General features: G+C 42.6%; 3 protein-coding genes across 6 annotated transcripts in view; all 3 read right to left on the bottom strand.

Annotated features, from left to right (window-relative positions):
- The window catches only part of LOC143473835 (coiled-coil domain-containing protein 106-like), a 9,483-nt gene extending 5,316 nt beyond the window's left edge, over positions 1 to 4,167 (bottom strand). The window contains exons 1-5 of one of the 3 annotated variants that reach the window (XM_076970994.1): positions 4,023 to 4,167; positions 3,317 to 3,576; positions 2,620 to 2,843; positions 1,827 to 2,021; positions 1,247 to 1,447 (exon numbers count right to left, since the gene is read on the bottom strand). In XM_076970994.1, the coding sequence (XP_076827109.1) occupies positions 1,247 to 1,447; positions 1,827 to 2,021; positions 2,620 to 2,824 (601 nt within the window). In that variant the 5' untranslated portion in view covers positions 2,825 to 2,843; positions 3,317 to 3,576; positions 4,023 to 4,167. The remainder of the gene's footprint in view (positions 1 to 1,246; positions 1,448 to 1,826; positions 2,022 to 2,619; positions 2,844 to 3,316; positions 3,577 to 4,022) is intronic. The other 2 variants (XM_076970996.1, XM_076970995.1) reach the window with 2 other exon arrangements.
- A 154-nt stretch (positions 4,168 to 4,321) lies between these two features.
- anxa13 (annexin A13) lies at positions 4,322 to 11,219 on the bottom strand. Its single transcript, XM_076970993.1, has 11 exons — positions 11,117 to 11,219; positions 10,214 to 10,289; positions 9,526 to 9,620; positions 8,948 to 9,118; positions 8,584 to 8,617; positions 8,018 to 8,097; positions 7,182 to 7,250; positions 6,981 to 7,082; positions 6,798 to 6,873; positions 6,307 to 6,419; positions 4,322 to 5,664 (listed from the first exon to the last, which is right to left on the bottom strand). Exons 1-11 carry the CDS (start codon positions 11,129 to 11,131, stop codon positions 5,545 to 5,547), a joined length of 951 nt encoding a protein of 316 aa, XP_076827108.1. The 5' UTR covers positions 11,132 to 11,219; the 3' UTR covers positions 4,322 to 5,544.
- Positions 11,220 to 42,379: 31,160 nt separating this feature from the next.
- gpr158a (G protein-coupled receptor 158a) lies at positions 42,380 to 70,046 on the bottom strand. Of its 2 annotated transcripts, XM_076970990.1 has the most exons (8): positions 69,753 to 70,046; positions 56,219 to 56,328; positions 53,577 to 53,815; positions 52,025 to 52,163; positions 48,134 to 48,239; positions 47,799 to 47,945; positions 47,565 to 47,648; positions 42,380 to 47,119 (listed from the first exon to the last, which is right to left on the bottom strand). In XM_076970990.1, the coding sequence occupies exons 1-8, from the start codon at positions 70,023 to 70,025 to the stop codon at positions 45,206 to 45,208; spliced, it is 3,012 nt and encodes a 1,003-aa protein (XP_076827105.1). In that variant the 5' UTR covers positions 70,026 to 70,046; the 3' UTR covers positions 42,380 to 45,205. The 2 variants fall into 2 exon arrangements, with proteins under 2 accessions (XP_076827105.1, XP_076827106.1); XM_076970991.1 differs by lacking the exon at positions 47,565 to 47,648 and having other exon boundaries at positions 42,381 to 47,119; positions 69,753 to 70,043.
- Between the last annotated feature and the right edge of the window lie 2,043 nt (positions 70,047 to 72,089).

Genomic DNA, 72,089 nt, shown 5'->3' with positions numbered 1-72,089 from the left:
CCAACTCTACTCACTAACCAATCTCTGCTTGCTATCTGGGACACCATGGCACAGGTTATTAGCAACACCCAGGCTTTATGAGACTTCTACTCAATATTCTATAACAAGGCAGCTCAATCCCCAAGGCCTTTCCTGCTTTCAACATGTTGGACTTTTACACTATTCTGATTTATTTGTGAGTCTCCCATACCCTCATAAAACATTCAGAGATTCCAGACCCTCATAAAACACTTCCGAGATTTTAGAATAATGGTGTTACCATGGATGGAGCGTCTGTGTTGCCATGGTGACCTGTTTTCAGATGAAGGACCCATTCCAGTGGGAGTGCTAAAACAGAACCAGTACAAGCTGCAGCCCAGGACGTGTCACGCATCTCCTACCCTGGTCAACCATCTTCTACCCTGGACAATCATCTTCTTCCCTGGTCAACCATATTCTACCTCTGGTCAACTTCTGGTCATGAATGCCAACATGGCAGACACATACTGGTTGGTGAACATTGAGATTTCTGACCTAATTCCCTTTGACACCAGAATATCTGGTACTTGACCAATGAAGATTTTGATTGGGTGGTACAAGAGTAGGAAGCCGTCCCGTTGCTTTTTTATATATTTTGATCTCACTGCTGGGTTCAGTGTGACCTTCCATGCAAAAATATCCAAGGGCAAGCCCAAGACCAGCAGTCCTGTGGTGTAAGTTATCATTGATGAAGTGCTACAGAAATGGACTTGGAGTTTTACCTTCCTGCAGAGTTTAGCTCCTTCCTCCTACACCTGGTCGAGCCAATCAGGGTGTTGAAAATAAACAGATTGTCAGGATCAAATGTGTTAGAGTTGGCAAACTCAGCATGATGGTACATTTCTAGCGCCAGTCCTGGTGACCATTGATTTGGAGGTTGGCTGAATACACACTGCACATGTGAACATGCTCCCCGGGCGCCGGGCTAGAGCTGCCCACCGCTCTGGGGACGTGTGATCCACAGCCCCCCTAGTGTGTGTGTGTGTTCTAACTGCACAGATGGGTAAAAAATTTCGATTGCGGTGAAAAAATCACAATTGACAAAAAAAAAAATATATATATATATATGTCTGTTGGGCTACAGACTGAACACCTACATGATGCGCTTACAAAGTAAGTAAGGACCCACTCCTAAAGACAATTTGAGAAATTGACTGATGACAATGTAGAGTGACTGGAGACATCAAGGCTCGTGTGCTTGTGTGTCCTATCAGGTTTTAGGTTGTACCTCTCTTCCTGCTGTAGTCTTTGCCTTTCTTTCCTCTCCTCCTCTCCTTATGATGTTTCTTCTTCTTGACGTCCACAGACGCAGCAGACAATGCTGAAGAGAGAGACCCGTCTGAGACGCTTTCACTGCTCAGACTGCAGCTTAGGGAGGCTGGCCCCTGCCTCTTGTGGGCTTTGGGTTCACAGTACATTGGCTGGCCTCCTTAAGGAACCAAACACAAGGACAAGTCAATAGGCCAGCAGTTACCACACGTCACAGAGCATCTCAGATTTTCATAAGAGCATCGGTCCTAGCACAGGGCACCCCGATCAGGCTGCTTTGTGCATGTTGGCTTTATTTTTCCATTTTTTTCTCTTTTTTCTCCCTTCTGGCTGTATATACCATAGTAGTGTCTGGTGACTATAGAAATTAATCAATATGTTTGAACAGAAAGTAATTTGTAAAGGATGCATTCTCATGAGAGCATGCAGCGGTCTCACTAAGAAACACTCTCACAGAAGGAGGAGAGCCAATCAGACGGTGCCACAGCCACCATCCCTCGATACCCTCTGAATAAACGCAGTGGACCGGCCTCACCCACCCTCCGCGGCGGCCATGCGACGCGTGCTGGTCAGGTTCTCGATCTGCGCGCGGAGGAAGTTGCGGTCCTGCTGCAGGTCCTCCACTTGCCGCTCCAGAGCCTCTATCTTCTCCTGTTTCCGCTCCAGCAGACACTGCAGCTTGGTGATGGTCAGCACGGCACTGGTGGGCAAGTCGTCCCCAGCTGGAGTCACCGCTAGAGGGGATGCAACCACACAGCTATGTGGTGTACTATGCTATGTCACGCTAACAAATCATAGGGGAGCTGTGGTTCGAGCTTCATGCTACCTGAAATTCATCAAATGTACAGAGCAGCCATGCTATGCATGGCTCGGAAAAACACCGATTCAACTCAAACCTCCTGTTCACTGGTTTGTCCAATCAATCAGTCTTCCGAATCGAAGGATGTTTATGTAAAATCCATTTCCTCTGTGCTGTTTAAACAGGTCACTTCACAGGTTGCATAACGTAAAGTGCTTCACACCACGCAACAACAGTTTAACTAGCATGATTAGAAAGCTTGGGAGTGCTGTTAAGTGCTGACATAGCTTGCCCTCACCTTTGTTATCTGACACACAGCAGAACAATTTGAGGAATTAGAGGCCAAAATGCCTTCTATTGTCCTATGCTGAAATATATATATTATATATATATATGTTACAAAAATGTTATATGTGTAACATATGTGTATACAGGTTTCTGACTGAAGTAACATTGTAACATTTTCACAACATTGGAATAGATATATGAACTGATATTTTTTTCAGATGAGTTATCTAACAAGAACACATTACTGGAAACAGCGCTGGTCGGCGTGTTGTCCTGCTCTGCGTCACTTCCAACTCCTGGGGTCATGGTTCTCCATTGGATGAGCTGGGCGTCCGTCTCCTGCTTCATCCAACTTTGCGAGTTCACCCGGGATTTCGACCTCATCGAACTGGAGTCGATCTCTCCACCTGGAGAAAACGCAGTAGGATCCTGTTGCCACAGAGATGACATCTCTTCTTATCTTGACCAGCTGCAGACGAGAAGTTGAAGGGCAAACAATTTAAAGCATGCAAAAGTGGCATAGTAGACTGTTTATAAACGAAAATGAAATTAACTACTTTGCAACGACTTTAACCCAGCGCATACAAAACTAAAGTTTTCTACCAAAGCTCGTTTTGCGTGCATTCGTGGAATATCCGTGGAAGCCCGTTCGTTCTGATGAAAATCGGATCCACGAATTTCAAACACACCGCTACCATATAACAACAATTATTTGGCGCAATAATTAATAATTAACACCGCTTAATATATTCCTTTTTGTTTCTGTAATGGAGGAAAACGCGTTTATTTAATCTGAATGCTCTACATATGCACACGGACTAATAATGCCTACAGACAATACCGTGCGATAATTAGTATGCCAAGATGGATGAAAATGTCATTAAGCTTCACAGCCTCAGCAGCATCGCAGCACCTTTACAGTCATGCATTCGAGTACTGTACCTTTACTGTGCCGTTTTCAGCGCACTGTGGCGATCGGTAACCAAGTGTTAGACATTTGTTTCCACGTGAGATAGCAAAAGTCGAATTAGTATTCGAACCTACGAAACGGGCCAGTACAGATGACAATCGCCCTGCGCTCGAACAGCTATAACCGTTTCAGTGGTGCTGGATGACGAGATGAGAATAATCCACCATTTGGAGGAGCGCGCAGCGCTGCAAGGCACCCCGGGACTTTGAGTGCACCAATGTGGCCAAGCATCCTGCTCGGTGAAAGATTTGAGCATTTTACGGATTTTAATGTTTGTTTTTATTTGTTATTCCTACATTTTGAAGCGCATTGTAGGAACACAACATCCAAACAGTAAACAAAATAAAACAATAAGGGTTTTACAATAAACAACTGAACTGTTCTCGCTACGTGTACACTCAGTATGTTAACGTAAACAGCCAGCCAAACTCAACTTGCTCCTTTATTCAATCTTCTTGCATGACATGTGAAAGTTCAAGAGTAAAACTGTAACAAATATAAAACAGAAAAAAACTTATGTCTCCTATCTCAAACACAACACTGAATGCCTTTAACACAGTTGACTGCCAATGCAAACGTTAGTGGCGATCTCGTAGTACAAGAATAACGCTATGTGTAACACACACAGGTCTAGCCTAGATGTTCATCTCGGTTGGGCTTATAAACAATCCAATTTACGACCGTTGCTTTCGAGGGCATGAGAAATGTGCAAACAGGAAGGCTTTTACATTAGCATCTGCTCTGCACATTAACGTCTGCTCTCCAAAGTAACTTTGCCGCAAATTCCTCCCATCCCATAATACACAGCTTGTTCCTGTATTATTGTCAAAATAAGAGTCAGAAATAACTAAATAAAAACGAGTGCTATTGCTGTAAAGTACTTATGAATTAATTATTACAAATAATAATCAAGTTCAGTCTCTTTATGTACTGGCCTGAATTCAGAGGGCAGAACAACAACATTAAAACAATCGTAATAACTTGTATTTGTTTTATTTGGATAGCAACACAATCAAAGTGTTTGGTTTTAACAGGGTGCTACCGGTCTTTCATTCCTTTCCATAGGATGTAGTAACGGAACTTTTAGTCACACTCAATAGAAAAGGAAAATGGAAGTTGATTAGATTTGTTAAAATTTGCTTGTTAAAAACAGCTGCCATAGTGATAAACAATGTGACAGGTGTTTCAAAAGACGTCAGCAGACTATTTACTGTCCAACGACTCCTTCCAACCACATAAATACTCAATACAATTCATAATAAAATAGATTGTGAATACATTCAAAACATGTTTGTGTTAGTATTACAATGATAAAAATAGAGCTGATCATAAGTGATAATGATTGAATCTGAGACGTGTGAAAACACACCTCCTTCACAAAGTATGTTAGAAACCTGCTCATCCTGTAGCTGACTGTAAATAAAACAACACGCCCTTCTTCAGTTATTCCCATCTCCTTCATGAACTCATTCATCGTTTTTCACAGCCTTCAACTGAATAAAACTGCACAGCAAATATTTATAACAGTCATAGAAGCATCAGTTTCCTGTGTTAAAGCTGGTTAAGGAAAGATTCCTGATAACCCTTCCCTAGGATGGACAGAGAACATGATAAAATACTGGCATCATGACATTTTATAAGCGTTGCTTTGGTAACACAACCTGCTCATGTGGACCTTTTGACCTTTTACACAGTCCTGATTAATATTTGACCTTTACACTATGTGTGTGTGGGTTTTTTTTACCTCAGTATTTTCTGCACTGAAAGAGTCTATGTTTCAAATTAACTAACTCAAGAGTATATATGTACCATTCAAATACCTTTCGAACATTCAAAACAACCTTCTGTTAATCACCTCACCAGGCCAAGAAATAGACTCCGCTTACCAAAAATATAGCTGGGCCAGTCTTGTGACTGAATAGTGGGACACAGCTATATGAATCTCAGCTAAAAGGGTGTTATTAATCAAGAACAATATGTATTCTGCCATTCCACAAAAGGACATGTAGCTTCTAAAATAATGCATCAGGAAGGTGTTGAATCGAAGGTTCACAGCTCTGCATTTGACTATACAAAATGTCAAGTGTTTGTGTGCACAGTTGGACCCAACATATATCTAGTGTTAGTTAATTCCACATATTAGCCAGTGCAAGTCACCTACTGTCCTCCCTACTACTGTGCATGCATCTGGCTCTACGGCTTAATGACAGATGGCCACCAGGAGGCGCTTGAAGTCACCGCCGCAGTCTGATTTGATGGCTTCCTTCAGAGGAACGTCATATTTCTCCAGGTACATGTCTTTAATGGTCTCCAGATCAGCCTGCTCAAACACAGCAGAGAGACGGCATGTCAGGCTTGAGATTCACAACATGAGCAAGGCTGCTCAGGAGAACCTCAGCAGAAAAACTACATTTGCTATCAATAATTAAAGTAGAACACAAATGGAACTGGTGGCATCTAAATGTTAGCCACATTAGGATATGTGATCTGTGTCCACAGTGGCTAATGTTGGTAATAATGGAAACTCGTAGTAGATGGAGAAACTGTAAATTATGCAAACTGGTTCTTGCTAGTTTTGATTCATCATTCAACCACAAGCATTTAGGCTACTGGTCCGGTATTCATTACACTTAACCACAGCCCAGTCAGAGACTGCAGTGACCTGTCGTCTAAAATTTCAATGTACATTTCTGTAATGTCACAACAGGCACATGATATGCACATTAAAGGCCCAAGGCCCAAAACAGCCCTTGCTGACATCCATTTTATAGTTCACAGTAGTTCAACTAATGTAGTATTGATTACATTTTGGAACTGTACCTTATTATGTAAGTGTCATTCACTACGTATTATGTAACTTCCAAACAAAAAAAAATGTCACCACTACATGTTTTTTTCATCTAGTTTATACAAGGGGAAGTAAGCAGGAACTAGGACCAAAGGAAAACAATAGGGGTCCTACCTCCGAGCGGCCCACGATGATTCGGATGAGGGTGTCCTCATCAGTGCCTGCGCCCTTCATAGCATCATTGAGCCGGCGGGCGAAGTAGAGTTGGGGGTTCTTGGCACATCTCACTGTGGGCAAAAAGATGAATCACTCCATTCTCACAAACACAAAATAACTCCTGTACACTTGAATTATGGTTCACTGGGCTGTAACTCATCAGTGTCCAATAATCGGCTTTGGTAAAAACACGGTGAAAGCAGCAACATCTGAGGACTGGAACACATTCAATATAAAATACTGAAACTTCAACACATGAGCAGGAGAACCATGGGTTCTTTAACATCTTTCTTTAACATGTTAATTCAAAACCTGAAAGTCTTATCGCTAAACACACAATGACTTTGCCAACTTATTTCTGTAGCTTTAGCAAATATGTTACAGAAACACAAAAGGAGGCCCATCTCTGGAGGACATCACCTAGGTGATGGTTAATCTTTCATACCCACCCAGTGCAACGTAGCAGGCCTTCAGAGTTCCAGAGGTTTCATTCTCGATGGTGTCCAAGATGTCTGTTCCAGAAATCTAAAACAATTAGGAGATGAAACTCAATGACACTGCGGTGACGCTGTTTTCTGTCTGGTCTGTGCTGTCAGCACCCGGCAAGAGCTGGAGACACAACACCAACTCACGGCTTCGTATGCTTTGAATGTAGCCTGTAGCTGCAGATAGTTCCTGGTGGCCAGAATGTAGCTGAAGGTGGACTCGTCCGTGCCCAAGCTGCCCTCTCCAGCCTGGGGGACAAACAAACAAACAAAGTCCTCTGAATCCTGTAACAAAAAAAAAACCTAAACGGTGACATTTTCTCATATTGACATGAAAACACACCTCACCTCAAACAGAGATACGGCGTCTTGCTCAGCCAGGCTATCGTCCACCTCGTAGCTCTCATCTCGATTGCCCTGAAGAAAAGGAGGCCATAAGAGGACATGTACAAGGCCTTCAAGTGTCCTTCTGGAGTGTGTGCGTTCTCCACGGCTGCCCGTCAGTTCCTCTGGCCAGACACAAGCGCTCAGTCTGACCACAGGACCTCCGTGGTCCGAGGTAGCTCAAGGGAGCCTGTTGAGTTCATGTTTATTTGTGCACTTTAAAAATGCATTTTAAAATAGGCATACCTACAGAAGAAGCCAGACAGGTACAAGGAAGGTGTTTGTAATAAAGTGATTTGTGAATTTACTCACATGCCAGACTGAGATTTGCAAATAAGAATTAAGCATGAACAACCAAAACACTGTTCTTTGCCTCCAAATGTGACGACTGTTTTCTACAAATAAAAAAAAACGATGCAAATACACCTATCTCTTGTAAACATATGCCAGTGTATGTCCTTTGAGTTCCCTTGGTGAGCCCTACAAGACTAAGACAGCTTCATTTCAGCCAGTCAGCAACAAGAAAGTGAAACGCTGTCCTTTGACTCAGAGGCATGTCATCGAAGTCTGAGCACATCTCCTGCAAACCTGAGCTGAAAGCCTACCAGGCTGGAATGCCTCCAAGGTCACAGGGAGTGGGAGGGGCTTGGGGGGGGGGGGGGGGGGGGGGGGGTGGAGAGAGTGGGAGGGGCCCAGGGTGGGAAATAGCGGTCAGACAGCTCAGTTTCACCCTGTAGAGAGGCCACTTTGGTGAGCTGGCAGGCGTCCATTTTGAGAGAGGAACAAACCAGGCTGTGTACCTCGAGGAGCAGGGTTAGCAGCCTCCTGACATCACCGCTGGTATCGTCAGCAACATCAGCCTCCAGATCCCTCTCATGCACTATAGCGAACAGGATTGGGGTTAGAGGGCATGGCGGGGACCTGTCACCGCGTGCACACAGTAAACCAAAACTCAACAGCTCTTCACCAGACAAGCTCAGAGGGACGTAAAATCAATGACCGTATTTGTCCTCCCAGTCAGAATCAAGGACACACATCAGGGACGAGCTATTGCTTTACAAATATAAATCCCAGTGAGTATACAGTATGCTCCATGTGGATGGGTGTACAGCAAATCAAAGCGCTAATTCCAGTGTCCTGTGTGCAGGTCAAAGGATGTTAGCCCAGATAACGCACATCATGTTAGCTTCCTTCTCTAGTTTGATTAAAGGGTGGAGCGAATGAAAACACCGCTTTCATTATTCTCAAAAATAACCTGCAGACTAGAACAGCCATACCAACAGAAGCGATAGCATAGCAGCTTTCCCAGTTTACAGCATTAGCATTCAGGACTGCTGTGGAAAACAGCTTCCTCAGTCACTCTTACCTTGGAAGTAGGCTTCCTTGTAAGTAGAAATCTCCTGTAGGAAATGAGGAATGAGGAAACAATGTGCTCAACATCCTTAAGCAGAAAACACGCCTTATTAAAACAACCCAGCGATATTTCTTCTTCCCTTGGTTAACAGAAGTCATGGCTATTCTCATCAAACCCTGCTGAAAGAAATAACCCTTTCATGAAGGAGTTTTACATGCGCTAACATTTTTTCCTTTTCCTGTTTTGTCTTACAATGCATATATTACCCGTGTATCCTAATGACAGTTGTAAAGTATTTTTGGTTGTTTAAATAGAGCCGTGAGAATAACGCGTATCGTAATGTGTCTTGACGCTCTGCTGAGGCGGCAGGACGTACGGTGTTGCTGGCGGTACAGAGGATCTCCACCAGCACGTCCTCGTCCGTGCCCGCCCCCTTCATGGCCTTGCGAAGCATCTTGGCGGCGAACACGTGGGGCGGGTCCAGCATGGCGAGGATGGCCTTCTCAAAACTCCCTGACAACTCCTTTTTTAGCACCTCAACTAACTCCTGCACACCAAGCAAAAACAAATGTTTCCCCAAAATAATTATGCGCTGTTCTATATATGTTTCATCAGTTCAGTAATTTTGAGTGCATTGGACACTCACACATTGTCCATCATTTGAAAGCCAACATAGCATTTAATTATTTTTTTCACAGACAACCACATAACATCCATGGCCCTTGAATCTCTGACTATAGCTTAAGTGTGAGGGTCTCAGACCACTGGCATCATAGCATGCAGGCTATTCTAGCACTTACAACTTTATATTTTTAGCACTCAGCAAAAGAATCACAACACAGAGTCATTACCATTAGCCATTTTTCACTGATAACATAGTTTGACTTTGTTTAAAGACAATGTTAATAATGACCAGTGAAGCAATCAAGCATGAAGCTACGCTTCCATCCTTACATCATCATACTTCTCAAAGTAGGCCTGTTTGATGTCCATCCTTTGAGCTGCCGAGCGATTGGCCAGGATGTTAATGATGGCTTCCTCATCAGTGCCTGGAGAGGATAGGAAAGAAGTACAATCTAAACACAGTTACTGTGAGGAGAAAAATGTCCACACGCCCTCTCAAAGCCAAGCCACGTGTATTGGCGGAGTTTCCCTGACACACTTAAGGGTTTGGGAAGGAGCTCTGTTCGTAGATAGAGCTTGGAATGCAAAAACAACATTAAAAAATCAACCATAAACTGTCAGTTTTATAGTCTAAATGATTTGTTTTAATAACCGTGTTGTTTGTAAAGAATGGTATAAAACTACAACCGCACTATGTTGATTCAAAGTAGGGTGGAGCAGTTGTGGTTTTGGAAACGTAAAAAGGCGAAAATGCATTGAGGATGTGCTTAACAACAACACGCCATTCACTGTGAAATAAACAGGATTTGTGGAATTATATGTGTGTGACTGGAGCTTGGCGCTTTTGTCATGCTTGGCATTTCTCCTTTAAACAGGGGACTCTTTATTTAAGGAGTCTGTCGATTCCTTTAAAACCAAGTTTTATAAAAACTGGATGGGTGACAGACAGGCAGAAAGACATGCTGTCAGACAGACAGACAGACAGACAGGTTGACATACAAATTGACCAACAGCCCACCTAAGCCTTTACAGGCTTTGCGGATCGCCTTGATGTCAGCCACTACATCGAAGTCGTCATATGGAACAATCGTTGGCTGTAGAAAATTAGAAACGAGCATAAACGTTTACAAACAACAAACACCTCACAGCAAAGTGCAAAAAAACATCACAACTGGTTTAATACCCCAAGGTACAATTTCAAAGCACAGTCATAGGCAGTTCATATGAGCTGGAAGAGAGGTTAACGACGGGACGACGACATATGCTTGAACAACACTGGCTAGGAACATCCTGGCGCTGTGAATCCAAACTGGGCGTATAACACAAACCAGTGGTGGCTGGTGGGGGCCCCTCTCTTCACAAAGAGGGGCCCGATGTGCGCGCGCAGCGCCACCACTGCGCTCCGCCCGTCGCCTCTGATGTGGCGCAGTCTACATTCACACTAACGGGATCCCGACCAACTCCGCACAGGAGCGCCCGCTTCCTCTTTTTACGTTTTTACCACGTTAGATAAAAATAGCGTTAAATGACTAAAGCGCACGTTTCAGTTGCCTTCTAAATATAACTATCCAGTATTAGTTCTCAGCTAGATACAAGTTACAAGACAAATCGAGACACGAGCGGACAGTCCTGCGCCATTATCAACATCTGGTGTAGATTTTGATGCGATATAACCCGATATATTTTATGGCTCACACGACTGGATTCGTGAATTCAGATTCCGTGTCAGCTGTTTTACTACTTTTTTTTTTATAAATCGAGCGTTAGCCCCAGTTTACCAGGACTGCAGAGGTGTATCTTAAACTACAGAACGCCATTCTGTAAATACAACTAATACTAGTAAAACTGGCAATACCATTAGTATAATACCAAAACTATGTAATATGTAATAAACGAGTACCCGACCGGTAGTGATACCCACTTGACAGTTTCCCATTTTGGATATTTGGTCCGTTGGAAGTAGTCCGAAGCCCAGCTGGGAATGTGAGGGCGCTCCTCTAACGACCCGCACCAAACACCGTACGACCGCCCTCCGGTACCGACGTCATCACGTTACCAAATAACGGACTGGGAATTAACCATGTACTCGCTCCCCTATATAAAACGTTATTTCCAGATAATGGAGCATTTCCCGCCATATGATATAAGAAACGGCGACGTGATCATTTAAACGTCTTACGTTTATTCTCCGGTACATGACTGACGTGACCTTGAGCAAGGCACTTAACCCCAACTACTCCCCGGGCGGGGGTGCACGTGTGTACCACAGCCCCCTAGTAATCACTTGTGTGTGTGTGTGTGTGTGTGTGTGTGTGTGTGTGTGTGTGTGTGTGTGTGTGTGAATTAGCTCAGACTGCACTTAATGACACGTTGCCCTATAATGATGACCACACGGATGAAAAATGGAACTGAACTGACGTTAGTCAGTTAACTGACAGACTGAGTCACACACACGGATTCGCCATTAAGCTCCACAATACACGGCTTCACACGCCACAATACAAACACCGTAACGACTGACGACAATCCTCCGCCACGTAAACCAAAAGCTGTTCAAAATAACTGCCCTACGTCAACATCAATTAAATGAAAGCTGGAACTGAAGTTGTGTGTGTGTGTGTGTGTGTGTGTGTGTGTGTGAGAGAGAGAGAGAGAGAGAGAGAGAGAGAGAGAGATATCCAGCAGTTTACTAATTTCAACAAGTAGGCATATTGCGTTTGCTTCGTCATCTAATCTACAAAGCAAATCTGAGACCTTTCCCACCTGAATGCTTATTGTATAGATCTGATTTAAACTGTAGTCATGCGGCGGCAAGACTTGTTAGCTGAATCACCTCCCTTTACATCAGCTCATGTAGAAGTTTTGACGTTTAGCTTTTGCACAACATGTCCGCCCACCAGATCCGTCTGAAATGGGCATGTTCTTTATTACTGAGCGAGGGTGGCCTTGTTGGATATGTACGAATGAGTCACTGAGGATGATTAGATGTTGCAAAGGCAGACAGAAACGGATCTCTGCTTGTGTGCGAAGGGCACGACGCTTATCACTCATCTCTGTTAACCTGTCTTGTCTTTTGGGTCCAGACTACATTGAGATACTGTTATCTCTGTTCATCAGAGATTTTCTGTTGTTCAAACCTTAATTACACTATCTGACTGAGCACAGACACATGGTCAAAGAATGCTTTAAATACATCATAAGAACAATGCATGGACCCAAACAATAGTCAGCAATCATATTCTGAAAGACACTCCGTCTTCCCAATTGACCATTCTACACTCACCATTAATGGACAGTTATCACGGGATGCTAATCAAATGCCGATTTCATCACCCATGAGATTCACTGGCCTGTTAGCTCTGGGTTTGTTGTTTTATCTTGGAGGATGCTTCATGCATGTGGTCAGTTCTTATTTATCAGTGGTATGCAATCTGTGTAAACGATACGATTTAGTCAAGACTGGTGGATCTCTGATAAAGAACTTGCTGAGGGAGAACATTAGTGCTTGAGATCTGAGAAGACACTCTGGTTCTTTCTGTCTGCTGTTTTGCATGGTGAACAATACTTGAATGCTCACATGATTCAGACAGATTGAAAAACAGATATGAATGTTACTATATATTTTGCCTTCTTTGAATTAATTTCTATATTTATTTGCAACTGAATGATATTTTGCAGTTTTTTGTGTGTGTCCTGCATATTATATGCAAATGAGCATTGTGGTAGTATGGGTTGGGTGATCAGGAGGTACCTTGTTCGTACAGCAGTACTCTCAGAAGAAACATACTCCACAGTGACAAATACAGGACATTTCTAAATCACACAAGTTTTATTTTCAACACAGGACCGCATACACCATTATGCCTTATCCCCTGGTCTGCTTCTCTTATATATCCTTCCAGCTTGTCCGGACCAAACCAAAAGGAACATGTATGCAGTCATGGGTAGAGCAATACACACACAACCATATAATCATAATCACTAGGTTATATGCTTAATCAGTACAGGTTGTCATACAGTCTTTCCCTGCCTACCAGGTACATATGATGATTTACTTACAGTATATAATACAGAAATTCATATTTTCATGTCCCGCAGGTATACTGAATCTCCTCGAACTAGCGACGTCCTGAAGTCCTCTCAAGACCACAGGAGCAGGGTGGCCCACTTGCCACTCCCCAAAGGATACAGATAAAGAACCAGTCCCCAGTTCTTTATCTTTTAATGCAAATGTCTTTACATAAATGCCTTCCTGAGGCTGGTGATAGGTAGAGGCACCTACCATATCACAAGCATGATCACTGAACAAAGAAAAAAACCTCAGAAGTGCAGGAGTATTTTCATCAGCCCAGATGGATGTCGCCGTTCTTCACGCCTGTTCCTCACTTCACGCGCAGATGAAATGGTGTGCCACAAAAACCCTTACAGCAGAGCTGCGGGGAGACACAGATACACTCACAGCTTCCTGCACCGCGCACTTTAACCTCAGCTGTTATTGCTCTAGCAGGCTTAAGGCTCAGGCACAACAGCAGAGCTGTATTGACCTGAGTTCAGGGTCAGGTAGGCTTCTGGAGGATGAGTGCACGCTGACCTGCTCCTGGGGAATGATGCCAGAGGAACCGAACTGGGTCCTTCACACAGATCCCAGGTGATAATTAGGAGCTCCATTGCCTGGTTTCTCCCATGTACAACAGCATAGTTTCATTGTAAAAAAAAAAGTGTAAAGTGTAAAAAAAAAAAAACTGGGAGTAAATTTTTTTTTTAAGTGTTTTTAGTTTAAGTCTGTTTTAATTAGTGGTGGGCCGTTAACGGCGTTAACGGCGGTCGTTAATTTGATACTCTTATCAGGCGATATAAAAATTATCGCCGTTAATCTATTTTTAAAGTTGGGTTGGGAACTGGGTCAAAATGGCTAAACAAACTAGGATGTGTTGGAAATTATATATTTAAAATACATTAGCATTACAGTTAATCATACTGCTTAAGATCAATATTGTAATCCCTTTATATTTTGTTTACATTACAGTGTTAATCAAATTACCTTTTATCAAAAGTATCTGAGAATATGCTTGTCTGCCCTTTTAAGTACATGCAGGAGAAAGTTAGCTAAAAAGAGGAAGCTTCAAAACAGCCTCTGTAGGTCCACTTGACATTTGCAAAACCACGAAGTGAAAACTTGGAGAGAGGAAACAACTGTGTGTTTGACGTCTGTAACTTAGGTGCAACCCCAAGGAGTGAAAGTTAAGTGGAAGTTAAGTGGATTAAAACCCCAAGACGTGGGGCCTCTTTCACCTTTGTGATCGCTAATTTGTCAAAACATGTTGTAGGATTTAGGGAACTAAGATGGGCTCATCTAATTCTGAAAGTGTTAGACAAACAACTTTTGGAGAACATGCAAAAACAGTTTTTGAGCAATAGGCAGACAAGTTATCAGACATAGGGAGACTCCATCGCTGAGTAGCAAAGGTGGGGGCTTATACCCAGACCACACTATATAGGACAGGAGGAAAAGTGTCTGAGTTAGAGAGACCTGCGCACAATGCTACAGGGTAGAGTAGATAGGGTTTTGCATACTCTCTCTCCAGAGATCTCTGTATTTTTACTTGCTTATAATAAAAGGTTAAAGACAAGACTGGTAATGTTTTCTCTTGCATCAACGAACATGCTGCACTAAGGTGAAAGTGGAACCAAGCGCAACAATTTTGGTGACTCCCGACGTGATGCGAGACGTTTTGGAATTCTTCGTCTAAAGGCTGTTAGTTCATCCGTGCCGGCACAAAAAACTAGGGGTAAGCAGAAAACCTGTTACAACAAATTTCTGCAAATTGTGCATAACTAAATTGTGATTAACTAATGGCACTTGGGCGATACCAAATTAAATCCAGTCTTTGGTTTAAAAAAAAAATAAATAAATAAAAATAAAATAAAATAAATAAATAAATAATTTTTTTACTAAGGAAAAAGGGTTTCAGTCCCTAAGGAAATAGGGTTTCAGTCCCTAAGGAAAAAGGGTTTCAGTCCCTAAGGAATAGGGTTTCAGTCCCTAAGGAATAGGGTTTTAGTCCCTAAAAGGAAAAGGGTTTCAGTCCCAAAAAGGAAAATATAGGGTTAGAGTCCCTATGGAAAAAGGGTTAGAGTCCCTACCGGCATAATAAGTGGTTTTGTTTCCGTGGTGTGGCGAGCCGAACCGTTCGTCTGACGGGGCGAACGGATACGCAGGGGTTAAAGTCCCCGCGCGCTAGGTTTTGGTAGACCTTTGGACCGGAGGAATCCATAAATACCCAAATTGGACAAGCAAAAAGCCGGACAAGGAACCTGAATTGATTGAGGGTGGTAAACCTTACGGTGTCAACAGAACCCTCAGTCTAGTAAGTAAGGTTGAAGACAATTTCAGGTGAGTATCTGTTTTTTATCAACATGGTGAGGAAATGCAGAAGTCATACAAACAGTTTGATGTAGAATGGAATGTTGGTTCATGGGAATGAAATACTTTAGAGAAACAGATGAATATGACCAGTAAAGTAATTTATGCTATTGAAGAAAATTGTAAGAAGTGGAACTAAATAAGGGCTGGCTGTTATGCTGAATTAGACGTATGGGTGTCCAAGGCAGGAAGGCAGGTGACGACCGTGTGGCTTGAGGTGACATCATTGACCATAAATCATCACAGTCTCTCTGCAAATTAGAACAACTGAAAGAGCAACAAATGATCAATTGTGAAAGTGAACTAGCATTGCGATGCAAAATATAAGCGTTGTTGGCTTGGGATATCGGGGAACAGGCCAGGAAGATAGCGGATAGTAAGAAAAATATGCCACCCTCACAGGAGAGTGCCACCAACACTACAAAAGGAATCTATGCAGTGGTTAATGTAAAAACAGGAACCCTGCAAATAGTTAAAACCCCCAATAAAGAGTGTAAAAACCAATGCAAATTGAACCGTTTGACAAGATGAGAGAGGGGGGAGAACTGCGACAGTTCACAGGAAGCCAGATCAGGAAGAGAGTCTGAGTACTCTGAAGAAACTGACAGAGAGGAAGTGGTGAACAACATTAGAACACGCCACACACAGAAAACAGGCAGGCGAGCAGAGGTAGAAAAGCGTGCTAGTCCTGTTAAAGGATTTAAACTAGGAAAGACCAAGAAGGGAGTTAAGGGAGCAAGAAAAAGCGAAATAGACAATAAAAGTAAGTCAGGTCGCGCGGTAAGGATTAACTGCAAATTAAAAGGGACTTGGGTGGAGTCAGATGTTGAGAGCGCACACGTGGGGGTAAGTGAAGAGAGTGAAGATAACATGTCAGAGGGAGAAACAGTGGGGGGTGATGGTTTGAAGTCAGGAAGTGTCTCCCTAGTAGAGGAACTGATAGAAGCCAGAGAAGAATGACGTAATGTCACAAAACAGCTTCTCTCGCCCCAGCATTTAGCCCCAGAGTGTTGTGAGTTGGATGAGTCTGTAGGCCCGTACCAGGGCACTAGATCTAGGAAAAGTGAGTCAAAATTACAGGGAGTTTTAAACATGCCATTTGTGCACAGGCCCACTGGCCTTGGTGAATATTAGTCTCTGCCATTGACTGATGTCACTGCCCTGTCTGACCAACTTCCCCCTCTCAGTGAGGGAGGAGGCATTTGGTTAGTTAAACTGAATAAGCTGACAGCAGGAAAGAGCTTGGCTCTGGGAGACTTAGAGGAGTGGTAGTAATAATAATAATAACAAATAAAAATAATAAAAATAAATACTTGAAATTGTTTACACTGCGGGCCCTGAATACATAATCCATGAAAGTAGCTTTTTTGGATATTGATCAACATTTCCATGTTTTTCAAATTTTTGGAATGGGTCTGAATGGGTCAGTTCAATATGGGGAACCTGACGCCAGTTAAAGTGACTGGGAAATGTTTAATAATAATAACAACAACAATAATGATAATAATAATAATAATCTGTATTTGTATAGCACCTTTCATACATACATGCAACTCAAAGTGTTTTACAGGATAAATAAAAAAAAAAGAAAACATTAAAAGGAAGTAAAGAGAAAGGAAAAAGAATGTTAAAAGAAATTAAACATGGAAAACAATAAAAGATTGTAATAAAGTGACAAATTGTGAAATAATGGAAAAATAATGCAATAAAGTAAATAAGATGGCATTTAGAACAGAGTTGGAGTTTCTTAATTAAAAGCAGATTTAAACAGGAAGGTTTTGAGATTCTTCTTGAAGCTGGGCAGAGATGAAATGTCTCTGAGCATGTTGTTGCACTACAACAGTCCTCAGAGCGGGGGTGTATTATTTTATACAGTAGTATCAACAGTATGGGTTTAACCTAAATTTTAGAGGAAGGGGTTTTGGGAAGGGGCAAGGAAGGTCACAGTGATCCTGGCAACTTCGTTGTGGCAGGTGGGGTGGATGTTCTCTGTTCAGGAGAGTCATTGGGCGAAAGAGAGTCCCCACAGAACCGTAGGATGAAGGAGGGCCAGAGGTCAGAGGTCCAGCACCAAACCCTTCAGCAGCACCAGGGCAATGGCGGGGCCCTGATGAGAACTCGGACAGCAAAGCTACGGCAAACCCTATGTTGTCCCTCACTGGCGGTACTCAAAGACTATCATTTCTGGCTGGAGAATATCAAAGTCTGCACAAAGCTGTTCTAATGACTGTACATTGCGGCCAGCAGGCCATTAAACACAGGTTCAAACACTGCACCTGTTAACCTGTGGAAGAGACATTACAAATGCACTGTTCACAGACAGCAGACACCTGATGTCCACAGACTGCCCTCCACGGTTGCTATCTACAGAGGTTTCCTGAAGCCTCACTCATGATCCGCGAGGGGCGTCCACTCCCAGTTCATGACCTTGGAGCCGGATCACTTTGATTTAATCTTTGTCCCACCACCTGACCCACTTCATGTTATATTGTTGTATGACATAGGAAGGGATCCAATTCATGGGAGGAATTTGAGGAACAGCTACAGGATCAGGTATGGGAAATTGAAACTAGGGGTCTGTGAGGCCTAGGGGTGCGGCGACCCCTGCAAAGCTGAGACATGCCCAGCAGTGCTGGTATATGATGGGAGATTCAGCCACTCCACACATCTCGTTAGCTTCACACCCTGGTCACATGGGAAAGGAGTAGGGAAGCATGACAAGGAGAGCCAGTACACTGAAAAATTTGGAGTATGGTTTACAAAAAAAAAAAAAAAAAAAAAAAAAAAAAAAAAAAAAAAAAACTTAGGAAAGTTTTTCCATGTAGAAACAGCAAGTAAATTTAACAAAGCATATATTCAAGTAATATGTACTCATAATTTTCAGTGTATTTAACTACAAAATGTTTCAGTAAATGTTACTTTGCAACACAATATATGCAATTAGATTTTACTCGGTGTACTTTAGTAGATTTTACTACAACAATGTAGCACCACATTCTCCCATGGCTTTTATTATTTACGTAATAGTAGTAATTTTTGAAGTTCTTTAGTAATGTTTAACTGATAAATATTTTTATTAACAGTATTCATTTCTGATATAAAACCAGCATTAAAATATTACAAAGCATTGTGCAACATTTTGTGAAGCAAGAAAAAATTGCTTCTTTTAGTGCAGCAACAGTAACAAAATCTCAGCTGCACTCCGCTGAAAAACGTTTGACTTGCTGATATCACTGCGCATGCGTGGATTCTGCAAGTGACCTTTTACTTGCTGTTTTCAGTTTAGCTTCTCACAAAAAGAAAATTACAAAAGCATTGTAAATTTTACTTTGCTATTTAGACTAAAATATACAAAATGTATTTGAAGACAAACTATTACAGAGAAATCAGAATCAGAAATATTTATTAATCCCTTGGGGGAAATTGCAATTGTTACGGCTGCTCCTATTAATAAAAATACACTATATAAAAAATACCAAAAATATTTACATAATTAAATGACAAATCAAACAAAGTTTAAAAGAAGAAATAGAAATAAATAAAATAACGTGTCAATAGAAATAAAATAAAGTGTCAGTAGAAATAAGAATAAAAATAAAGTATGAAGTGTCAGATGCAATTGTTGTTGTTATTGAGAGGGTATTGCACATTTGAAATGTAATAATAATATTGTATAATCTTGTAATAATAATAGTATTGCACATTCGAAGGTAATACTAGTAGTAGACATTACACAGATGAATATTGAGCATTATGCTTTTAAAGAGGAGTTGTACAGTTTAATGGCCACAGGTAAAAATAATCTTCTGTGGCGCTCTGTAGTGCATTTTGGATTTATGAGTCTCTCACTGAAAGTACTCCTGTGTCTCATTACAGTGTTGTAGAGTGGGTGGGATACATTGTTCATAATACCCCTCAACTTAGACAGAGTCCTCCTTTCTGACACTGCCGTCAGCGAGTCCAGCTCCACACCCACAACATCACCGGCCTTACGAATCAGTTTATTAAGTTGGTTGGCATCTGCCACCTTCAGCTTACTCCCCCAACATGCCACAGCATACAGGATAGCACTCGCCACAACAGACTCATAAAAGATCTTCAGCATGGTCCGGCAGATGTTGAAAGACCTCAGACGCCTCAAAAAATAGAGGCGACTTTGGCCCTTCCTGTAGAGGACATCAGTGTTCATACCCCAGTCCAGTTTATGGTCAATGTGAACACCTAGATATTGGTAGTGTTCAACCATGTCAACACTGACCCCCCTGATAGACATAGGGGTCACCGGTGCCTTTTCCCTCCTCAGGTCCACAACCAGTTCTTTAGTCTTTGTTAAATTAAGCTGCAGATGGTTCATCTCGCACCATTCAACAAAGTCATTCACCGTCGTCCGATATTCATCCTCATCACCCTTGCTGATACATCCAACTATTGCTGAGTCATCAGAAAACTTCTGAAGGTGGCAAGTCTCTGTGCAGTAGTTGAAGTCCGTGGTGTAGAGAGTGAAAAGGAAGGGAGAGAGGACAGTCCCCTGTGGAGCACCAACGTTGCTAACCACCCTGTCCGACACACACTGCTGCAAACGTACATACTGTGGTCTGCCGGTAAGGTAGTCAGTAATCCAGGTCACAATGGGGGTATCCACCTTCATCCTTTTCAGTTTCTCACTCAGAAGATCAGAAACACCAAGTATTGCATGTAATTTTCTGTGAGATTCTTACTAGATTATTCTTTTAGATAGTACTTAAAAAAACTTAATTATATTTACAATAATTTTTTATAGAGTACAGCAAGGCATCGGAGTGTGAGCTAATTTAAATCTTGTAATACCTAGATTATTTAAACAACTTCATTTGACTAGTATTTCCCTATTACAGAGAAAGACAATTCATTAAACTAAAACAGGTATTGGCACAGGCCGTGGACTTAGGCAGTTGATGATTATAACCTACCATTTTTCTTAGATGTGTCTGAAACACACTCCTGCAGGATCGGAGTGGGTTTCAGAATAAGGGGGAAGAGGAAGTTGCTGATACACCTCAACTTCCTGTTAGACAGCACACAGCATGAAGCAGAAGTCGCACACACACAGTTACAGGATATCAAAAGGGGGGGCGAGCTGAGAGACAGAGGCAAGCAGGCTATGTCACAGGAGCCCATTTAATTAATTAATTAATTCATGAAATAAAATAAAATAGCATTGTTGAACAAAGATGGTAAAAGAGATAAGGAAGTAAGGAAGTCTGGGAAGGACCAAACGGGGTACAGAGTCTATTGATCAAACCAGTGTGAACTGAGGCACACAGGGTAGCACGTGGGTAAAAATACATGAAGGAAAATTTTAGTTACTGATGGCACCCATACTGACATAAAAGCAGACTGGACAGAGTAATGTGATATTTGAAATGTGCCGAACAGCTGTCATGCTTTAAGACCAGGTCTAAGTAGGCTCCCTGGACCACAGGAGCTAAGATAAGATAGTGAGGAAATTTGCATTGTTACAGCAGCAGAGAATAGTGTAAGGAACTACACATATGTAAGATTCAGATATACAAGAGAAATAAATAAAGAGTATAAATATATGCAATGTATGTAGGAGAAGAAATTCAGATTGACTACATGGACATGTTAATACCAATACAAGGACTACCCAACCAAGGTTGGGTAGAAGCATTTCCCACCAGGGCAGAAGACTCTAAGTCAATCTGCAAAATGTTGATAAAATTACTGGATACTGCACCATTGTTTACTAAATTAGTGTGCTCAGATAATGGGATGCACTTCACTAGCTAGAAGCAAAAATTTGTGGAACAAAATTTGGGTTTGAGACACAAATATGGGTTGGTTTATCATTCTCAATCTCAGGCTAAATTGGAAATTATAAATGGTAAGGATAAAGGTAAAGGTATGTGCACAAATGTATTTGTATTGTTGGCCAGAAGATGTTTAGTGAATTTTGTTACAGGATTCATGCCGTTTGAGCTCATGACAGTGAGAAGTTTTCGGGGGTCCCCCAACGCGCTTGCGAAACCTGACAGATGTACTCGGGGTTGTACAAAGAAGGTTACAATGCACTAAAAAGCAATATGTGAAGCTTATTCTGTCCAGGTACAAGGAGAGGAGTCAGAACCAACTCATGAGCAGACTTGCCCGTCACTAAATGGGTCCTGCTCAAGGTCATCAAAAGAAAGTGGTCAGAGCCCAGGTGGACCAGTCCATTCAAGGTCACTAAAGAGAACATCACACTCCATCCGACTGAAGGGCAAAGGAGAAACGTGGTACCACCTCAGCCAGTGCTGAGCATCAGAACCAGCGCGCCGAGATACGGAGCTCTCAAGCCACGGGTCAAAATAACACCCGAGAGCGGAGGTTCAACAATCAGGTAGTCCACCCTGACCTCCTACGTGGGATAAGAAGATAATCTCATCTCCAACGCGGGCAGAAGAATAGATGACGCTGGCAGAGATTAAGTAAAAGTTTTGTGATGTATTTGGATTTTTGGTAATATTATCTAATTTTGTTTTACAGGCCTTGTTTAACATTGTTTATTTGACTACATGTTTTTGCATTATCATTAAACCTAGCAGCAGTGTGATTATTATAACTCAACAGCATGTTGGCCATACACTGTTTGGCTCACCAGGACCTTCCAGGGGACTGCCCCCTGTGTATGTGGGTCCATGGTGGGTCGAGGCCATTATTGTCTTAATAGTAACTGTAAAATTGAGTTTGCTTGGAGAGTTTCACATAAAGCTTTAGGGGTTGATAATTATACTACTGGCCGGCTGGAACGGCCATCTTGCAAGCATAAAGTTCTTATGACAGCATTAACATCCATTGCTGCATTTTGAGTATTGTGATTATATGAGGATGTTGTTGTATTCCATGCATAAGAAGCTTAGTGGAACGTTTCATCAGCAGAAAGACTGAAAGGAACCACAAGGATGATAGGGTATGATGTCATTGTTGGAGTCAGAAGATGAGAGGGTAGTTTTGGAAGAAACCAAGTTGTGATATCTTAAGATATCAAAAGGGGGAATTGTTGGAAATTATATATTTAAAATACATTAGCATTACAGTTAATCATACTGCTTAAGATCAATATTGTAATCCCTTTATATTTTGTTTACATTACAGTGTTAATCAAATTACCTTTTATCAAAAGTATCTGAGAATATGCTTGTCTGCCCTTTTAAGTACATGCAGGAGAAAGTTAGCTAAAAAGAGGAAGCTTCAAAACAGCCTCTGTAGGTCCACTTGACATTTGCAAAACCACGAAGTGAAAACTTGGAGAGAGGAAACAACTGTGTGTTTGACGTCTGTAACTTAGGTGCAACCCCAAGGAGTGAAAGTTAAGTGGAAGTTAAGTGGATTAAAACCCCAAGACGTGGGGCCTCTTTCACCTTTGTGATCGCTAATTTGTCAAAACATGTTGTAGGATTTAGGGAACTAAGATGGGCTCATCTAATTCTGAAAGTGTTAGACAAACAACTTTTGGAGAACATGCAAAAACAGTTTTTGAGCAATAGGCAGACAAGTTATCAGACATAGGGAGACTCCATCGCTGAGTAGCAAAGGTGGGGGCTTATACCCAGACCACACTATATAGGACAGGAGGAAAAGTGTCTGAGTTAGAGAGACCTGCGCACAATGCTACAGGGTAGAGTAGATAGGGTTTTGCATACTCTCTCTCCAGAGATCTCTGTATTTTTACTTGCTTATAATAAAAGGTTAAAGACAAGACTGGTAATGTTTTCTCTTGCATCAACGAACATGCTGCACTAAGGTGAAAGTGGAACCAAGCGCAACAGATGACTTTCAACTTGATAGTTTAGCTCGGCTGTATTCCTAACCAAATTGCACAGTAGGGGCGAGAACGAGTTTTTAAACCTGTGAATTACAAATCGTACGTGTTTTTACATGGATGCAGTCACGAAGTCGCCAGGTTTGCTTCATGGAAAATTCATTTTTAGGAACGTAAAGTGTTACCGGAGCGGAGCTTGGAGCGGTCGTTTTCTGCATGGTCCTAGCGCTAGATTCGTCGCTATTTAAATATTTCTTTTTAATAGTGCTGTCAATTCCAGGTGCCGCGATTAAAAGTCCTCACCAGGATTTTGCTCAAGCTTGCTAGATTTTCTAATTAGCAATCCAGGTAAAATTTGTGGAATCAACACAATCCAGGAAGCCTGAGCAAAATCCTGGTGAGGACTTTTAATCGCGGCACCTGGAATTGACAGCACTACTTTTTAACCGTTAAAACTACAGAGGACCAAAACTGACTTTTGAAAATTACGTCCGTGAGGTTAAATGTACTAAATGTTGGCTTACATTTCAAATATCATGTTTAGCTGAATAAACATGTTATTTAATGTACAGTATGTAGGCTTACAAATTCATGTTTAACTGAATAAACCGTTGAACACCAGTAGCCTACATTTTATTGAGCATGTTTTTTTTTCTTCAAGTATCAAAGTAGAACGGCTTTCTCAAGCAGTCATTGATGCATTTTGGAAACAGGAGATGAGCCCCTGGTCTAATGCACCCTCTGTATTAAGAAACCCTATCTCAAAAACTGACTTTTAGTCATTACTTGGGTAGCACGCATATGAGCCATGTTAATATAGATTAATCTAGATTAATTTCAAGATTCAGTGAGAAAAATCATCTTCACTCATTGATTGCACAATGAGGGGGAGAGACACTGCTCTGTTAGTGGACTTCTCTGCTTGATCCTATGCAGTGTTGTATAAAGTATTAGAGACCCATACTTGAGTAAAAGTACAAGTACTCTATAAAAAAATTGACTTGAGTAGAAGTTGAAGTGTTCTTTAAAAACTTTACTTAAGTAGAAGTACAGAAGTATTCAGCATTTTTTGTACTTAAGTATTGCAAGTAGTTTATTCTAAAATTTATTACTCAAGTACTGAAAGTAAAAAGTACAAGTAGGCCTATTGTGTTTTGAATTAATTAAAGAAAGCCGTCAAAGTTTGATTATAAATTGTTTTTATATATCACTTACAAATCAAAGATGTCAAAGACCACAAATACAAGTGTTCTGTATGTACAAACAAGTAGCAGCTTAACTGGGCTTAACACTTCATACACAAAAACCAGATAACACATGTCCCGATACGTCGTAGGTTTGACGCAGAAGTACAAATTCGCCTTAATTTAGCTGAGAAAACTAGGTCCGTCTGATTCTGATTCTAAGGGTGAGCCTACTGCCCTGCGTTTACCCTAAATGCCCTTACCCTATAAAACACTACACTATAAAAATGGGCACATGATTAGTCAGCATGAAAAGAGACACGGCTTACTGTTGCTAAAAACACAACTCAGCGTGACGTCGCCTTTATGATTGCCAGCTAATGTTAAGTGAATACTGCAGCACGTCATTGTAACAAGTGGATTTGTTAGTTACATGTTATGTTCCCAGAGGGACAGATTTGAGTGTGACACACACCGCGAGCTGAGAGGTTATGTACCAGTGAATCTGCTATGTATGAAGGTTTAATAAACTTGACAGTAAGCAATAATACTGCTTTAACCGTCCATTCTGTATAGTTCGATAAAACAGAACAGAATGAAACATGGTGGCAGCGGGCGTGTTTACGGTTGTAGCGAGTTAGTGAGAGCCCTGACGAGAGGAAAAGTGCCGCTAGCTTAGAACAGCGCGGGAAGCGGAGCGCGTGCCTGGTAACGGAGCCGAAGACCGAGCGGAGAGGAGTTCGGGTCGTCGCGATGGATGGACTGAAGCCACCTCCAACACTTTGTTTGGATTCCCCAAACTTAGCGAAAACGTGGAAAAGCTGGAAAGAGGAGTTTACGTTGTATACGGACCTCACAATGCCCGATTCGGAGGAAACAACTAAAGTTAAGTTGTTTACGTACCTTCTTGGGGAAAGGGGGAGAGAGCTCATGGCGACGCTGACGAGCGGTACTACATCGGCGAGGACGACAGTGAGTTCAATAATGACACTGTTTGATGAACATTGCAATCCACAACTTAATGAAACAGTGGAGCGATACAAATTTTTTGTTAGAGACCAGGGACAAGACGAAACTATTGACAAATATGTCACAGATCTGAGAGTACTGGCCAGCACGTGCAACTTTGGTGACATTACCCAGCTGGCACACGACCGACCTTCAACGTTGAAATGTGGTTGAAATATAGTTGAAATACTGTCTGTTGTTGTTTCAACGTTGAAACAACGTTGATTCAACGTTTAATGTTAAATGGTTGCGCAGACGTTGAACTATTAACGGTGAATCAACGTTTAACATTAAATGGTTGCGCAAACGTTGAACTATTAACGGTGAATCAACGTAATATCTTCAACCTGCCTTTGTATTACCATTTCAAGTTAAAAAAAACACATACAATAAAAAAGTATAAACAACACTTTGGCATTGGCTGAGGGTTTTGAAAGAGGTATTAATTATTATTATTAGTAGTAGTAGTAGTAATAATAATAATAATATAATTTTTTAAAATTTATTAATTCGTCCAAAAACGTCGTCACAAACAGGCAGGTATTAACCAGGAAGACAACATCAGGCAATGAAACAGTTTTAAATGTTTTGAGGCAGAAACAAAACTTCGCAATGACAAATCAACAGGTTTAAAGAGAGTAGGGCAGGGTAGTCGTGGCCTGGCGGTTAGGGAATTGGTCTTGAGACCGAAGGGTCGTGGGTTCGAGTCCCAGACTTGAGGCCATGACTGAGGTTGTGTGGTGGTACTCCGAGTAAAATGAGAGAATTAAAAAAAATAAAATTGTTCTTTTTTCATTATGGCATACAGTTGTTTTTTTCCTCTCTCCCATGCAATTTTGAGCATCATGAACGTGAATTTTATGGTTTATTCAAGGTTGAATTTATGACGTTGAAACGACGTTGGCATATCAACGTTGATTCACCTTTCAAAATCGACACAAAATCCAACGTTGATTCAACCATAACTTTCAACGTTGATTCAACGTCGATTCAACGTTGAAATGCCTGCTGGGTAAGGACTCATTAATTAGGGATCGTATTGTTTGTGGTACGCATAACTCTACGATGAGGGAAAGACTGTTAAGGGAAGAAAACTTAACACTGGATAAGTGCATGCAAATATGCAGAGCCACAGAACTTTCAAAAGAAAACAACAAAACCATACAGGGTAAAACGGTGGAGGAAATACATGCCATGGCAAGGAACCCAAGGACAGAAAAAAAGGAAGAGATTAACTGTAACTTTTGTGGCAACATTCATGAGAGAAATAAACACAAATGTCCAGCTTATGGAAAGAAGTGTAAGAAATGTGGAAAAGAGAACCACTTTGCTGCAAAATGCAAAACAAGGTTTGAGAAAAGCAAAAAAGACAGACTGGTACACACAGTCTCAGACTCAAGCGATTCATGTGAGGACATCATGACAATGACAGATGTGAGAAAAAAGCAAGGTACTGCTGATCAAAGGGAAGAGATACACAACAAAAGTCAACATCTTTTTGCAGGTATGTTGTTGGAAAAGAAGCTTGTCAACTTTCAGATAGACTGTGGGGCTACTTGCAATGTTATACCAAAGCAGCTGTTGAACTCAAATATACAACTAGATAAGACAGAAAAAGTGCTTGTCATGTACAACAAAAGCAGGTTGCGCCCACTGGGAAAATGTAAAATCAAACTCCGTAATCCGAGAAATAGTAAACTGTACAGACTTGAGTTTCAAGTAGTGGACCAGGAGGACAGGATCCCATTACTGGGCAGGAAGGCTAGTGAAGCCATGAGGCTGATCAAGGTGCAGTACGAGAATATTCTGGCGATCGACAGTATTGTGAAAACACAGTGTCCAGACAAAAGGACAGACAATAGTGATCAGCTAAAAGATATGGACAAAATAAAGTCTGAGTTTGAAGATGTTTTTACAGGGGTTGGCTGCCTAGAAGGCGAATACAACATAGAAATAGACAAAAGTGTACCCCCAGTGAAACTACCTAAACGCAGAGTGCCTGTAGCTATGATGACCCCACTCAAAGAGGAACTCAAACAACTCGAGAGCAAAGAAATCATTGCACCTGTGGAGCGCAGCACTGACTGGATAAGCAGTATGGTACTGGTGAGGAAACCAAACAAAAAACTAAGGATCTGTATAGACCCAAAACCACTGAACAGAGCATTAAAAAGAAGCCATTATCCACTTCCCACTATAGATGATGTACTGCCAGGACTCTCGAAGGCAAAGGTATTTACGGTATGTGACGTAAAGCATGGATTTTGGCATGTCAAACTGGACGAAGAGTCCAGTTACCTCACTATGTTTGCAACCCCATTTGGACGGTATAGATGGCTCAGGATGCCAATGGGTATAAGCCCAGCTCCAGAAATCTTCCAAAGGAAACTCATGCACGCACTAGAGGGCTTACCAGGGGTGTATATCATTGCTGACGATATACTGATTACAGGTGAGGGAGATACACAGGAGGAAGCGGACAAGAATCATGGGGACAACTTGAGATGTTTCCTAATGAGGTGCAGACAAAGAGACATTAAACTAAATGCAGACAAGTTTAAACTGAGGAGAGAGTCTGTGCCATACATTGGACACTTGCTGACAGCAGAAGGTCTCCGCATAGATCCGGAGAAAGTTCGTGCAGTGCGGGAGTTACCAAAGCCTACAGATACCAAGGGTGTACAGAGACTTGTGGGTATGGTGAACTACCTTTCCAAGTTTTGTGAACATCTTTCGGATGACTGCGAAGTTTTGAGACAACTTACACACAAGGACAACATGTGGGAATGGACTGAGGTTCATGAAACAGTTCTGGGAAGACTGAAAGACAAAATAACAAATGCTCCATTACTAAAGTACTATGAACAAAACGAGGAGTTAACTCTACAGTGTGACGCCTCAGAGACGGGACTGGGAGCAGCCCTGACTCAAAGAGGTAGACCAGTAGCATTTGCAAGTAGGGCATTGACTCCCACGGAAAGGGGTTATGCCCAGATAGAGAAAGAATGTTTGGCTATAGTGTTCGGAATGGAAAAGTTCCACCAGTATACTTATGGTAGGAAAGTGACTGTTCAGAGTGACCATAAGCCACTGGAAAACATTTTGAAAAAACCACTACTCAGTGCACCAAAGCGATTGCAGAGAATGTTACTAAGACTGCAAAAATATGACATTAATGTGATCTATGTGCCTGGGCGAGACATGCTTCTAGCTGACACACTAAGCAGAGCTTACTTACCTGACAGCACTCAGGGAGAGACAGAGTCAGAGCTAGAGACGGTTAATATGATAACTTACTTGCCAATCTCTGCAGAAAGACTTTCAGCCATTCGTGATGCAACAAGAGCAGACACAGAGTTGCAGGATGTGATCAAGTTCATCCTTAAAGCGTGGCCTCAAAACAAAAAAGACATTGCTGGAAATATGCAACACTATTTTGCTTTCCAGGATGAGCTAAGCTTTCAGGATGGCATAGTGTTCAGGGGAGAAAGAGCAGTTATCCCTGATACACTAAGAGCGGACCTAACCAGACGTATACACTCGTCACATCTGGGGGTAGAAGGGTGCCTCAGACGAGCTTGTGAGTGTGTATACTGGCAAGGGATGACAAGTCAAATAAAGACTTTTATTTCCAAATGCGACATCTGCAGGTCAGTTGACCCCAAGCAACAAAAAGAGACATTACATCCCCATGACATGGCTTACAGACCTTGGGCCAAGGTAGGAACTGATTTGTTTTCTTGGAACAATAAGGAATATCTGGTAACCGTTGACTATTATTCGAATTATTGGGAAGTTGACTATCTGCCGGACACCAAAAGTAACACGGTGATTCACAAACTGAAAGCACATTTTGCCAGACATGGGATTCCAGATGTGCTTATCTCGGATAATGGACCACAGTACTCATCGCACGAGATTAAAAGGTTCAGCCAAATGTGGGAATTTGAACATAGGACTTCATCACCCGGATACCCACAAAGCAATGGGAAGGCGGAGTCAGCTGTAAAAACGGCAAAACGTCTAATGCAGAAAGCTGCATCTGCCGGCCAGGATCCATATTTGGCTCTACTGGACCATCGCAACACACCGAGCCAAGGTCTCAACACAAGTCCAGCACAGAGACTTCTCAGTAGGAGGACGCGGACACTTCTTCCTATGAAAGAGACTCTGTTGGAGCCCAAAGTGTCAAACAACAATCAGGGATTAATTAACAACACTACGACAAGAGAAATATTATAACCGGACAGCAAAAGACTTGGACTGTTTCAACTCAGGGGACAGTGTTAGAGTCCAACCCTTTGAACCTTGTAGAGTCTGGAAAACGGCTAAAGTGCTTAGACCAGTGAGTCCCAGATCTTATGAGGTGGAGCTGGAGTCAGGTGGTGTCCTGAGAAGAAACCGACGCCATCTCAGACACAACTACTGCCAACCCTCAGTAACTGCACAAACAGGGACAGATGCACGAATTGGAGCCACTGCTAAAAGTGATCAGTGCACTACTACTACAAGGTCTGGTCGTCAGGTTAAACGACCTGCCTATTTGAGGGACTATACTCAGTGAGATGGATAATTTGGTCTCTTTATATGTTTTGGATGCAAGTTGTTTTGGCGCTGTAAAAGAGGCAGAATTTGAGTAACGTAATTATTGAATGCAGTTAATTTTGGAATGAATGCATAGTTAGGAATATGTTTGCAAAATATACATCTGAAGTTAATGTTCTTAAATTATGTGTTGTAATGTTTAATTAGCCAATGAAGCTAATGGAAAAAAAAAAGAGAAAGGATGTAACAAGTGGATTTGTTAGTTACATGTTATGTTCCCAGAGGGACAGATTTGAGTGTGACACACACCGCGAGCTGAGAGGTTATGTACCAGTGAATCTGCTATGTATGAAGGTTTAATAAACTTGACAGTAAGCAATAATACTGCTTTAACCGTCCATTCTGTATAGTTCGATAAAACAGAACAGAATGAAACAGTCATGAACATAAAGGTTAGTTAGCTAAGATATCTAACCTAACTAGAGCTTACTGACTGCTATGGTGTGTCTTCTGTGCGTAATATTTGTAACTTACATTGATGTTTCTTCAAGTTCGAAGGTGAATGTTTGAAGGCATGGCCGGAGTGGGCCACTTTTTCAGCCCGGGGGTTTCATCCCCAAATCCGGCCCAAAATTATTTTTCCATCCCAATCGGCCCAAACTAGAGATTGACATGAGCTGGCCCATCGGGAATCCTCCCGAATCTCCCGATTAGCCACTCCGGCTCTGTTTGAAGGCCAATATTTCACCCTCTTTAGGGAGGCAGAGATGGCACTTCATCCTATAGGAATTTACTTTCACTCCAAACGCAAACAATGTAGTCATGGCCTGGCGGTTAGGGAACTGGACTTGTGACCGGAGGGTCGTGGGTTCGATTCCCAGACAGGCCATGACTGAGGTGTCCTTGAGCAAGGCACCTAACCCCAACTGCTCCCCGGGCGCCGGGCTAGGGCTGCCCACCGCTCTGGGCACGTGTGATCCACAGCCCCCTAGTAATCACTAGTGTGTGTGTGTGTGTTCTGACTGCACAGATGGGTTAAAAGCGGAGGACAAATTTCGATTGGGGTGTAAAAATCACAATTGACAAAATATGGCACATTTCATTTCATTTCATTTCAATGTCTCTAGGGCCAGGGTGGTCTCCTTCCTCATCGTCACCACCACAATCACTCGATGTTGAAGGTGTGGAAGGTGCCAATATATGTACATTAAAACGCCAACAAGCTTATTATGCAGCACTTCTGCTGTTACCAAACACGGTAGCATCTCTTTTAATGAGATAAAAAGCGAATTATTTGGAATAATTTCGTGTATACGTGTATTTGTATAAATATGTAAATTAAGCTGAAGGTGCTGGAAAATACTGAAAATGAACCTTCAAAGTGCCGTACAAGTGCATGAATTCCACCTTGTAACTTCGCATGCACAAAAACAAAAATCAAGAGGTGCACAAACCCGCGACGCGACCGCGACGCGTCGCATGGGCGGAGCCACCGCGATTGCACCATTTTTGCCGCGCGGACCCTTGCGGCAGTCACGACGTGTCAAGTGAACCTAGATTATGAAGCTCAAGTGTTCAGTGAAGGCAGCAGCAGAGTAAACGAGACACGACCGGAGCATGCGCAGTTTTCTCATGAGACAGCCTGATCGCTTGATCCGGTGACAGCGCCAGCTAACATGTTTATAATTGTAACGAGTAACTATAGCAGGTTATCTGCACATTTTTAAATCTCAAATTCAATGACTTTTAAGACCTTTTTAATACCTCCCACAAGAAAAAATAATACTATTATAACGATGCAGGTGTGTTCCACATCGTTGACGTGGGTGGCGAACGAGAATTGTTGACGAGGGGGGGGGGGGGGGGTTGGCGAACGAAAATTGTTGACGTTGTTGAGGCCGTATACTTCAACGCTAGGATTCTAGCACTAGGACCCTGGAGCGGTTATTTTCTGCATGGTCCTAGCGCTAGATTCGGCAAAGTTCACATCGCGCCAGAACAACTGAACAACACACACTTATAATAATTTAATGCCTCCCCTCATAAAATTCCAGACATTTTAAGACATTTTTAGGCCTTGAATATGGAAAACTAAATTTAAGACATTTTAAGACTTTTTAAGGACCCGCGGGTACCCTGAACTATAGCCTACAGCACGTAAAAAATGTATCGGAGTAAAAGTATTAAACTGATGGAAAATATGTAGTGAAGTAAAAGTGGAAGTAGGAGAAAAAAATAATACTTCAGTAAAGTACAGATACTGCATTTTAGTACTTAAGTACAGTAGTGAAGTAGTTCTACTTCGTTACTATACAACTCTGATCCTATGTGATTCAACTCCTGCAGTAAGTAGCAGGACCTTGAAACAAGTGCCATGTTGGGACTCCTCAGTCTTGAGCATCAAGTACTGATCTGTGTATGATAGGCTGTGTCGGTCGGGGTTAAGAGTGTATTTGGGGGATTACTGTCTGTTCCGCAGAGGCATCCATCCTCTTCTGCCTCTCCATCTGCTGGAGACAACCAGGACCTGGACATAAAAGAGCGGTCTGTACACACCGGACCATTAATTTAAAAAAGTACCCAAACAAAGTTTTGTCATGGCTAGACACAGTCTTTGGTAGTGTACCTTCAGTCTTTAGTAGTGTACCTTCACAGCCTTTAGTACTGTAACTTCACAGTCTTTAGTACTGTACCTTCACAGCCTTTAGTAGTGTACCTTCATAGTCTTTATTAGTGTACATTCACTGCCTTTAGTAGTGTAATTTCATAGCCTTTAGTAGTGTACCTTCACAGCCTTTAGTAGTGTACCTTCATAGTCTTTAGTAGTGTACCTTCACAGCCTTTAGTAGCGTACCTTCACAGTCTTTAGTAGTGTACCTTCACAGCCTTTAGTACTGTAACTTCACAGCCTTTAGTAGTGTACCTTCATAGTCTTTAGTAGTGTACCTTCATAGTCTTTAGTACTGTACCTTCACAGTCTTTAGTAGTGTACCTTCATAGTCTTTAGTAGTGTACCTTCATAGTCTTTAGTAGTGTACCTTCATAGTCTTTAGTAGTGTACCTTCACGGTCTTTAGTAGTGTACCTTCACAGTCTTTAGTAGTGTAACTTCACAGCCTTTAGTACTGTACCTTCACAGCCTTTAGTAGTGTACCTTCATAGTCTTTATTAGTGTACCTTCACTGCCTTTAGTAGTGTACTTTCATAGCCTTTAGTAGTGTACCTTCACAGCCTTTAGTAGCGTACCTTCACAGTCTTTAGTAGTGTACCTTCACAGCCTTTAGTACTGTAACTTCACAGCCTTTAGTAGTGTACCTTCATAGTCTTTAGTAGTGTACCTTCATAGTCTTTAGTACTGTACCTTCACAGTCATTAGTAGTGTACCTTCATTGTCTTTAGTAGTGTACCTTCATAGTCTTTAGTAGTGTACCTTCACGGTCTTTAGTAGTGTACCTTCACGGTCTTTAGTAGTGTAACTTCACAGCCTTTAGTATTGTACCTTCATAGTCTTTAGTAGTGTACCTTCACAGTCTTTAGTAGTGTACCTTCACAGTCTTTAGTAGTGTACCTTCAGTCTTTAGTAGTGTACCTTCACAGTCTTTAGTAGTGTACCTTTATAGTCTTTAGTACTGTACCTTCACAGTCTTTAGTAGTGTACCTTCAGTCTTTAGTAGTGTACCTTCATAGTCTTTAGTAGTGTACCTTCATAGTCTTTAGTAGTGTACCTTCACGGCCTTTAGTAGTGTACCTTCATAGTCTTTAGTAGTGTACCTTCATAGTCTTTAGTGGTGTATCTTCACAGTTTTTAATAGTGTACCTTCACAGCCTTTAGTAGTGTATGTTCATAGTGTGTGTGTGTGTGTGTGTGTGTGTATGTGTGTGTGTGATCATTTTCCCACTTCCATCATACCTTCATGTATCTAGATAAGGGGAGATCTGGACTGAGGATTGTTGTTATTATTAATAATTGCAAGTGTAATCCAGTAGCATTGTATGTAAATAAAAGGGCACTTACATGAAAAAGGTGGAAGAACACAGGAGGTAGATGTTTCACTAGTGCTTAAGAAGTCATGTTTTCACATCCCAAATGACACCTACAATCTTAATCTTTAAACCTGTTTTCTACTTGGAGTGCATCAACTGAGTTACTTCTCTTTGTTTATTAACATAAACAGGGTATAACAGTTGTTTCTTAACATATATGTTGTATCTGTCACAATCACAATCATTGGTCATTTAAACTTTTAATGTCAGGGTCCATCCTTGAAGTTTATTACTGTTTCTTGGTTTTGGCAAAAAATCATCAACTACAAAAGCACTCACCAGCTGCATTCTCCTTTATGTCTGTCACTGAGTAGCCAAACACATTCTTTGTTTTCTAGTGCAGTAAGTCTCACACAGTTTTGGAGGGAGAACTGGATAAGACCGGTCTCTGTCTCACAATTCCTTAACTGAGAAGTGTGAAAAATATTTACAAAGTGAAAACTCAGGCATTCTAAAACTGATCATAGAGGCTCACAACAGCACTACGGGGTGGAGGGTGTTGTCAATGAAGAAAGTCTGGCGAATTCTGAAGAGACATTGAAGGGCACTCAAACATGGATGCAGGGTATAACGCTCACCTCTGTCTCTGAGAAAGGCAGCTTCATAACCATTGACCAGAGGCCTGAACGAGTGCTTTTAGCAGGAAACACACATCATCACTAGCATTTTTGGTCTTCTGGTGATACTTATTATCAGAGTTGTATAATCCAGGTTCAGAAAATAAAAGTCCTCACCAGGATTTTGCTCAAGCTTGCTAGATTTTCTAATTAGTGCAATCCAGGTAAAATTAGTGGAATCAACACAATCCAGGAAGCCTGAGCAAAATCCTGGTGAGGACTTTTACTTTCTGAACCTGGATTATACAACTCTGCTTATTATAAATATTTTTCAATTGGTTTATTGATTTATTTAGCTCAGGCACATTCCAAGCTGTTCACTACGCAAGTAATGACGGGTTGCAAGGGCACTACGATCCTTCGTCATCATCACCCAGCCCCTCTAAGGATGACACATGATTTGACATGTACTAAAGCTTTGGGAATGCTGCCAGAAGAGGGCGTAGGGCAGACGTGTGTCACTTCCTCTCCTTTCAGGTACTCACCTGTCTCCTGGCCGTGTCTTTTACCTGAGCCTTCTCAGGGACTGGTTCCTTAGCTAGTCCTTAAAGAGACAGTGATCTGAAAAACCTCACTGCAATTGTGTAAGGAAAGTATATCCTCAAACAATTTCTATTTAAATCAACACAGATGGTGGCATGACTGACTACACCAGCAGATTAGTGGGGACTGTAACACCAGATGTAGAATGCAATGCAACTGTGGCTTCAGCACCTTGGAGAGGGCCCTCCGGTTCACATGCCTAGTGTGCAGAACACGCCCTACAGAGCTGACAGCTTGCTATGTACCATCTTGACCTCAGCTCCAGGTTTAATAAAAGTGGAGCATACAAACCTGCCAGACAGTTTCACAATTCTCCAGTATCAAATGTTTCGCTCTCACACTCTATATCTTCCTACGTTTCTTCCCAGTCACAGGCTTTCTATAAGACCTACTCACCTTGATGGCTGTTATGTGACTGCCTACAGAGCTGCCTCAGTTCATGAGCATGGTAGGCGGTTTATCTGGGCACCCCCTGATATCCTCCCTTCTGAGCACCTCTTACACAAAAATCTCCTCCAGTGTTGAACTCTGTTCTCTATCTCTCTATCTGAATTTTTGTCTTTGTTGTGTCTCAATAGAATCCACAAACCTTAGCCTGCTGCACGGACAGTTTCGTGTGCGCTCCTGTTCAGATAAACTGTAACTATATGATATGCCATCAAATCTGGTGTGATTTTTCCCACAACCAAAACTTAGACCAAGTACTTGACTACAGAGAGTATTAAACCCCAAGTTCACTGTTTCAGTCACCAGTGTTTATGTATGTATTTGTTAACACTGATGAAGTATGCCATCCAAGCATGGTTTTATTTCTCTAAGAAAGCTCTCATGGAAACCCTTTTTCTGAAAACGTAAGGCAGATTTATTTTTCTGTGCCCTACCATCCAAATGTCTCAATAATATCTCATCTCCAAGTAACTCCTCCAAAGGTAAGTGTCTAGGGTGACCAGAACTCTAGCTAGCATATACTGCATACAAAACATATACAATATAATCAATATATATTAGTTATTCTCCTTAATATTCTCTTTCCATCTTGATCGACTGTAGTGCTCATCACAGAAGTCCTCGCCACAGATCTGATATTCATGTTATTCGAATGCATGTTAGAATGCATACACCACTCTGCTGATAAGGAGTAATAATAAACCTATCCAGTGTGTTAGACGCAGTAGAGAAATACTCATGTTTCCTACTGTGTGTAGTCTAGGTGTTCAGTGCAGCTGCGGTGCGCACTGTTCTCAGAACTGTTGCCCACTCTTCTGCACACGGTCTCCTTCTCTCCACCCTCTGCACCAGCCATGCAGAAGAAGTCCTCCGCCTGGTGCCTAACTTCCACCCTCTACACACACACACACACACACACACACACACACACACACACACACGCGTGCTTTAGGCCACAGTGTTGGCAACGTTGTATCAACACAAATGAGTCAACACGTCAGAGACACGAACTTTTTAATTAAGAGGAAATAAAACACTACAGAGTGATGGGCTCTCTCTCTACAACTGGAATTGACTGTCCATCATCTAGTTGTGCTGTGTGACATCATAAAAGTTATTTCGTTATAATACTCTGTAACTGTGAAACTCAGAGAAACTGTAACTCATCACAGGTGTCACAAGGGGGCACTGTAACTCCCGCAGAGTTGGACACCTCTCCTGTGCACTTCCAGACGATTCCATTAAGCGCTTTTAAAATGTGATTTGGAAGTGGAAGCTGGTCCAGAAAACAAGGCGTGTTCTTAATTCTACAAAGATTCGTGTCAATCAGGTCGTCCTCATTATTTTTTATTTCATCTATTTATAAATTATTTTAACTACATTGTTAAGATGGCTCCAGTGGGATCTCCCTTGCATTTTACTGGCAGCCAAAATGACAAAATTACATACAAGAGAAAATTAAACCTTGTAAACATTTTAACTCCAGGCTTTCTTTTAGCTATGGTGATAATGAATGTTATTTAGGAACTATTCAGTAAATAATTGAAATGGATACGTACCTCCTCACAAGAGTGAGGAATTCAGGTCTCACTTGTGGTGCGTGGGGGTGTGGCGGTTAATGCTGTCTACATGTGAGATCATTGTGACGACTATAAGTCGTCGTGAATGGATATAATTGAGACAAGGCAAAACGTAAGCACTGGAATGGCTGAAAAGAGTTGCATGTTGAAAGAGTACAGACACAAACGCAGGATCTCTCAGAAGGTCATACCTTCTGAGAGCTCTTGCACAAATAAGAAAAGCAAGGAAAAATAGTCCCATTTATGTATGGTCCCTTGAAATTGAAATATTGCCACCTGTTAGATAAAAGTAAATAAATAAAGCATATTTGAGCCAAAACAACATTTGTCACAGTCCATTTGCTTAAGTACTTAAGAGTCGATATTAATTCACAGTGAAGTATTTGTTTAACATCCTTTTAGAAACAGGCCTACGTTCACGTAGTAAAACCCTAACCTTAGAGGACGACGGAAGTACGACGCGCGTGTGTTGGCGGTGACACGGGACAGAAAGTACACGCGCACGGCCTTGCGTCACACGTTAGTCGTCATAAAAGCTGATTGGTGACGTAGCTTACTTCCTCTACGGAGCCAGTACACCAGTTATAACCAGCCAGTTATTTGTGTTGGCTCATTAGGTAAAAATATAGAATGTGTACTGTCTCTCCAAATATCATAATAATGATTTTCCCTTTTAGTTATTCGTTACAACACAATAGCAAATAGACACCTGTTTGAAGCATACCTAACTTAATGCTACGATCAGAGTCTAATTAATGGGCTTATAAAGGGAGCTGTAACCATTACGCATTACGCAACGACCCCACCCTCTCTCTCTCTCTCTCTCTCTCTCTCTCTCGTGGGTGGAACGGATGGAGCGCGCAGTTACACAATATTTCCTGACAGAGGTGCACAGGGACATTTTTCACAGAAATGATCCGCAGTGCAGACAGCAAGCAAGGAACTGCTTAACTGGCCCTGCATGCCGTAAAGGCACAGTTAATACCACCAAAAGAAACACAGGGGGATCGCAAGGAAGCTGAGGTCGTTCTGGAAGTTTTGTCAGTGAAGAATAAGACTTGTTCTTAGCTTAACTTTCATGGCCTTCCAAGTCAGAGTGAATTGCTGGGCTTTGTGTAAAGATAATCGATTCAGTGATATGGTGAGCCTTGAAGCCTGTTTGATGTACCGTGTCCTTTCAAGTCCCCCACGAAGACAGTCATTACATAGTGCAAAGATTATTTTCTAAAGATTTACATGTCGTTTGCGAGAAAACGTCCCCAGAACCATAAATTGTTGTGCTGCTGGGTCGAGCAATGCTACCGTATCGAGTCACTCTGTGCTAGTCTGTCGAAAATGCTAACGTACGGGTTTGCATGTCTGTTTGTGTATAAATATTGTAACAGCACGTGAAGCATGTTTTATACTTTACTGCAACATCTGGATAAAAAAATGTCACGGGTAACATATCACGATAGACTAATATCCCATATCACATACAATTCTCAGTAGCCTACAGATTAAACATCTCTATATTTATGAGGATTTCGCTAGAAACAGATCAGGACAAACTGCCTGCATGTAATCCAAACGGACTAACTGCACAAATCGACATGAAACCACGAGGACGTGGCAGAGAGAACCACAGCATCACCGGAGGGTCGCGAGCACTCCTCCCGGGACCTTAAATAATGTCGCGCGCGGTCACGAAAGAAGCGCGTCGGTGTTCGGCCTGAACTCCACAACTCAGTGGGATTATCTGTCCGCTCTGTGGGTGCGTGGTCAGGTATTTCCTCAAGACGTTCAGCTTGACCTACTAGGTATTTATTGAGTTAAGATGTAAAACCCCATTTCGGGACAATACGTTTTGTCTAAGGATAAAGTTAAAATTGTTCAAATTTAAATTACATTTGTTAAAATATCAAGCCAGTCGAACTGAATGAAAATGCTATAAATACTATTATGGCTTTGCATAGGAATTCGAACTCACAGTTTCAGGACATTAGAGAGAGAGAGAGAGAGCACGTGCATGTGTGCGTGTGTTTGACATTCCTGCTCTGTGTGTGACTCATTATCTGCCACAGGTGTAATGACCTCATCAGTGACCCATGACACCCCCTCCATCCCTCCATCCTAAAAGAGCATGAGTCAGCTGTGGTGGTCTCCCTAAAGCTACCTCTACAAAGGAGGTGATTCACCAGCACGTCAGCAGAACAGCCCTGAGAGGGAACCGATGCTGTCGTGTGTTCTGCTCTATGAGTGAACATGTGTGGTGTGGTTCTGAGTGAACAACATGATTCCCCCATGCTCTGTTCTACTATTACAACATTGTTTCAATAATAATGATGCCAGACATATTTCTAGTCTTCTGTTACATCACTGCTTCAAGAATAATGATGTCAGACATATTTCTAATCTTCTGTTACATCACTGCTTCAAGAATAATGATGTCAGACATATTTCTAATCTTCTGTTACATCACTGCTTCAAGAATAATGATGTCAGACATATTTCTATTCTTCTGTTAAACCACTGTTTCAAGAATAATGATGTCAGACATATTTCTTACTCATTTCTACACTCAGCACAAATAATAAAGTAAAACTGATATTTTATTTTAGAAAACATGAAAATGTGGCTCCTTCTTCTGACATCACCAAATGAACAACTCAGACGTACACGTCAGTGACGTCAAGGACAGAGCAGGAGCTGCAGGAGGCTGAGTCACAGCTGTTTATTGTCCATAATGCAAAATAAAGCAGACGAGATAGCTCAATAACCGGGAAAGGCAGGAAATGCCAGAGCAGGAGCCTACTGGGCTTAAATACAGGCAAACAGGAAAAGTCTCTAGTTCTTTATACACTCAATGTCCTTGTGGATGTATCTGCCTTCAGGGATCACCACCACTCGAGAGGAACGCGCAGCACTGGACGCTTGAACCTGCAGATCTTATAAAGGCAGATTAGAAACAGGTGCTACACGTTAAAAGACGGGTGATTGTGAACGAGGGAGTGACATCAGAGAGGAGTGGTATGAAATGAGCGTCTCCCCAGAGGACCTGGGCCGGCCTACCGTGACATCCAAATGGCTCCCTCTGATATAGCCTATAGCGCCTGTAGAACAGGGACCTCAGACTGCACAAGCACAGTACAGATTGTCTTGCTTAATCAAGAAAGACAATGGTATGTTTTGTATACTTGAACTATATTAAGTATTTAAATTATTATAAATTCTTAATTTAATTATTCTAAGTATTTTATTTTTTATGCTGTTACATTTGTTAGCATTTACCCCATGTCTCTGCACATGTTGCCATAGTATAGCAGAATCTATAATAATGGTTATAAAATGGTTTTATCTATAATAATGGTTTTAAAAGGTCCTCTTTCAAATAAGCCACTAAAAAATATGAAACAGAATAATGTAACGACCTATTAGATATTGATTTGAACCCATTGTGGAAAGCTGGTCCCTGAGTATTGACTGACTTTTGAACATTCAGAGTGCTCCTGACAACAGAAATCCATGCTAAAATGATTTGTTTCTCTGCCTTCACAGTGCGTCTACCATACATTTCAATGACTCTCCAAGAGAGAAGGCTTTTTATTCTAGTGTTAGCAAAGAATGAATTGTAAATCATAAATTTTCTGTTAACATCTATAGTGGAAATCATAAAGGTAATTTTTGCCATGGAAACCTTATGTATACACTAGGAAAAAAAAGATAAAACACAAATTTTAATATGCAAGCAATGCCTCAGTTTAAAGTTCTTTTAAAGGTCTTTTTTCACCCTATATACAGGTATCTATACCTTTATTTCACCATACGTACAGGTAGCTATCACTTTATTTCACCACATGTACAGGTATCTATCCCTTGATTTCACCACATGTACAGGTAGCTGTCCCTTGATTTCACCACATGTACAGGTATCTATCTCTTGATTTCACCACATGTACAGGTATCTATCTCTTGATTTCACCACATGTACAGGTAGCTGTCCCTTGATTTCACCACATGTACAGGTATCTATCTCTTGATTTCACCACATGTACAGGTATCTATCTCTTGATTTCACCACATGTACAGGTATCTATCTCTTGATTTCACCACATGTACAGGTAGCTGTCCCTTTATTTTCGCCTTCCCATTGCCCAGGGCCACAGCCACTGGGATAATGGTGTTGTTATGAGGAGGCAGACTGATGCTGCCTTGGCCGTATCCATCAATTCCAACAGCACATTTATTGATCTCTGTTAGAAAGACTACACAATGTCTGGTGTAAAAGCATTTCAGGACCTGAGCCAGTTGGTGCATATGAGTGGAGCAAAGTCGCTTCCTTCCATGCAGTGGGCTTTTAACAGCTCGTGTTTTCTTACTCAGAGATGAAGATTACCAGCCAGACACAAATGCACCTTGGGAAGAGGTAGGAAAGACAGCCTAATTCCAGGCAGGTGCCTGGACGGCTCCAGTGAAGGTGCTATGGAATCATCTCTGTCTCTGTACTCATCCAACAGGACTAGACTGCTGTAACCACTGACTGTACCTTAATTCCCTTCACACTGTGCTCTATGCTCTGGTTGTCGATTTGTGGCAATTTGGATTGTTAAACCAAATGATTCAGTTCTGTAATGATGTAATTCTCAAACCCATCATGAAGTGAGTTTTGTATGTTGGAAAGGGGAAGTGGGTGATTCAGCTGGACCACTTAATCCAGTGTCTAGTTAAGAGACAGAACATTATGAACTGATGCCAAGGAACAGTGCCTTTATTGGTACCAATAAATAATTAAAATATCTACTTGTTCTTTAAAATTAAGTTCAAAAGACATAAAGAAATGGACTCATTGATTATTGTTATTATTATTGACTAGACTAGAAAAATAACATCAGGGGGCAAATGCAAATACTGTGTAAGTACAACACTGAAATGAAGGTTATTCATCAGTGAATAATAAAGCCAAGCAAGGACATCACTGCAGAAAAAAACACAACATCATTTGTATATAAATATTTATTGCAGAGGAGGTATTTTATGTACATGCTATCACAATATAACACCATATAAATCTACCAAATCTCCATTACGTATATGCTATTAGCTTGTCATAGAGGATTTATTATTACAACCACAGATTACAGTGGGTTAGGTACAGCTTAATTCACTATACGACTTGTAACAGTCCATAAAAAACCGCAGGTTATTTTTTTCAGTTCTATCTAGGGCAGTGTAACATCAGTCCTACTAATTTCATCTGATCATGCAGAAGCCACAATGCTAGTTAAGACATTACAGAATTAAGTGGTTGTATTAGTAGTGTTTCCCCAACAGGTGACCACAATGAGTCACACACACAGATGCCAAGTTAAAATGGACAAAGAAAACAAGAAAATATATAAATAAACAACAATAAACTCAACTTTAAACAACAATAAATTCAACTTTGCACTAAGACACTGCAATAGGCAAAGTTAGCAGTAAGAGCAGGTCAACACGATCAGGGCGCTCACATGGCACTACAGAGAGTTCAAAGCAAACACCCGGAGACAGATGGCTCCTGTGTACACAGGATAGATGCACTCATAAGTAACAACCGTTCCCAGAGACATTTCCAACCATTCCCAGAGACATTCCACATATCCACCTAGCAGTATGTTAAGGACCACATTGATTTTGATCCTTTTTTATAGATTGGCTAACTTGTGTTAGGAAATGGGGCAGGCTAAATGTTTTCTTGGTCTTTTTTTCTATTTTCCCTTTTTCTTTTTTTAACCTCTTTATTGAGGCATTAAGTTAGCCAGGAACACATATAACCAATATGGATAACAGATAAAGTCCTGTAGGTTCACCAACAGTAGGAACACAGAAGCCATTACAATAAATCTGGGGAAAGAGGACATCTTGTTTTCTCCAGCCTGGCCAATAAAGCATCAGCTTCTACACATCCTCAGGCTGATATGACCTCTGACACCTTTCAAATGTGACCCAGGGGTCACTGGGATATGTAGTGTGGCTCATGGTGGAGAGATAGCAGTAAGATGCATCTTATTATTTTAGGAAGTGTTGACAAATACAGTGTCTGTAAGTTAGTTTTTTTCTACCTCTTTGGTACATACGATTATATATACATGGTGGAACTGTTAGTAACCAACCATAGCAAAAATGAATTTCATAGGCTTCTGGATCAACATGACTTGCAAAAGTACCTTTACCTAGTACATGTATGCATGCCTATGATACCATTAATTGTAAATTGAGGAATGTGTTATTTCATTTGGAACATGACTCCAACATTTACAATCAGCACTTCAAGTGGCAATAATTCTAGCCCCTCTACTGTAAAATGATCCATGCCAAACATATAATAAAAATTCACATTAGTTTATTCAGTAACATTGACAAAATATCCTTGTGCTGGAAAAAAAACTATACCATGTAGATAAACATTCCAACAGTAATAGTATCATAATTTTATGTCAGACGGAATGATCAGGCATATAACGTACTGGTTGAGCTGGTTGATTGTACTGGTCGATTGTTATATTTCTAACGATATCGCTACAGATGCAGCAACTGCTGAGGTTCATTTTCTGCTGAAGTGACACAAAAATGTTAACTGAAATCTGATATAAGTGAACTGTCTAAAATCACAACATAATTGCAATTGTAAAACAATAAAATAAATTAATAAATAAATTAGATCATGCTTTCCTCTTACTGACAAAACTCAGTCGTTGACTTTGAAAAGCTGATTTTCATCAGTTTACAAATATGTTGGTTTGAATTGTATTTCTTTAATTCTGCATTCTGACTGTCGACATATACCCCAGCAGTCATTAAATGTGAGGGTGTCTGGACCATGAAGAGACCACCCACCCCCACCGCCCACCCCTTTCCCATTCCCCTCAGGACTGATAGAAGATTCTTTAGATAGGCACATTCAGTAATACATACCAGCACATTTGGAAGCATTGAAAGGGTTTTTAGACTTAAAAGACCATTAGAACCTTATTCTACACCGTGTGGCAAAACATGCAGATGTACGCTGGGTGTGACCAGATAAATAGAAATAATTAGACTAACATGAAAGCAGTTACAGCATGTGTTCATCATTTTGTAATAGATTATGCTAATCACTAAAGTGCTACAGGCAATCACATAAAATGGGCTTAGAACAGAAATGTAGGGATGTTCTGTTGTGTTTAGGTTCTCTTGTATATTACTCAGATGATACTTTTACACGCTACCTCCATCTTTGGCAATTTCATAATGTCAGTTTCAATCCAACTTTGATTTACAACACCACAGATCATGCTTATCCTATGACAATCCAAGCATGCTCCACTGGAGTACTGTTAAAAATACACAGATGAATTCAAGCCCATCCTATTTCTGCAGGAACTTTTAACTCTCTAGTTAGTTGACATACTCAAGAAGACCCTGCTACAGATGCAGCTATTGTGGAATTAAGACGATTAAGTAAGAGGACATACATGTAATGAATATATAGGCATGTTTTTTTCTACATTGCACATAAAGAGTTGCATAATTTTCAGACTACTGTTTGTATTGAAAGTTTTAACAAGTACTCTGTAAGAATCTGGAATGCTTGGTGATTTGTTGCATTTTTTACAGTTTTTTTGTGTTTTCTTCTTTTTTTTCAAAAAGCACAAAGGAAAAAACATTTTGGAAAGAAAGGCAGCTTGTGCAACTTGATTTTATTCTTCCAAGTCACCATAAATTATACTAGAGATTTTTTTGTTATTCCAGGGAATTAGAAGATGACACAATGCACATATAATGAGAAGTGTATTTTTAGTGGTCCGGGTAGGTTAAGTGTCATGCCTTTTTTGTCAGTGTTTGGTCATCGAAGTCCCATGGGCACACATCTGTCATTCTGGCACCTCCAGAAATTGCCTGTTTGGAATTAGGACTTTTTTGTTTCGCTGTGGAGGAACTAGTACTTCTGTTCACTTCTTCAGTTGTTGCTGAATCCTCAAAATCCCATGGACATACATCAGCTTGCTTGCTTTTTGCTATCGCAGCATTTTGACTTTTCTGTTTCTCCACTGCTCCCAGTTCTTGACTACTGTCCACATCCCAAGGACAAACCTCGGCCAGCTGAGCTTGGCTGGGAGGTCTTTCTTTTGATTTACCCATAACAGGCTTTTCCTTAGACTTTGCTTTGACCTTCTCATCATTCTCTTTCTCTCTCTGGAATGTCCTCACAGGGCTCGTACCCTTCTGTGTAGCAAGGGTGTCCTTCGATTTAAAAACCTTAGAGGGGCTGGGCATCTTCTCAGAAGTGGGGCTTGCTGATGCATGGTCCCATGGACAGACGTCCACCTTCGAGGGTGGCTGACGAAGGCTGCCTGAAGGTTTAGAAGGTTCTGGCAGAACATCCTTTGTTTTGTCCTTTATAAGGATAGTACCTTTACCTTTCATTTCTGTAAGAGTAGTGCCTGATTTGCTTTTGACCTCCCCAGACTGAGTTTTGGATCTGCCATGCTCAGAGGTGCATGGAGGCTCTTTTGATTGGGTTGGCACCTCCTCAAAGTCCCATGGACAGACCTCTGCTCTTAGAGTTTTACTGTTGTCTCCAGATGCCTGTGTTTGAGGCTGGCTAGTCGATCTGTTTGAAGCTGATTTTGTGACCTCCATCTGTCCCTGGCTTTCACTGTTGCCTTCTTCCCAAGGACAGACGTCTGCTCTGTCTGTGAGCTTCTGGTTGGGGCGGCGGGACCCAGAGGGCGACTGGTCCATGCCTTTTAGTTTAGACTGCTGCTTGGCTGCCTTGCTGCTGCCTCCGTGGATTGTGGTGGTCTCCTCTGGTGCAATCGACACATGCTTTTGGACCTTGTTCTCTGAGGGAGTGGGCAAGTCCTCCACTTCCCATGGACACACCTCAGAAATATCATACACATCCTTCCCCTTCACTGACTCTGAGCAAATTGATGGCTGGCTTCCACTAACCTGATGCTTCATTATACCAGCTTTGGAGGCGGTTTGCTTGTACTCCACCGATTGGCTGACGATCATCTTCATATAGCCCTCTTTCTCCTCATTCTCAACGGAGGTTTCTTTGTTCTTCTGCTGGGTCTTCTTGCTGGGATCATCCACACTCTGGGTCTTTCCTGTCAAGCCTAGAGTTTTCTCCTTGGCGCTGGCAATGACACTGAGTGACTTCTGCAGCATTGATGTTCTGGGGTGGATGGGCCTTTTATCAGCCGTCAGGTTATGAGCACTGGCTGACTTGCACACCAAAGGAACTGACTCAGTCGACTCGCTGTTTGCATCAATCTTGTCCGGTGACTTTTTCTTCACAAGCTTTTTCCCCATCAGTGATTCCAGAAGAGATCCGTCTGTTGTGGATGCTTCCATCTTTTCAGTAGCCGAGCTGCTGGAGTCCTCGCTCTGGTCTCGCACATGGTCGTAACTGCTGTGTGACTTCTTTAGGGAAAAGACTTTGCTCTTTAGGGACTCCTCCTTGGCAGGCTTGGCAGAATGTGATGGGTCAAAGGGATTCTTCTTCAGGGCACAGATGCTGTTGCGGTTACCGCCGTGCTCACCCAGGTCCTTGTCTTCACGGCTGTGCTGGCGGGCCATGGTCTCTGGGATCTCCGTGATGCGTCTCATCAGGGAGCGTCCCAGACCTTTCTTGGAACTGCGTTTTTTCTGCAGGTGAGGATTGTTGGCCAACATTTTCTTCCTTTTGTAGATCTCCAACTGGGAATACAGTTTCTTTAGCTCCTCCTGTAATAAATGGTAACAATAATTATAGTAAACAAACAAGAAAACAAATCAGCTGTATGTATCATATGTAAGAGTGTCGAAAGATTGAAAATGGGGTTACAGAAAAGCAGACATTCTATTGCACAGCACACATGCAGTACTAGTATCGCACGCAACTACAGACAGTGCCGCAAAGACGTTTCAACAATATAACATGCTTTTTGACAGTGACTAAAAACAGAGACAGTCTTGGACAGTATCGAATATAGACAGCTGGAGAGTTTGATTGTTAGGTCTGAAACAGCCTCTGAAAAAATTGAACGAACTTTGGGTGAACCCTTAAATACTATCTAAAGCAGAAACCCTAATTAACCCCTTAACAAATTGTCCTTGGCACTGACAATGTTTCAAGGCTTTAGTGAGAGACTTGTTCAGCTCTAACGAAGGATCGGGAACCTCTGCTCACGTTGGTACGTTTTTCCCATAGACTGTCGCAAGACCTTATGCCACAGCCATTACTAGAACTGAGCTGGCCCATTTCGTCTGGCGTCTGCAATGAAAAACTGCCACGGCTCAGTACTGTTGTCAATCACAGGACAAAGAAAAATGAAAGTGTTTGAAAATGCGCATTTACAAGAATAGGGAAAGACAGAGGAAAATAGAGAGGACAGGATTGGGAAAGAAGGAAGGGAATACTGACCCGGATGTCTTCTGGGTCCAGGCTGTGTTCGCTCCATGCAGATGTGATGCTGCTGTTCAGGTATGATCCCGAGCGGCCCATGTCCAACTCGTCTTCGTAGGCCTCGGTTGCAATGTCGTCCCTCAGGTGCGTCCCTGCAAACAGGAACTGTGGAACACACATGGAAATCCGTGAAAGCATAAACATTTATAACTTAAGTAGCTAGCTTAAGGGGAAAAGGGGCAAGGCCCATGAGCTGTCGCTGACCTCATGATCACGATATAGGCCAAACACTTGACCACTTGGACACCATGACCCAAGAAATGCTGACTACATAAAGATGCAGTGAGACTTACCTTTGGAATAAGTAAGAGCCCAAGGGTCACCGTCACTGTTAAATGTTCATGTACGAAGAAGAGCATAAGCATCCAGTCAGGGTGCAGCTCTGGGGCAAGAGTGAATCTGCAAATGAATGGACAGGGGGAAAAAAAAGCAAAAACGTTTGTGCGTCTGTGACTCACGTCAAGCTATGTATGCATATATCTGAGGTTTTCACTAACACGTCCTACATCCTGCAAAGACCCACACTATGTTATATGTTTTTGATTTCTCATTGTTGATTGTCATGAGTAGCTCTTGATATTAATAAGTTATCTCCTCATATTTTCACAAAACATTTTGACAGGCCAGAGTCTTCATATAAAGGTGCATGGTTTCATGAGTACATGTGGTCTCGAATGAGGATATACTCTATTTTAGGCATGTGTGGTCTGCCAACTGAAATAAGGGAGGTCTCACTCTAGGGCGTTCTGGCAAAACAAGATTATAGCACCATTCACATTCAGAGACCTTGGCAGTATTCTCAGCAGGTTTGTTTACCCACATTCAGTATGCACTCTCAGATCTGAATTACATTATGCAAGGTCATTAAGTTAGTCAGCCAATGAGTCAGAATGCTTTGTAAGTAATGCACCATGCTAAACTCCTATACTGTATTTCTATGTAGAGTGAGTCTTTTTTATATGGTACATTTTCTCTTTTTTATCTACTAATCGAATTCCTGACTCAGACTCATCACTATTTGTATAATCCATGTAAAATCAGGCATACCAGGATTGAGTCTACATCACAATATCAATGAGAGTTCCTTACTGAGGATCAATTTTCATACATGGACTCGGTGCAAGTTCGTAATTAAGAAAACTATCTGCTCTTTGCAGAATCCACAGACTGTAATTTAACAGAAGACCAGGCGTTAATGCAAGGACAAAAAAAAAATCCACAGCAGAACATTCCTTCAGCAGGGCAGTACCAGGCTTAAAACTGCAAAACCTCCACAGATGCTTCCCGTCTGACAGAGAACCTCTGACTACGACAGAACTGAGAGCCTTGAGCCTGTCTCAGGGCTGTGTTCTGGGCACAGTCCAAATGAATGATTCCGGCGCCGAGCTTTGCAGATGAGTAATGGCATAATAAAGATGGTAACCCTCTCAAAGAGTGCAGCCAGTTAGACACAGAAACAGGACATAGGATGGTTACCGGCAAATGTATGTGCCGTCTGCTCGAGGCGTGAGCATATTTTATTCCTCCCGTACTGGCCGACATTTAATTTCGCAGTGCCGAAATGCGGTCCCATTTGTTGGGAGAACACCTGGGATTGGGAAGACAGATGCTGTTCTTTACTCTCTCCTGGCTTACTGATGCTTTTCAGGATAATGATTATGGCTGACCTTGGATCTCTTTCTGACATGCGCTTTAATTATGAAGAACAAAATAATTTACAGCACAAAATTCATTTTATACTCTTATATGCAGAAAAACAAAAAAAAAGTAAAATTAGCAGATTATTATAGCAGATATAAGGCATATGCATTGTTTTAATAACGCTTAATAATCAAAGGTAGTGTATACTTCCAACTATGTCTATCCCACAGTTTCATTACAGGCTTGAATTCTGGTATGGGTAATTACAAAATAACATGGGGCGCTCATGGTCTTTGTGGTAGGGAACTGGTCTTGTGACCGGAGGGTCGTGGGTTCGATTCCCAGGCCTGAGGCCATGATTGAGGTGCCCTTGAGCAAGGGACCTAACCCAAACTGCTCCCCGGGCACCGGGCTAGGGCTGCCAACCACTCTGGGCACGTGTGCACCACAGCCCCCTAGTAATCACTAGTGTGTGTGTGTGTGTATTCTAATTGCACAGATGGGTAAATGCGGAGGACAAATTTCGATTGCGGTGAAAAATCACAATTGACAAATATGGCACATCCATCCATTATCTGAACCGCTCAATCCCGCTAGTCGGGGTCACGGGGGGGCTGGAGCCAATCCCAGCATCTCCGGGCGAAGGCAGGGTACACCATGGGCAGGTCGCCAGTCCACCACAAGGCCAACACACACGCACGGGCAATTTAGAGTGATCAATCAACCTAACACGCATGTCTTTGGACTGTGGGAGGAAACTGGAGTACCCGGAGGAAACCCACGCAGGCACAGGGAGAACATGCAAACTCCACACAGAGCAGCCCAGACCGAGAATCGAACCCAGACCGCCTTGCTGTGAGGCGACAGTGCTAACCACCACACCACCATGCCGCCCAAAAATGGCACATTTCATTTCATTTCACATAGATAAACTGAAAATGGAGCCAAATGTTTTAGAGGGTCACGTGACCAAGCCATAGGTTTAGAAGGTCACATGACCAAACCACAGGGTCAGGGTGTCACATGACCACTCTTTGAAGTGTGCTTATATTTATTCTTTTGCAGGAGTTCAAACTAAGTTCCCATGTGAGAGAGCTCTGCCAGTAGCACAGCCCTGAACACAGGAAACAAAAGTCTTACAAAACAAAATGCTGGCGTAATATTTTTGGTCCATATTACAATGTCTAATAGGCAGAATATTGTGAATATAATGGCAGAAAATTATTCAGCAAGAGCTAATAATGCTAAACTATGTGTTTATAGCTTTTTTCTGCTACAGAAAGTCAGTGTCTTCTGGTACTGTACCATCCCCATAATCCAAATTGATGTAATTGAAAGGTTTATTTCTGAGGTGACAGCAAGAATACATACATATAATTCTAGAATGATGCACAAAAAACTTTCATATATTAAGTTCAGTGTGCTATGCAAAAGGTTAAAGTCTATCACTAACAGATTCCTCCATCACTGTGAAATAGGGGAATGGAGATATTCAGAAAAGGTCAGATGGAGATGGACAGACAGAATACAGATACTAACAGAAAGGACAGAGAGACATGGAGATGGAGGCGTGAGTGATGGTGACAGAGGAACATGAGGAGGCCCCGGGTGGAGACTTCCATGTGGTGGGTCTTCTAGGGTTGCAACTGGGAATTCTGACATTATGAACTGAATGCAGCCGTCGTATTACTGTCACAGATGCAGAAGCGTGCGGAGAGAGGGTGAACTGAGTTCATTATGCTGCCTCATTTTTAAAAAATAAAACATTTGAATAGATTAGTCACTCCCGCAAGGCATACAAAACCCAGCTGAGTGGAACCTTGGAGAGACGCTTAAGTTTATAATGACAGTTCATTTCAAATAGAAATGTAGACCCTGCCTGTGTATCAAGATATGTATGCAGTAGGAAAGCATGAATCATTCTGAAATGCCTAATTACAGAGTAGTCTGATATAGAGAGAGAGATTTTCAATTACCATGACACCGACTGGGAGTGTGGTTGTTGGTGTCAGCTGCAACCTGCAATATCTGTCTGCATCTGACACATGAACACAAGCTAAATAACTTCCACACTGTGGGGATACAGAACATTTAGAACATATTCTGTACAGAATATATATATGAAACACACACAAAGCAAAACGTAAATTGTTTTGGCAATATATTTCCAAAATAGTTCTGTGATACCTCTTCAGGCTGTGCTATTTAAAAGTTTAAGTAACCACCAGAGAACTTACTGTATACATATGTAGCCTATTCATGTACAAAGCCACATATTTAAAGTCAATAACCCCTTTAAACAGGTTAATTCTAAGAGTAGTTACAGTGTACAATTGTGTGTATCAGTATGTAACACTGAAAAGCTACTCTGTACCACAATACTAGATGTTACCCAGCATGCACTGGTACTGGATTAACTTGGTGCATGTTACCCAGCATAAATCACTGGTATTATGACTTTGTCAGCTGTGTATGTGCAGCTCCATAGGGGTGGACTCAGAGAGACCCAGGCTGACAGAGGTGTCTGGTTCCAGCTGGCTTACCTGACCACGTGGAACACGGCTGAGCCGATGAGCTCGTTGTGTACAGCTATGGCCATGTAGCGTGGCTCGTGGAAAGCTGAGGGGACGGTCCGCACAGCGTAACACAGGTACACACTCCACATCAGGAACAGGAATTCAGCTGTGTATGTGTATGAGAGAAACATAAACAAAGGAGAGAGAGAGAGAGATAAATTGTTTGTGTGTGTGAGTGTGTGTGAGAGAGAGAAAGAGAGAGAGAGAGTGTGAGAGAGAGATTCAATACAAGAAACAAAAGCTACCTATATTGCCTGTATTCTCTAGGCACTGCTTGACAGACAATAGTGGATGAAGCCGGTGTAGATCCACCACCCACCACTGGCACTCTTAACATGGTGACACTAAACCAGTGTGCCAAACAGCGACCGACATGCCTTCTGTCCTTCACTGACTGCCACATGCCATGTCTGTCTGGCAGAGCAGAACCATTCAGAACCGAGTTAAAACATTAAATTAGTATAATTAGTCAATTAGTATTAAAATATATGCAAATATCTACCCAAAATGAACCAGGAGTGAGAATTTATGAAAGGACATCTAATAAGTGTAATGTTACATCTCTGCCTTACCTATTCAAATATTCTCACACCATACACATTTAAGCATTCTGTTGCCACTGATTAAACACTGTCAAACTGACATTTACAGGGCCAGCCTGAGGTTTAGAGACCCTCACACATTCCTTGTCCATCCCAAACATGTAGGAAACAGTAAGTGCTCTCTGAATAGAGCCGAGTATGGTGCACTTGGATTTCAGAAGTAGAACACTAGATACTAGACACTAGACAGTGGATAGTCAGTGCAGTAGTCGGAGTGCTGCATGCGTCTGTGTGTTTGGAGTTCCATCTGCTGTTGGAGTCTCCATCTTCCCATGGAGGCTCCAGAGATGTGTACTTACAACCTGCTGCATTCCTGCTGATTCTGGCTTAAGCTAATACTGAGATACTTAGCCTATTCTAATACCTCACACCAACACAGTCAATACACATCATGTGTCTGCTGTATTACTGTGAGCTGATTATGGAGGTTTACTAGCTGGTGCTGCCCAGAGGTGGGTGGCTTCCCTCAGTGAATCTGGCTACTCCAAGGATTTCATCCTCTTGCTATCTAAGGGATTTTTTTTCTTGCTTTTGTCTCATTTGGCTTGCCATGACTTGCATGAATTGAACATACTGGATAGGTTTGGGTGTGCAGGTGCTGGGTGCTAGATTTTCAGTTGCAAGTGGTTTTCAATTTAAAACACTGGCTGACTTCGTATTACACAATCCAAATTACAAGCTCATCGTGTCATCTGATGCAGCACAAAGAATCTGATCATCAAAAAGAGAGAAAGACATCTGCACCAACACTTCACAAAAAAATGTTTCTTTGCAGATTTAGCAGCACTTGTATGTGCAGACATTTGTTGGCATAGACACCTGTTTGCGTAGCCAACTGTTTGCGTTGTCACCTGTTTGCGTAGTCACCTGTTTCTCATTTCTTTCTACTAGGTACCAGCCAGCAGAGGCAGACCTACCCACAGCCATCATGTAATCCCATGGGTCCAGAAGGCACATGCTGAACTGCAGGCCCTCAGGGGTGAAGCCCACAGAGATAAGCGCCAGGTGCCGGTCTGGGTTCTGGCACACCGCTGAGGTCCAAGCCACAAGGAACCAGAGGACGATCAGCAGGATGATTCCGAGCAGACGCAGGACTTTCCAGCTGGTCATGTACGGGACCCGCTGAGCCGTACGAGACAGAAACACCTTCAGAACCCTGGAGGAGAATCAAGATGGAGCCGTGAGCATGAGTTTGTGTGTGTTTGTGTGTGCCGCTTTATCTCAAACTGATTTAGGATTTTACAAGCATGCGTTTGTTTGTTGTGAAAGAGAGAGAGAGAGAGAGAGAGAGAGAGAGATAAGACAGCATCACCTTGAGTAGTACTAGTATTGTAAACCCCATCTAAGTTTTCATCTTGGCCTGAGTCATGTAATGAATATGGTAATGTACACTCTTGATTATTCATAGTTTAATTCATTAATTATAATAAATGCTTCACTGTTTGAGACTCTGTGCCTCTAAGCTTCCGTGTCACCCAGGCTGGCTGGTCTTGGTGCTGGATCTGTGGCTGGCGTGCGTGGGGGCCTTCCTCATTAGCGCCCCCACTCTCAGAGTCACACTGATAAAGTGTCCTTGGTGCTGCCTTTAATGAGCCTCTATCAAAAATTGATCTGGGCAATGTGTTAACTCTCACCTCCACAGGACTGCCTGGCTCCTGTGAGATGAGCCTTGCATAGCCGTTCGTTTTGGGTGGCTTAATTACGAATGTCATTAGCCCTTATATGTGTCAACACTTCCTCCTGATGCATTCTCCACCAGACAGAACCCACCCAATACTCATGGCTCCTCTTTACATACAGAGGGCGAAGACCTCATTAGCTCTTATTCATCATTCTGGGCCTGCCCCTACACACACCCTTATCCTCATTCTCTGCTTCATTCAATCTCTTCCTCTGTCTCTTCCTCTTTCTCTCTTTATCCCTTTCTCTCCAGCTCTCTCCCTCTCTATCTCCCTCTCTCCTTCTCCCACTCTCTCTTTCCCTGTCTCCCCATCTGTTGGTCTCTCCTCCTTTGCCTTTCACTTCAATTTCACTCCAATTTCTCTATCTCGACCCCCTTTGTCTGTCTCTTGTTCTATCTGTCTCTCTGTCTGTCGGTCTGTCTGTCTCTCTGTCTTCCATCTCTCAGGACTTGTCGTTCTCCTCTGTCCCTCCTCAGCAGACCTGACTCTAGGCATCAGGCTCCGGGTCCCAGTGGGCAAGTCCCCCTCCATTTGTCTCCTGCCACTGCTGTCTCAACCGTTCGATCAAACCTAATGAATTGTGGCCATTTTGGCCTAAATGTCTTCTGTTATTTGTTTCTCTCCCCTAGAGTTTCAGCAGGGCTGCCCTACGCCTGCTATAACAAGGCAGTGAATCTTTGTTAAAGTATACTTTGCCCCTGATAAACTAGCCATGAAGCACATAGGACCTACACTTTTTAAAGGCCTCTGCCATTAAAAACGAATTAGGGCTAATTTGAACTGCAGGTAAAGGGAGACTGCAGCTTCTCGTCGTGCATGCCTGTGTCTGTCCAGCCCAACACTCAAGCAGAGGCTGAAAAACGTTATGAGAGTGATCAAAAGTGAATTAAATGGCCATCTGAAACAATACTGAACCTGTTTCCACTGTGTTTTAAGCACTTAGCACAGCCAGTAAGTCTGTAATTGCTCTATAAAAATGAGCTTCACGTTTGATCGTTGGCACAAGGCCAGCATGAATCCTCGTAGGCTGTAATAGTTTTCCTCCTCCAGCTTCCAGCACTGGCTTGGTTGACATCAGGAATCGAATGCACGATCTCACTGGTCACTGCTGGATCTGAGGCGCAGTCTTTGGCAACCGTGTCCTGCACTGACCAATCAGTTAGCTGACATTTCTTTGGTCCTCCCCTGCCACTGGCCTGTGGGGTCGTTCTGACAGAACACTCTGGAATGACAGAGCCCACTGTGCATTCTGCCACAGTGGTGACCATATTAGGAAAGTGCATGTCCTGACATTTAATAACATGGCCAGCCGTGAAATGTGTGTGTCCATGCATGCATGCCCCTGTTTGTGTTTTGTGTGTGTGTGTGTCTGTGTCTGTGTGTGTGTCTGTGTCTGTGTGTCTGTGTGTAGGAGTATATGTGTATATGTGTATCCATATTTGCATGTCCCTGTTTGTGTGTGTATGTTTCTACCTTTGTCTGCCACACACTGATAAAAAATTCAGGGTTCCTTGGACTCATATTATCTCAAAGTCAAAGTCTGTTTATAATGTCACTCTCTCCAGAGCACATTCTCACATCTCTTAATGTTGAGAGAAAAGGAGGTCAGCTTGAGATCAATCAAGACAAACATTTAATCACGATGATTGATTAACAGCTTGTGCTCTTGCTGCTTGTCTTATAGACTATGTGACCTTAAATACTTCCACTCTGGAAATCTGATATTACAACAGACCTCCTAGCAGTTACTGAGTCTAATAAGGAAGGACAGAGAGAGGGAGAAAGGAATAATGAATATACATGCCCAGCTTTTATAGTAAAAATAAACACAGAATCTGATGCCATCCATCCATCCACGAAGGCGAGTGCGTGTGTACCTGTACAGTTTGAGCGTGATTGTCCCGTACACCGTGGCGAATCCGAGCATCCGTACCCATCTCAACAGGGCGCAGCGGAACACGCTGGGTGGGAAGTACAGGATGGTCCCCTGTGAAGAACACAACAGCGTTCTTGTAGACGTGCGTCTCCTGCAGAGACGCGCACAGCACTGGCACCTCACAGGCGCATTTCACCACCACCTGCTGGCTTGTTCTGGGCCTCAGGCAGTATTAAAAACAAAAAATATGAAGTTATTTTTCAAACTCAACAGGTGCTGAGAGGCCAGATGCCTTCCTGCTGCGGTGGTAAAGCTACGAGGGACTACGAGGTGCTTTTCAATATTTCTTGTCATTGAAACACAGGAGGACAGCTATGTGAAGACCTCCCACAGGTTCAAACAGCTGCTGTAAATTTAATTGGCAGGAACTTTTTCCTACCAAAACCTTTGTTATCATTTGTTGTTACCATTTAATTAATCCAATGACTATATCTATTACTCCATTCTAATAAAATTAGCAACCTAATGATGTCTGATATGATAAACCCACTGGCTATTATTATAGTGTTCATTATTATTACATTTAATTATATGTCTGTGATGTGGTGTTACACTGGAGCAGCACCTACTGGACACAAATAAACTGGGGACAGAAATGACAGGGATTTAGTGTTTTATAAACGCTAAATAATAGTGTCACTATAATAATTACTGTAGCTGCATGTTGTGTGTAGCTGCATGTTGTGTGTAGCTGCAGGTTGTGTGCAGCTGCAGGTTGTGTGTAGTACTAAAGAAGTACTAAAACTACTAAAGAAGGCTGAATCAAGTGTTACTCCATCATGCTCTCTTCTGCAGGCACTCAAACAGAATCTCAGCGTCAGCTAGATAAAATGCTACAATAAATCTAAGAGACCCAACATAAACAGGTTACCCCAGCTTACATAAACCTACAAAACTGCAGATTTACTGCTTTAGAAGATCAGAGTGAAATACTGAAGGAAGAACAAACTCCTCCATAAGGTCCACCTACTTCAACCCAGACCTGTCCCAGCATGCACCTCACCTTCTTCAGCTACGCATCATTGCTGTACTGCACTAAAACCTCCATGGCTTGACTAATGCTGAATGACCTCTGTATGGGCTAGACCTTAATTAGACTGCAGTGAACATCGCAAGAGGTGGTACTGAACGAGCCCAAACAGAACATGAGCCAGTGCTACATTTAGTCGTAATGAACACTATTGAGTTTATTCAGCACTATGAGAAGTAATTAAAGAAGGATTTGACACTGCATAAACTAGCAGCAGCACTTTAAAGAAAGCAACCACCAGAGCCTTAGACGCATTTAGCAGGAGATTATGCTGTGAGCATTTGTGGAAACAGCAGAATCTCCTGAGTCATAAACCAAGACCCATGAATATAAACAGTCAGAAGATCAATTAGTCAGTGAGGGACATCGACTGTTTTCGACCTGTCTGCTAATCCAACAAAACAAATTTAAGCTATGCGTCACTGAAAGAAAGCTAATAATTTTAAGCTAATAAATAACGGCACTAGGTGTTATGATATTCACATGAGACCAACAGCCTCCTAGGCTACAGTGATTAGTAGAAAGGTTATCATCTGTGTGCTGCTTCACACACAGTGAGGAAAAACACCACAAATATGCAAAACTGTTCCTAAACTAATGATTCGGAGACATTTCAGTCATGTTTTCCCTCATACCGATTCTCAGTGAAAAGTAATTAGGCCTTTTAATTAATACACGAGAGAGATAAAGATCAATTAACTGTGGTGTAACCTTTCTTGAGCCTCCTAACCCCACTACTTTATGTGTGTGTGTGTGTGTGTGTGTGTGTGTGTGTTAGATCGGGAGCCCAGCTGCAGGTGAGGGCATGGCATGTGATTCACTGCACTAGGGCCACATCCACAACATGAAAGATACAAAAAATGGAGAAGAGCCGTGCGAGGGAGCGTAATTATCAGTGCGTGGCAGCTGCACTGTGAGGACCCCTGCAGGACTGGTAATGTTAATGCGATTAGCAGAGGCATTAATCGTTTCCCCATAGCAGCCAAAAAGATAAAGGCATGTGGATCCTTTGGCTGGCTGAGTCTGAGTCAGTGAAGGGACACAGCAGACCCTGGAGTCACAGGGAGTCGTGAGGCGAGACAGGAGTTTGGTAAAGCCAAACGCAGGCAAGAGTGAGAGAGTGAGTGAGGGAGGGAGTGAGGGAGTGAAGGAGGCAGAGGGAGGGAGGCAGTGAAGGAGGGAGAGAGGGAGGAAGGGAGTGTGGGAGGGAGGGAGTGAGGGAGGGAGGGAGGGAGTGAATGAGGGAGGGAGTGAGGAAGGGAGGGAAGGAGTGAGGGAGGGAGGGAGTGAGGGAGTGAGGGGGGGTGCGGGAGGGAGGCAGGGAGTGAGTCCCTGCTGGCTGATCAGAGGGCAGCACTCTGCTGTTCAAGCAGCCCTGTTCCATTTGGGTACAGGAGGACACACAGAACTCAATTGCTGGATTCTGTGAGCTCAAAAAACTGCTGAATCTCAGCATTGCCGTCTATCACAATACATCCCTACAGATTCTATAAGTGCAGAAACTTGTCCAACAGATTCCATCAGTCATGGTGAGAAGCCTATGCAGCTTCTCCCATTGGCATGTAATGTCTACTAAACTGGCATATAAGCCTCCCTAGCCCAGAAATGGAGCTTTCTTACAGCATTAGGCCTTTAACAGAATCAGGGCGGCTTAAACTGGGCTGTAAATGAAAGAGGAAACCTGACATTCTCCACATCCAGCTGAATCTGCCTTGAAGCCACTCTACAAACCTTAGACCATATGTACAAACATACAGTCATAATTCCTCCAAGAAAAAAAAAATCACTACTAAAAAAGGGTATTGAAAGACAAGAAGTGGAGGTGGTGCTGATATTTGCATGCATCCAAGATGAGTGTAACAGAAGATGAGTGTAACAGAAGATGAGTGTAACAGAAGATGAATGTAACAGAAGATGAGTCTAACAGAAGATGAGTGTAACAGAAGATGAGTCTAACAGAAGATGAGTGTAACAGAAGATGAATGTAACAGAAGATGAGTCTAACAGAAGATGAGTCTAACAGAAGATGAGTGTAACAGAAGATGAGTCTAACAAGATGAGTCTAATAGAAGATGGGTCTAACAGAAGATGAGTCTAATAGATGAGTGTAACAGAAGATGAGTCTAATAGAAGATGAGTGTAACAGAAGATGAGTCTAACAGAAGATGAGTGTAACAGAAGATGAGTGTAACAGAAGATGAGTCTAACAGAAGATGAGTGTAACAGAAGATGAATGTAACAGAAGATGAGTCTAACAGAAGATGAGTGTAACAGAAGATGCGTCTAACAAGATGAGTCTAATAGAAGATGGGTCTAACAGAAGATGAGTCTAATAGATGAGTGTAACAGAAGATGAGTCTAATAGAAGATGAGTGTAACAGAAGATGAGTCTTATAGAAGATGAGTCAAATAAAAGATGGGTCTAATAGAAGATGAGTGTAACATAATATGAGTCTTATAGAAGATGAGTCTAATAGAAGATGAGTCTAACAGAAGATGAGTCTAATAGAAGATGAGTGTAACAGAATATGAGTCTTATAGAAGATGAGTCTAATAGAAGATGAGTCTAACAGAAGATGAGTCTAATAGAAGATGAGTCTAATAGAAGATGAGTGTAACAGAAAATGAGTCTAATAGAAGATGAGTCTAACAGAAGATGAGTCTAATAGAAGATGAGTCTAATAGAAGATGAGTGTAACAGAAAATGAGTCTAATAGAAGATGAGTCTAACAGAAGATGAGTGTAACAGATGAGTCTAATAGAAGATGAGTCTAACAGAAGATGAGTCTAACAGAAGATGAGTGTAACAGATGAGTCTAACAAGATGAGTCTAATAGATGATGAGTGTAACAGATGAGTCTAACAAGATGAGTCTAACAGAAGATGAGTGTAACAGATGAGTCTAATAGATGAGTCTAACAGAAGATGAGTGTAACAGATGAGTCTAATAGAAGATGAGTCTAATAAAAGATGGGTCTAATAGAAGATGAGTGTAACAGATGAGTCTAATAGAAGATGAGTCTAATAGATGATGAGTCTAACAGAAGATGAGTGTAACAGATGAGTCTAACACAGGGGTGCCCATTACGTCAATCGCGATCGAAGGAAGTGTAGGTCGATCGCGAAGGAATGTGCATAGATCGCGTGACATAAAAAAGTAGTGGATGAATCACCCATCTGCACTGACGGTTGTATTTTGATTGCCATTCATGGTAGCCAATCTGACGTCTAGGGTTTGACACATGCAAATCACCCCCCCTCCTCGATCAACAAATTTCGTTCGCCACCTCACAACCCCCCACCCCCTGGTAGATCTTTCTGACTTGGTCATCTTATAAGTAGCTCGCAAGCTGAAAACTTGTGGGCACCCCTGGTCTAACAGAAGATGAGTCTAACAGAAGATGAGTCTAATAGATGAGTCCAACAGAAGATGAGTCTAATAGAAAATGAGTGTAACAGATGAGTCTAATAGAAGATGAGTCTAAAATAAGATGAGTCTTATAGAAGAGTCTAACAGAAGATGAGTCTAATAGAAGAGTCTAACAGAAGATCACGTACACTATTCCAGCCCAAGTACTCCATGATGCTTCATAACCACCGTCCTTATGTAGTCCCAGTGTCTCTGTCGGCCCAGACAGGTGAGGCCTGTTAACACATGTTCCCTGATTGGGCCAGAGCTTCTTCTCATCTCGCCATTACACAGTTCCCCTTCCATCTGACACCTGCCTCTGAATGACTGTGATGCACTTGTATCCTGACAGATATAAAAAGATCAAATTATAGTAGTTTAGGCATATAATCATCAAGAGGTGTCAACTGGTCCTGATTCTGCAATAGGATCCTTATAAACGAAGCAACCAGTCTACGATCAGCACGTTAATAGTCCATAAAACACACACACACACACACACACACACACACACACACACACACACACACACACACACACATTCTATCTCCAGTTTCAAAGCCATTAGACAGGCTGTATAGTCTTAGCTGCTCTCCACAGCATCATTACTGGAAAAAGGAGGGGTGCTACACATACAAACATATCTCTCTCCTCATCTCTCTCTCTCTCTCTCCCTATCTCTCCTTCTCTCTGTCTCTCTCTCTTTCTCTGTCTTCTGCTTCTTCACTCACTTTTATTCCCCCACCCCCCCTTCTCATTTTTTACACACTCTATTAATAATCAATGGTAAGTGCTGGAAATACCAGAGGAGCCCCTGCCACTGCAGGAAGAGGGGGGAACTGCCACTGTAGCTACTTCCCAGAAGTCAAAAGGACATCAGTAGCATAGTGCCCATTACCACCACATACACACACTGCTCCAAGGCCCAGAATGCCTTCTGTTCTCCTGCAGAAAATACTGTGTAGTGGGGCAAAGCAAAGCCCTCTGTAGCACTGTCATACTGGAATATTCTGAATGTCATTTAACAGAGTGTTCTAAGAATGGGTGACTACTACGTGCATTTTGCTTAAATTAATATCTCAGGCAAACTAATGATTCATGGAAGCTAATATAGACCAATCCAATTAACAAAAAATTTAAATAAATGAGTTCATGATGGTGTTTGAATACGTAAGTTAGGGCCATATAGATATCAATACTATCTGTTTAGAACATATGTCTGATTGTTATGTACACCGTCTGTAGAACAACTTATTGATTTTATTGATTGTTTTGGAGTACCTACAAATACGAATTGCATTGTGCTTGTATCTGTAGTGGTTACATTGTGAATTGTGCAGTTCAATCTGCTGAAGAAGAGATTTAAGGAACCATGGTTTAGTTTAGTTTCATTGACTTTGCCGCTGTGCAGTCTTCTGCTGTGGTCTCCATCAGTCATTCTACCTATAACCCTGGAAGCTCTGAGTCTTGCGTGTATCGTAAACAGAGCAGGTGCACTCGGTGCACACTGCAGGTGCACACTGACAGTGGCCTCTCAACACCTGCTACAGTTTCACAGGTTACCAGAGGATGGCGCCATACTTAGTAGTCATGTCCTGGTAGAATATTTTATGAGCGCTGGACACTGAGCATTGCCCTGTAGGGTGTAAACTCAAGAGGACAGCGTGTTCCTTTACCATCATGCATACATATACAGGCACACAAACATACATGCACACACACACACACACACACACACACACACACACACACACACACACACACACACACACACACACACACACACGTCCATTATAAGCCCCCTGGAGCACAGAACACTCACAATCCACAGCACAGCTAAAGTGTTCTTAATTCACCTTTATGTAACAGCAGACTCAAGTTTAATCTAATGCCTCCTTTCAGGCTTCTTGGAGGCAGGCTTCCTCTCCGCCTTTAAAGAAGACAGACACACAATTACATTTATACACACGCACACACACACATTCACACTTTTATACCACTTAATCTAGAACAAGATTAGTCCTAGATTTATCTCCACTGACATTATAGAACAGGATCAGTCCTAGATTACTCACCACTTACATTATAAACAAGATGAGTCCTAGATTAGTCCTAGATTAGTCACCACTGACATTACAATTTAGTGCAAGCCAGATAATATGCACATATGCACATTATTTCTGATGCATTTCCAGTTCAGGTTTGGGCTAAACCGACCTCACCTCTGTAGAACAGTGCCAACGTGTCAGTCACTGTGGAGGCTTTCTGAAAACCCAGAGTGTCAGAGCGTCTCCAGTGGTCTCACAAACAACAGAATTACCTTCATTATTCCAGTGTAAAATCATCATCTGTCAATCATCCCATCAGCCACTCTCAACCACAATGCATGTACACCCAAAGCATAAAGCTTTAGTCTAAATGATGACAAGTTCTAGATGTACCAGAGACCAGAGATTATGGCTACACGTCAAAACATGCCCACCTACACTTGAATTAGTCCCTCCATTGCCAATTCTTTCAGGTTATTAACACCTACAAATATTATTCCATTATTATTGATTATATATATATATATATATATATATATATATATATATATATATATATATATATATATATATATATATATATATAATATTATTATTATAAATTCCACAAGACACAAACAAAAACTGTGTTCATTTAACACTGAGGTCTTTATTATGTATACTGTAATATCAAATATGGATATAAGGAAGAGACGGTTTATTGGAGCCATGATGTTCAATAACATATGTGGCACATTGTGGCTATAGTAGATAATAGACATTATATTAGATAGTATTGCAGATATTAATAAAAGAATGACAATGAAATGTCAGGCCTGAGCATTACCCCATGCACACAAACATGACAGACCTGTAGATAAGGTGTGAAACATTGGGGGGGTGTAGGCAAGGGCAGGATATGGAAACTGGCATTTATTGATTAGGAATTGGTGTGTGTGTGTGTGTGTGTGTGTGTATGTGGGGGGGGGGGGAACTGTAGAGGACACCAAGGGGACTGTAGGGGGACAGTAAGGAGATGGTAGGGGGATGGTAGTGGACCTTAGAGGGTTGTAGAGGGATGGACGTGGACTTTAAGGGATGGTAGGGGAGCTGTAGGGGCTTGAATCATATTCATATTCATGAGTGAATCATATTCATATTCATGAGTGAATCATTTCATGATTGAATCATATACAAATTCATGAGTGAATCATATACAAATTCATGAGTGAATCATATACACACTGGTCACGTTATGCACATTTTGACCATTGTTGCCTGTCTTCCCTCCTGTAGTTCATTAGTTCATTCTGTGGTAGACATGATTTCAGTCTGTGCATTAGTGTCCACTAACAAGCCACGACAAGAGTGGTAGAGTGGTCATTTTGTTGGAATTATACTGGAAGACTTAAAGTTCTTTAGTTGTCATTTTATGAATAAATCAATTGTAATCAGTCAATCCTTTGTCATCTTTTGTCATCACAAATTTGTCATTTTCTGAAATCCTTCTGGCGTGTGCATATGCAGAGGACAACTTGAACTAAAGAATGTATGAGTCACAGATTTGAACATGCTGTGAGGAAACAGCATGTTTGAAAGAGTTTTAATACGTTGCTATGCTCACAATGACTGCATGCAATGGTTGCCCGTTGCCATGATAACACACTACCTGATAAAAGTTACTTTCCTCAGACTAGCACTTTTGAGTTGATTTGTTCTCTTCAGTCTCTGAGAGAGAGAAGGACTGTGCAGAAAGCAGTGAATGTGGAGCAGGTCTAGAAGTGACAGGTATAGAACTTCAGCAGGTCCTGTAACCCGAGATACTGAAGTGCAGAAAGGATTGAAGATGGATCCGGTCCAATCCATAATGGGTATCGGGTCTAATACTGATGTTTTTCTGGTATATTCACGATATCTGGTGAATAGGGCCACTTACCGCCATCACATAATATAACATTTGATGTCACCAATCCAGGTTCCATTCCACATCTTACCATGATGTACAACTTCAATCTCTTACTGAGTGACCAAATAACATGTTGTTGGTTTAACTCAAATGTTTTTGGTAATATTTTAGTCTGGAAACACTGAACATCAAGACAGTTTCCACCTGTGTGTGAAGCCAGCGTGGAGGCATGTTTATGCTGTACAGTACGACATGCGACATCAGTTTAATGAAACATCTGCAGTGGTTTCACGTCAATGTTGATTGGTACATCGCTAGGAAAGAGAGGAGACATCACGGTCTAGGAAGGGAATTTACAGCTATGTGTGTGTGTGTGTGTGTGTGTGTGTGTGTGTGTGTGTGTGTGTGTGTGTGTGTGTGTGTGTGTGTGTGTGTGTGTGTGTTGGGGGGGGAACGACAACCCAATAAGCATGATGGTATCACCCCAGCTGCAGACAGGCATCCACTCTGACCATCAACCACGTTTAGGGCTAATAGCACCTCTCTACTTACTGGACACTTATGAAGAGATGAAAGCCATTGTGGTCACCAACAGGCCACACAGACTACATGTGGCACTGGGGCCATTTCCTGAAAAATTACTGTGAGATCAAAGACCAAATACTTTCAGCTATGTTCAGACGTAGAGCTTCCTGCTCAGCTGCAGCATGTCAGCCAATCACAGAGCTCGCTGGAGGGACCAGGCTGGGGGTCCACCGCAAGCAAGGCATAAGAATATAGATAATAACAGTGAATGGCAGAAAAGACAATGTAGGCTAATCAGTGAGAGGTCTGGTAAAAAGCAGTTTCTCCCCAGTGTCAAAAAATAACTGAGAGTGAGTCACGGAGGCAAAAAGATCCAATCGTTTTTTCGACAGCTGTAACATTAATCTTCTGTGTGATAATGTGAACATGCAGCTCTGGGATCCTGACTGTCACAACAATGTCAGTGCCAGGGTTCTTTCACATTCAGCCCATGGTACATTCTCTCTCTCTCTCTCTCTCTCTCTCTCTCTCTCTCTCTCTCTCTCTCTCTCTCTCTCTCTCTCTCTCTCTCTCTCTCTCTCTCTCTCCTCTCTCTCTCTCTCTTTCTCACTAACTCTCTCTTTCTTTCTCACTCTCTCTCTTGCCCCCCCCCCTCTTTTTCTCTCTCCCCCCTTCCTCTCTCCCATGTTGCCAATATGCTAACCCTTCTGGGTGTGTCAGGTCGTTTGCATGTGAGTGTGGATGGTGGAGAGCTGAGTGTGAGCTGAGTGTGAGCTGAGTGTGAGCTGCGTGGGCATGTTGGTGCCTCGCATCAGTAAAACAGAGCAGAGCTCTGGGGGCACTGGCCTTTATCCCCTGGGTCTTGTATGTGCAAATTACATGCAGCTTGGTCTCGGTAGAGATGCAAGATCTCTCAGTTCGAGCAGCACACGTGCGAGCCCCAGCCCTCTCCTTCATCATCCTCCACTCCTTAGAGATAGTGCTGTCTGGCACACAGGGGAGCCTGGGGTTAATAGAGCTCAGACTCACACGGTGTGTGCATGTATGTGTGCGTGTGTTTGAGAAGGAGTGTGAGACAGTGACTACTGTGCATGTTACAAGAGTGCGCTTAATACACACATTCAAATTACCTAGAGGTGACTGTCTGACCAAAATGATCTCCCTCACAACCGTAATCCTACATAGTGGACACAGCTCATGGGAAATTCTCAGGCTCTCCCTGGGTTTACACATGCTGGATTCTGTCATGACAAAGATCAAATCTACATCAGTATGGGTTTCCAGGTGGCACGGTAGTTTCAGTGCACAGCTTCTATCAGCTAGTCCACTTTCATTCATTTCCTTCTAGCTACAGAGCTTCTAGCCGCCATGCATCTTCAGCAACATGACCTCAGTTGATCTGTTCCTGTAGTGGTTTACATGGCTGTAGAACTGGGTCCAGTCCACATTAACATGCACTGTATCCATATGAATAGAACTTAAATGTAGAACTCTTGACTGGGTGCAAGGGTACTCTCCAAACTGCACCATGTGTAGTGTCAGTCTGCCAAACAGGTCACATCCAGACATAGTGCTAGACTCTCGCTATTGGAGAGTAACCAGAACACGAGTCTCAGGTCTGGTCTTATGGAGAAGGTCATACAGACCGTGGGGGTCCTCTCATCCACTTAAGACAGAGAGGAGAGGCAGGACCAGAGCTCTGGACCCAACAAAAAAGACAGAAGGCTGTGTGTGAACCATGGTCTGCTCAGGTCGGACTAGAATGTGGATGCCATACTGTTTCTCATTAGCCTCCCGGTGTGACGTGCTACAGAGCACCATGGAGGTCACCAGAAGGAGGAGCGGCAGCAAAACACACACACACACACACACACACACACACACACACACACACACACACACACACACACACACACACACACACACACACACACACACACAGGCAGACTGGGAGTCAACAGTGAAAGGGAGGTGGTTGGAGACAAAGAATCATAAAGGGAGGAACAAACTGAAGGTAGAAGAGAAGTTATCTGAATACAGGGAGACATGAGGGACACACCAGTGTAGGTACCATGCCAAACCAGCAGGTGGCAGCACCACCAGCAATACATAGAACAGGTTTGCTTCAGGAAGAAAGAGGGTGTGTCTAAAGTATGTGGAATTCATGTGTTTAAGTATGTTGATCAGCAGAACATTTCTATGGCTCCATCCAAAAAGCTTTTCTGATAAAGATTTTCAGGCCATTAACCTACAACACTGGATATTTGATATTCTGCTATTGTCATCCATAATTTGTCAGGTTTTCTCAGAAACCACGCTCCTGCAACCCAGTCATTGGAACAGTAGTGCCACTGTCTGGCCTTGGAACAGCACCAAAGGTGAAGGAGGCTTGCCCAGGAGAAAACCTCAAAGCTAAGCCCCCAGGGGCTCTAAAAGATTTTCTATATTGTCATCATTCCAGGACATTTATTCTCCTTTTTTCTATCACAACAGTCACAATATGACATTTCAGAGCATAATTTCTGTCGCTGGAAAAAAATAATGGATATAGTCTTAGGTTACATGACACTGCATGCTGAAAGGTGATGGATTAAACTCACAACCAAAGACAGCATAACCTTAACAGTACTTGCACGGTCTAATGCTGGCTTTAGCACAGACAGCATAGACATTAAAACAGATGACCTGTGGGGTCAGCAGACAGTAGAACAGACGACACAGTGGGTCACCAGACTGGTGTCAGGGAGCTAGGTGATGATCTGAGAGATGAGTGATGTTCCTGCGTATATTTTTAATCTTGCTGTTTGTAAGTAAGAAACTGAGAAATGTCCTCAAACAAAATTATTGATTTTTGAACAGTTTATGAAAAACATGATGTCCTTCTATGAGGAGGACACATTTTTAGTATTCTGTTATGACAATGTGGGGTCAAACCTTTCCACCCGAGAAGAGACGTCATGAAGCAGACAGCTCATCCACATGGCACATGACTCCAATATGCACATGTTTTCGTTTACAGGCTGTCACATCAGGCCATGATGGAAGAAGCCGTTTCTCTCTCATGTGTGTGTCAGGTCAGGGCTATTTCTAAATCATTTTAACAACATTATAACACTGGAATTATTTACAACAGAGAACTGAGAGAGATATAGAAGGATTTATAGATATTTGAAGAGGTTAGCAGAGAAAGAAGGATTCAGAGAAACGGATATGAAGAGGCTGGGCAATACAGACAGAGGGGAAGAATATTGTTGATTCTATATTTAGATGTGAAGTCATGGAAGTCTCTCTCATCCATTCTCCCTCCCTTCCCCAGCGCTGCCTCAGTCGAGCTGTGTGATTGGCTGACAGTGTTCCTATCTGCTGGCCCATGAACATGCAAGACGTCTTCCCTCTGCCCTCCCCCCGAGCCAAAGTAAGGAACCACACACACACACACACGCTTTCAGCATAATGAAATGTGACTTTTGCTGTCTGCTAATACACCCCGTCTGCTCCAAAATAATGAAGGAAGAAGAGTACTTCTGCTTATGTGGCTGGTAGAGAAAGGAGATCTCCTGAAGGTTCTCCTGAAGGTTCTACTGAACGTTCTCAAATCTGCAGGCTGCAGTGTGGCTGCCTGACATCCCTTCACTTCTTCCTTTTCTTTTCTCTGTCCTGAAAGAAGCGACCTGCCCATTGTTGAAGCTGAGGCTCCACCACCTTATCTGAAATCCCTGCCACAACTTCAGCACTACCCCAAAAAAGATTAGTACTTTCAAGAAAGCTGTTTTGGCTAATTGCTTTGATTAGCAACCTCCAAATCGGTTTAGTTTAATTACACATCTTCAGCAGTGCAAGGCCAAGCCCACGACTCCTAGGGACTGATGCTAAACTGCAATTATCAAAACCAGATGAAGCCTAACACCAGATGTTTCGAAATCAATATCAAATGGCCTGATTTGCTGGAGAATGCTCTGTTACCACTGTAACAATTTCATTTTCAATAGTAAGAGTATTTTAAACTGTTTCAGTTGTTTGACAAATATACTGTGATACATTTTAAATGTGCATCCTATTATATTTACATATCTCTGTATACATTTTAAGTTTAAGGTAAATGGCACTTTCTTTGTCCACATTGTTGTTAATCTCAGAAGATCTGAGGTACTGTTAGTCACATTTAGCTGTCATGATAGCTAAAAACTCCATGGAGACTGTACCTTCCAACAAAGAAGAGACGGTTCGCAACTGTTGACATTCCAAACTGGAATACACTGAGCTAAACAACAGGAACGCTCAAAAGATTCATGGTGGGTTTTTTTTTTCTAGGAAACCAGATAATGTGCTGAAAATGCTAAACCCATGACAGGGGGAAATACCAAGCCCCGAATTGTTGCCAGCTAACCAGACTGGAGCCGGGCACTGCGAGTCGATGGAGAACAGCATGTTTCTGTCTTAATTATCTCTTCCACTGAGGAACATCTGAGCTACCTCAGGCTTTCGGCTGAGCCGCTCCACGGCTCAGATTCATCGTCCATATGTCACTCCTGCAGCAAAACCGGGGCCACAAACTGAGCGGGAAGAAGAGAGACTTACAGGGAAGTAGAGAAGAAGCGCACCGAACAAGATGGTCTCCAGCAGAACCAGTCCTGACGCCCTGATGCTCTGGAAGAGAAAGACAAAAACAAACTCACGATGAGCTCGGGGCCCTGAGCAGTCACGGTGGCGCACAGCACCAGTGAGATTGCGGGCAAACTCGTGACTTTGGAGCTTTGTTAAAGACGGATGTGGGACGGATGTGGGACGGATCTGGAGCTGGAGAATCTGCACACCACTACACTGCCCCCTCACCTCTCTTAATGCACTCATTAATGCACCCGTTCGGCAACACAGTGGCTTGGTGGTCAGCACGTTTGCCTCTCAGCACTGGGGTCTTGGGTTCAAGTCCCTATCTGAGTGGAGTTTCCATGTTCTCCCCATGTCTGTGTGGGTTTCCTCCGGGGTCTCCGGTTTCCTCCCACAGTCCAAAGGCATGGAGATTAGGTAAATTGGCAGTCCCTGGTTCCCTGACAAATTCTCCCTGTGTCCCTTTATGTCCAATAAAAAGCAGTTGTCTGAGTGTGTGTGCTTGTATGCCCAGTGGTGGATGGTGCTCTGCCACTAGGGTCTGTCCTCTCTCCCCTTCCTACACCCCATTCAGTCCCCCAGGGGCCTGTGGATCCTGGTCGAGAGTACGCTGTGCGCAATTGACTGGTGCTTCTCACCGAAGTGTGATTGGTTGTACCTGTGTTAAAATTGTAAAAGCGGCCTTGGGTATATAAAGGCGCTATATAAGTTGAAGATTCATTCATTCATTCACTCATAATGGAGCTCCAGCATTAAGGCGGAATCGCTTCTGCTAATGCCGTCCCCGCCCTGCGCTCGCTCGTGTGAACAGAGGAGCTTCTGAGGAACGCAACCGAGCGCAAGGCACCGCAGACCACACGGCAACAGACGTGAATAGATCTCAGTGTCTTCCGGCCCTGTTCTGATATCCGTGAGAAAATAAGGAGATGATAAATACTGAGGATTACCACTCAGATCTCGGGCATCTTTGGGTAGGAGAAAGAGCTTATGCTTTTTTCCCAATGCTCAGTGCATGCATGTGACAGGGTAAAGTGGCAAACACATGTAGATAACCCGCCGTCTGCAGTCCGAGAGCCAAGAGAAAGAGACAACGCATGCTTCACCCCAGAGACGAAGGCTTCACCCCAGAGACGAAGGCTTCACCCCATGTCAACATACATCAGAGGTCTTTGATAAGAGGCTTTGGAATTCAAGATCCTGTCCCAGATTTGGTCATCATTGATCTGGTGTGAGTCAGGTGTGATGACAGCATGTCTAATCACCAATAAACACATACACTGATCAATTAACCATCAGTGATTACAAAATCCATAAGCAGAACATGGAAGTGTGATTCTGAAGTAATAACCTGCAGTATAGATGACCCCCAGATGCCTCACAAATCTCTTTCTCTGACCTCTGAGAATCTGAATACTCTTACCAAGCACCACCCTGTTGACGGTATGAATGGAAACGTCAACTAAAGGATTTATGTACTTCTACGCTTGGTGTGAATAAAAAACCAGCTGACAACCAGATCATCGGAACAGCAAGCAAGGGTGTGGACACGGTCAGGCTGTACATGGGTGAGCAAGCTCTGAGAAACCTCCACTCCACTCCCCTCCCCTCCACTACCCTCCACTCCACTCCCCTCCCCTCCACTACCCTCCACTCCACTCCCCTCCCCTCCACTACCCTCCACTCCCCTCCACTACCCTCCACTACCCTCCACTCCACTCCCTCACCCTCCACTACCCTCCACTACCCTCCCCTCCCCTCCACTACCCTCCACTACCCTCCACTCCACTCCCCTCCCCTCCACTACCCCTCCACCCCCTCCCCTCCCTCCTCCACTACCCTCCACTACCCTCCACTCCACTCCCCTCCACTACCCTCCACTACCCTCCACTCCACTCCCTCCCCTCCACTACCCTCCACTCCCTCCACTACCCTCCACTACCCTCCCCTCCCTCCCCTCCACTACCCTCCCTCCCTCCCTCACTACCCTCCACTCCCCTCCCCCTCCACTACCCCCCTCCCTCACTCCCTCCACTACCCTCCCCTCCCCTCCACTCCCCTCCCCTCCTCTCCCCTCTACTCCCCTCCCCTCCACTCCCCTCCCCTCCACTACCCTTCACTTCACTCCCTCCCCTCCACTACCCTCCACTCCCCTCCCCTCCACTCCCCTCCCCTCCCCTCCACTCCCCTCCCCTCCACTACCCTTCACTTCACTCCCCTCCCCTCCACTACCCTCCACTCCCCTCCCCTCCCCTCCCCTCCCTCTCCCCTCCACTCCCCTCCCCTCCACTACCCTTCACTTCACTCCCC

This window comes from Brachyhypopomus gauderio, chromosome 13 (assembly GCF_052324685.1).
Source record: "Brachyhypopomus gauderio isolate BG-103 chromosome 13, BGAUD_0.2, whole genome shotgun sequence".
In the NCBI taxonomy this organism is placed as follows: Eukaryota; Metazoa; Chordata; class Actinopteri; order Gymnotiformes; family Hypopomidae; genus Brachyhypopomus; species Brachyhypopomus gauderio.
This window is presented reverse-complemented; position numbering and strand designations above follow the sequence as displayed.

Excerpts from the sequence above, each read along its gene's own strand:
- anxa13 (XM_076970993.1), bottom strand. Across the intron at positions 6,874-6,980 it reads CATTCAAAGCATACGAAGCC|ATTTCTGGAACAGACATCTT; the intron begins GTGAGTTGGTGT and ends TAATTGTTTTAG. Across the intron at positions 5,665-6,306 it reads TCATCGTGGGCCGCTCGGAG|GCTGATCTGGAGACCATTAA; the intron begins GTAGGACCCCTA and ends GTGTTTGAGCAG.
- gpr158a (XM_076970990.1), bottom strand. The coding sequence starts at position 70,025 with ATGAGTGCATTAAGAGAGGTGAGGGGGCAGTGTAGTGGTGTGCAGATT. Across the intron at positions 56,329-69,752 it reads CGCTTCTTCTCTACTTCCCT|GGGACCATCCTGTACTTCCC; the intron begins GTAAGTCTCTCT and ends TGTTCTTCACAG. Across the intron at positions 47,649-47,798 it reads TGGACCCAGAAGACATCCGG|ACGCCAGACGAAATGGGCCA; the intron begins GTCAGTATTCCC and ends TTTTCATTGCAG.